General features: G+C 42.1%; 1 long non-coding RNA gene across 1 annotated transcript; it reads left to right on the forward strand.

The window, feature by feature from the left end:
* Positions 1 to 520: 520 nt before the first annotated feature.
* On the forward strand, positions 521 to 11,639 carry LOC134524868 (uncharacterized). The gene is made up of 3 exons (XR_010073619.1): positions 521 to 730; positions 1,091 to 1,245; positions 8,886 to 11,639. It is a non-coding gene; the product is annotated as an uncharacterized LOC134524868 (long non-coding RNA).
* The last annotated feature ends 60,450 nt before the right edge of the window (positions 11,640 to 72,089 follow it).

Here is a 72,089-nt window from a genome sequence, read left to right on the forward strand (position 1 = left end):
CGTGTGTTGCCTTCTAAGCACGGGGACATTGGTTTCCCTCCCGCCCCATTTTTTTTTTTTTGCTGCCGACTATCAATTCTTCAGCATCAACAGGCTTCCCTGGAAGGTACTGACAGTTTTCGGGAATAGTCTGTTACTTTCCAGTCATTTCCAGCTAAACTACGATGTGGTCTCATAATTAGTTCCTGTATTTATATGTTTATGATTTTAAACTAATTGCGGCAAAGCAGCTCTTGATAGTTGAACGTTTACAATCTATAATGTTGATTAGCTTCCCAACAGGGAGCTGTCGTCTGTATTCACACACACCCTCCGCCCCCCGCCCCCCCCAGCTCTCCCCTCCCCATTTTAATACTGCTTCCAAATAATCCCGCACCCTTCCAGCAGAAAAGCCGGAGGAGCTTCTTCTAAAATGTTACCGAACGCGAAATAACGACGCGTTGGAGCATCCACGAAGTAACTGATTTCCAGTGTCTGTCCTTAATCTATTACCCCAAATAACATCCCACGTTGTCTTCAGGGCAAGCGTTTGCTCTCCCGGCTCTTCCTGTGTCCTATTAATAGGACAAATCCTCCTGCACGTGACCCTTCCTACAAATATTCGGCCACAGTTTGCTCGTACTTATCGCTGGCTGCAAAATTTTAATTAAAACCAAAACATTTTAAAGCACTTCGGTGCGGAACTTGGGGTGGAAGAACCGCATGCATGTACATCTGCAAACCATGTTAGGTGCGGAGCCTTACCCGCACCTTGAGAACAGGAATCTGCTGGCTTTTATTAAATAAATTTTGTTTATTTTTGTATTTTTTTTTTTTTTCCGCCCAAGGAAATGTGTTTTGATTCGTATGCAAAAAGCAGAGCGGCCGTCAGGGTCTTGCCGCTTATTTCCCCAAACTTCCTCAAGCGTTGTCAGAACGGGAGGTGAAAGCAGTTATTTAAAAAGCCTCCTTTAAAACAAAACAAACGAGCAAACAAAAAAAACAACCAACCAACCAACCGAAAAAAAAAAACGAACCCACATTTTTTTTTTAAAAGCCTCTTTAAGAAAAAAAAAAAATTAAAGATCCCATCTTTTTTTTTTTTTTTAAGGTAAATTTATCCTTAGCTGAGGGAGAAACCCTGAGCCTGCTGCCCCCGCGGAAAGGATGCTGAGAGGAAGAGATGCGGGCAAAGGCGAGCTAAAAACCCCCGTTGACATCATCGCTGTAACCAGGTACCAACGCGAACCATCGCCCACCCTCAAGGTGGGGGGGAAGGGGGGAGGAGACGGCTGCAAGTCCACCCCTCCCCGCTAAAAAGCGGTACCTGCTTTTTGTCAGGTCTCTTGAAGGGGTTGGAGGGTGTTTTTGCTGGAAGACAGGCCACTTTGGGAGGTTTTAGGAATGAAGAAGAAACAGCTGGTTAAGATGAGCTGGGAAGCTGCCTTCACCCCCGCAATCATCTTCCCTTCACTCCCCCCCCACCTTTTTTTTGGGGGGGGGGGTTTAAAACCAGAGTGTATTTCCCCAGCAGGTACCTAAAGGAATAACCCTGCGGTTTGCTCTCCCGTTTTGAGCTGTCGGCCCCTTTTCGTTCGTAGGTAGGCTTTTTTGTGTGCGTTTTGTTTCTCAAAAGTAGCTACAAATTACTTGTTGTTATTGATTGTAAACATGTAAAAACTCTGAATTCGCAGCCTAATAGCAGAGAAGGCTCCTTACTCCTGGCAATTAAAATAAGGGTGTGAGGCAGCATCCTTCAATTTTAAGGGAGAGGTGCTTGAAGTCAAGAATGCCTTTTTTTTTTTTTTTTTTTTTTTTTTAGGCTTTTCCCGCTTAGTATTAAAGTCATGTAGGAAGAAGACGTTTCTCCTCCGTGCTCATTTAGGCTAGCCCTCCCTTGGAAACTCCAGACCGGAGGGAAACAGGCGTGCATGGGGTTTTTTTGTTGATTTTTTTTTTCGGGGGGGGGGGAAAGATGTTTGTCACGCTGCAACCATTATTCGGAGAAGCCTGCGATGTTTTCATTCACCGCCCGATTTTCAAGGCTCCTTTCTTCATATCGCAGCTGGCTCAACTTGAGACTCCGGAGCAGAAATAAGAGGCGGGGGGTGGGGGGGGGGGGGGGAGAGAGAAGGAAAAATAATAATAATAATAAAAAATAAATCAACCTTCCCTCCCTAAAACACCCGAACTAAGCTGCCCCCCAAGCAAGGCTCCCCTTGTCCTGCGTTGTCGCTCGGGGAAATTACCCCTCGTCCCGTCGGCACGTTGGAGAGTCATTTTAATCTGTCTGAACTTTGAAACAAAGCTGGTTTCCAAAGGAAATTTCCACTACTGCTGCTGCCTCGCACCAGAGGGCGCCGGGAGCCTTCCCAGGCTGCTGCCCGCTTTCAAGTGCTGCTGGAAATTAACTCTTTGGGCTCTCTCCCTGCAGCCTTTTTTAACTTTTTCCGCTAAAAATATACAGCCTTATTCTAAAAAAAATATTTTTTTTTTCCCCTGTAAAATGGGGGTTATTTTTTGGTACTGTTTTGTTTTGCTTTGGGTTTGGGGGAGTTTTTTGCCGCCCTTGTATTGCCTTTTCCCAGCGCTGCAAGGGCTTCACCCTCCCGCAACAGCCCCCCTAGGAGTCTCAGGAGATTTACGGCTTCTCTCCATCTCTGCTAACTTGGTTCTAATTAAGTCACTGGATCACGTTTGCGTGACATTACCGTGTTTTCCCTCATAATTGTCTGGGATAAAAGTTTGTCTGGCTGTGTTTAAGCTGAAAGGGTCACTTAGGACTCTTCAAACAGAACAACACTGAAGCACGACACCAGAGGAAAAGCAGCGAGTAAAATGCTTGAAACGGTTTCACTTTTACACCTGTAGTGTATAATTTTGTGCCTAAAGGGTGCAAGGCCAGCCCTCCGTATTAATGCTACACGGTCAAACTTTTTTTTTACACCGAGACCTAAGGAAATTCAAAGTTAGGTTTCCCATGGCAGCTGTCACAGGAGCACGTTGCGAGGACATCGTATTTGTGCCTGATGTGTTTCTGTGCCTTAATGACTGTGTCGGATGCTGTGTTGTTACATCCTTACTTTTTGGGCCTGTAGGCTGGCACAGGCACAACTGCAGACATACAAGATTTGTGCTGAGTACCTGCCTGCTTTTAAACCAGCGGGAGGGAAGGATCACCCAGGAGGAGTTTGCCAGTTTGCCACAGTTCAAAGAGTAGCATAAGAATAAAAGTAACCTCAGCCCAAACAGCAAATACTTCAGGAAATTATGGAAGACTTTACCAGTAACAGGGGATTATAAACCCTAAACTTCGGTGAGAGCATTTCTTGTGTTTATCTGCATATGTAAATATTGTTGCTCACCCACGAAGACACAGTTTTCATGGCAATGTAGGTTGATTATTCACTGAAAAAAACCTGAGGAAGGCAATCTGGAAGGTTTTCTTCAACGCGTAACTTGTTTTATTCATACATGGTATGTGTGTGTATATATACTTATATGTAAAAGTACTGAACAGAAACAATAACAAAGAGCAGGCAGGCAAATCTTTATTATTACTTTATTTATTTATTATAACAGTCTGTTTTCAAACATCTTACTCCAGATTCGGATGTGCAGTTGTCTCCTCCAGTGTTCATTCTCACTCGAAAATTTAGGAAGCAATTCAGCTGCTTATCCTATACGCCTCCCCCTCACTTGCTGAAATATGCTTAGCTGAAAACTACAATGCAAGTATTTCAGAAACTACTCGCTGTTTATATATTAAAGAGAAAAGAAGATGCAGGCCTGAACGTTGATAGTGGCTCCTGTTCTAATACAATACATACTGCCACATTAAAAAATGCTCAGACTTTTTTTTTAATATAACTTTTAGGAAGCACATAAACATGCGTTCTTCATGACTAATATATTTGTGCTACATTTAGTAATACCAAAATAGATCAAGAACCCATCAATGTGGGCTCTGGACATCTGCACAGTAGGTAGTTTCCAACGGAGCTTATAATTCCAAATAAATTTTCAGAACAAAAAGGAAGAGAAAGATACTATTATTATTACTATTCCCACCTGAGATTTGTGGGAAAATTAAATTCATACTAGTCAATGCTTAAGTTTTTACAAAAATCTTTGATCAAATCAGCAGCTAAAGAACCCTCACCTTTGTCCCAACTCAGTAGTTTCATTGCAAGGTTAGTTTTCCCTTAGTTTGCTTCAAATAAATGAAACTGTACAGCTAACTGAGAAAATTCATTGTTTTTCATTCCTGTGGGTGTTTTTTTTTTTCTTCATTTCAGCTTTTAGATATGCCAGTTGAAAACCAGCTGTTTGAGATAACTGTCTGTGGTCAGATAAATCCACTGGATGCAGTTTAAAATATGGGAAGATACACAGTTTGCCTGCATTCTAATTGTTAGCTTTGTGAGGACTGGTGTCCTGATGCAGTTGGTATTTTAAGGGATGTCAAACAAGCTTTTTGGAAAATACACTGCTAAGAAATGCAGCGGAGGATACTTTAGAGAAAACCTTCTTCTGTTACATAAATATTTAGGGCACTGTAGCAGAGGAATATCTAAAATACAGGAGAGGAAAAAAAAAACCCAAGCAAAAAAGCAGAAGGAGGAAGGAAAACCTAAATATTAGGATGTGTCATTTCCATGTTTCCTGTAAACTTTTATCAAGAAGGAAAATATGCTTTTGCTATTCACATACCGCTTTAAGGCTCAATAGAAATGCAAAATGCATGATCTAAAAAATCGTTTAAAACAGCCAGCATAAAACGAAAAACAACAAAGACAAACTTTTTAATACTGGAGGCTGGTGGGAAAACTCAGTTGAATAGAAATGGTGATTGTCTTCGCGTTATTTAAATTAAAGCATGGATTTAAAAAAGTTATGGGACTGTTTCTTTGTTTATCTCATTTAATTTGGCATCTGTCAACCATAAAAAAAGAAAGTGGACCAAAGGCTGCTGAGTTTACTCGAACTCAAATGCCTTTAAAGGACCAGTTTTCATCACTTGCTAGTTCAAATGTGTGCATAAGGTGAGAATTTTTGTCTCAGAGCAAATAAAAGTGTGTTGGATATTGTGAGAAAGGATCCTAAAAGGCAACAGAAGCTTTCCAATAATAAACTTAGATATACACTGTGTTTCTCTGTGCCCAATTTGCTGTGCACGGTGGAACTCTTGACATTCAGAGCCCGCTTACTGTTACTTGCGGAGCAGTCTCAATGGACGTTTAATGTCTGGCCATGACAGTGATTGACGCTTGGTAACTTGCTTGAATTTTTTTTTTTTGGAGGGAATGGCAGGAAGGCGGGGGGGTGCTGTGGAGAAACTTCTTGACTCTTAGAACAAAACAGGGAAAAAAAATAATGTCAAAATGCCTCCTGGCCCTTATGCTATTTCCATGGAAGCTGACGGTAAAAATCCTCTTTGACTTTACTGGGAACAGGACTGAGCCATTTTAAATGCAATGTTGTAATATAAATCTTTTAAGTCTTAAATATTTCCATACAGCGGAGCAAAGAAGTCTCAAACATCATCAGAAAGACTGCTTCTTGTTAGGCTGTTACAATGTGCTATTTCTGTTCAAATAATGTTTACTAATATGAGAGACAAATAGATTTATACAATTTGGAAGCCTGACACTGCAGTTGGGAGTTCACAGCTTTTATACATTATGGTATTTATGAAAATAATTTTAACTCTTCGGCTGCAGAAAACAAAGCACAGATGTTTCCCAGCAGCATTTCCTCATCAGGCCTTTTAGTTTAGCCTTACTGGAGTGTAGTGTAGGATTTGGTTACAGTTAAGCTCAAATCAAAATATTCCAAGAGTACAGAGACACTGCATGACAAGGCAGGGGTAAGAAGAGGGAGAAGGGACATGCCAGGAGGAAACAATCTTCTTCTCCGATTCTTTCACCTGTGGGACCTCAGAGAACTGTAAGTTCTCATCTTTGGATCTGCTTCCCTCCTTGGCAGTGGCTTTAAAAAGGTTTAAGTGAGAGAACAGTAGCAGAAAAAGCCCTCAAAATATCATTCTCTGGGAAAGTCAGGGAGGTTTCCTTCTCCAAATATACAGGGGCTCCAGGGTTCAAAACTGAACTTCTCTCTGCTCCTGAGTTGCTGTGATGTCCTGCCCAGCACCCTGTCTTCTCACCCAGAGACACGCTGAGGGAAACACAATTTCCATTAATTAACTGTTTGCTTGTTTGTTTTCCCCTGGAGTTAGTTTGGCTGGGTAGGCACAACTGAAGAGCATTCATGTAGTCCTTCAGGTCTTATCAGTGATATTCTAACAGGGGAGCATTGTCCAGGTGACAATTTACCTGATCTCTTGCCATACACCACTATAGGTCTCTCTTTTCGTGTGTGCATGCATTGTGTCCAACTGTGGTCTCTTGTCAAACACTGAACTGTAAACTCTTCAGGAGAGGAACTGTCTCTGTAGTTTGTGTCTTTACAGTGTCTTGTGTAGTGGCCCAGGATTACAGATATTGGTGATAAACTGCCCTCATCTGAAGAAAGACAGATCGATCATCCAAATCCATATTTCCAAGTAGATGATGATTAGAAAAGAGATAGAAAAAAATAATAAAAATAATCCCCTGCCAAAAAAGAAAAAAACCCAAAAGACGAGAAGTGAGAGGGGGAAGAATACATCTTGTTGAGGAAGGAGACTTTCGTTGCCTCAGGAAATATCTGCTGCTACTTGTAAGAAGTGTATGTCCTAAAAATGTTTAAAGGTGTACTACAAGGGAAACGAAAGCCCAAAACGTTAAACTATAAAACTCTATGAAGGAAAGGTATGTGAGAGGGTTTGAACTTTTCAGAGAAAAAAGAAATACTACCAACAAAGCCATGATGAAAGCAGAGGAAACAGAAAATACTTCCGTAACGGCACTTGTAAACTTAATAGCAGTTGAGTGAACTCTCCTTGTACTTTGGGCCTGTTCTTGGAGAACATCTTAACCAGATATCTCTTAGGACCATCGTGGTACTGTATAGATCACTGTTACACGTGTTGTGGGTCAGAAGTGGTCCCAACTGTTAAAGGGTAACTATCAGCAGAAGCTCAAACCCCTTTTAAGTCAACGGCAGCTTGCTTCCTCCAGTAAAAGGAGTGAAAATGCTCTATAATTGCGTCCTGAAAGTGTTTACTGTTATCTACATTTAATCACTGAAAGCGGTTCAGTTTCTCTTTGGGAGAGGAGCGAGCTTTAACATTACAGCCAGTTGTGCCTTCCATACCTTCAGAAGCTGGACTGCTGCAGATTCAGAGACTTGCATGAAGATATAAAAGCTGAGCTTCACATCAGAACACTGGGAAAACACAGAGGTGGATTGATGAATACCAAAATACCTCATAGGATTATCGATCTGCACTTAAATGCAAGCATAAAAATGACCAGATTTTTACCAGCAGAGCTCTTTGGACATACTCTAACTGCATTAGGAAGAAATATTGTATTTATTGTTCAAATTAGTGCACCACAGTCCATTTTGACGCTAACTTTTTCCTTGAAAGAAAATGGGGATTCTCTCTGTGTGTATTAGATTGAGTGGGATGGAAGTAGAAATCTCAGTGGGATTTTCAGGTAGGGAAGCAATGCAAGACTGGGCCTGTACACATGCACTGGCACCAGTGGAGTCTCCAGGACCCTCTTGTTGTTGCTTTTGTTTAGTATCTCACCTCACCTAGCCATGTTCGTATCTCCAACTGAAACCCTGAAGCACTGTTAAGTAACACAAGTGCAATGGGAGAACCAGTCCAAAAAGTTTTACGTATTACTTGTTTTTCACTTAATACACACCTGAAGCTAAAGCTGCTAAAATATTTCATTATTTCACTGTGGCAAATTCCACTCCTTTGTCTTAATGTCAGCCTTATATTCCATTCTATTGTTGGTTTATAGCAACTTTATTTTAAATTGAATTTATGAGCACCAATACCACCATTTAACAATTCTCCTCTGTCCACATTTGTGATACTTTCCAGTGCACTCCAGTGGAGCAAAAGGAAAAAACTATGGTAAAACAGCCTCCTGTTTTGATGAAGAATTGCTAGCAGTTATAAAGTAATTACCTTAACCAACAAGGCAATAAAAATTAAGTGCCCTGTTCATAAGTGATGCATATCCCACATTAAGACTAAATTTCCTAGAAGTTATACACTAAAACATTTTCCAACAGGCCTTTACTGTATAACATTCATAACATTTTTTATTTAACAGCATTGTTTCCTTGGGTCTTTTGGAACGCAACAAGAGGACTGCGACTGAGAGAGAAGTAGTGATATACATGACCAGAAAGTTGTGTTTCATCAGTGGGAAAGCTTAGGGAAAATGTTAAAAGAGTTATGCATCTTATTTTTCTCTGACCAGACTTTACTTGAATGATCAAGCCATAAGGTCATTATTTTTCGTATTACTGAGGAAGTAATATTTTTGCTATTTGTAAGTGACTACTTGTAAGTTTTGCTATAGTAATAACTACCTATCCAATCAATATCAATTTTAAAATCTCTTTTAATCTCTTGAACAAATATGTTTAGAAGAAAAATTCCGGTTTGTTTAAAATCATGGAATGATTTAGGTTGGAAGGAACTTTGGAGGTCATCTGGTCCAACCTCCTACTCAAAGCAGATCTAACCTACTAAGCTGGGTTTGGTGTTTTTTTGTTGAGTTGTTGAGTTTTGGCGGGGGGGGGGGAGGGGTTGGGAGGGTTTGTTCGTTTTTTTTTTTTGTATTTCAAAGGCAGTATTTTACGGCAATAGTTCTTGCTGAAAAGCTTGTTCCAAACCAACTTTCATTTACTAGATTTCCCTTTTAATTTTCTCTGCTATGAATCTACCCTGTAGCTACCTTTGCAATCAAAAATCCCTGTTCTTCTTTTAACAGTTCAAGTTCACAATTTATTCTGCTCTCACGTCTTGCATTGAAAATGGAAAAGAAAGGAGACTAACCTGAAGATACAGTGTAAAATACAGTTTGGAAAATGTTGCTTTCTCCTGTGTCAGAAGGTTTATAATAACATATTCTAAAGTACAACCATATCTTCAAATCGAGATTGTTGCTTTGAAGATAAAGGTAATTAAACCATTCTTCCATCTTTAAGCCCAGAAGAAAATGACTTAGTTTTCCATATACTTCCAGAGATGATAAGCTGCTGATTTATGATTCAACTCAAGTTATAGGAGAGCTGAACATAATGTAAAACTAAAGGCCTAGCTTTGCTCTCAGCTGGTATAATTCCAGCTCAGCTCCTCCGGTGTTGATGAATTTATTCCAGTTTTACCCTGCTGTGACCAAACGAGGATGTATTTTATAGTCTGCATCAAAGAATCGGACCATTGCCTTATATTTTCAGAAGATGAGCTTTCTCTTAGTTGGTCTGTAGTCTCCCTATCCCATGCTTTTCCTATTTTATATTTTTTTAAAAAAGCGTGTGTTTAGAAGAACAATGAAGACCTCTCTACCTGAAAAACTGTTACACACAAAGCCTTGCAAACTTTTGTTTTTTAAACAGAAGTCCCCTGCAGACCATGAAAATTTGCTGTTTAAGTATGAGGAATGCTGCTCTTAAGCATTCCTGGACTCCTTTTATTTAGTTTTTTAGTTAGTTATTTCTAAACTTGCCTTGTCATGGATTTAGAGACTGCTTTTCTTTACATCAGCTGTACAGATACATATAGGCAAAAGAGTGAGACTTACTTCAAGGCACTCGGAACCAGCTTTTGCAGAAGAGCCCTTTAAACTTGGGAAGGATACTGTGAAGGATTTGGTCATGTTTAGAAACCATTCAAAGTAGCTATGACAACTTAATGTTCCAGGGCCAAGATCTTGTGCACATACCAAATCTCTGACACTATCCAAGATCCTTATCCAATGTGAAGAGGAAACTGTAAAATTAGAATTGCCTAAAACAACCCCTAGAGAGTATTGCTGATTCTTGAGAAGATTTTTTTTTTCTTTACATCTTAAAGACATTTATTTCTTAAAAGCTCTACAACAGTTAAAGAAAAGAAAATAGTGAAACGAGTAAGGCATCCATAAACCCCAGAAAAACAGGTTCTCAGCTGGGTCCCTTTGTTATTTGTTGAGATTTCTTTATCCTTCTTCAGTCACTTTAATGGACTTGGACTGTTTTAGACGCCTCTAAAATATACTAATATAATTTTCTTGATTGTGTATTTTAAATGGGAGCGGTATCGAATCTGGGTTTCAGGTCCCCCTAATCCGGATCATCTGGGATTAATTCTAAATGTGGCCGAGGAAGAAACGCTCAGGGAGGCTGATCTCAGCCAAGGCGGGTGGTCAGAGTTGGACCGATCACCGTCTACCTGGTCCAGGCGGGTCAGATGCTGACCGTATTTTTTTTTGTATTGCATGTGGAAATGAAGCATTCTAACTGGTAAAAATCTGCTTTTCTATGTGTTTAATATGTTGCCTACAGCATCTGTAACCTCTGCTTCGTGGTAAACGCTAGGGTCTGTATTAATTCTCTTACTTACTGATTGTTAATATTGTTTCTGCTTCCCGTCCCCGCATGTGCATGACAATGAGATTTTTGCATCTGGCTGCATTTGACCACTTTCTGTTTCTCTGCATGTGGCAGGGTTCCGTAAGACAGGTTTTTGTAAAGGAAGAGAGACCTGGAAAATACATTACTAAAGGTACTGATCTAAAAAACCCAGGTGAATAAACAAAGTTTTCGTTTCAGCAGCCAGGCTGTGGTTTTAAACATTGTTTCAGGTAGAACCAAATCCAAACATTTTAATAACGGCATATTAACATAAATGTCTTATACAAAATATTCCTGGCCACTTTTAATGAAAATAAAAAGAGTGAGTGATATATCTGGATAAATAGGAGTAGATGGTAATTTTCATTATTCCTCCTTTCCCCTCTCCTTTTACTAGCAGACTGGTGAGTAGTTACCTGGAGAACTAAAAGACGAAATGGTTAAATATCCTCTTTAGTGAATTTGGAACAGAAACTGCAAAATAGATATCCCAACTCAGAGGCAAATGCCTTAACCTTGGCCCTGTGGGGTCATGCTCTTGAACGCTCTTCATCTACTCAATTAATAGAGCCAAAGGATTTTCGTCACTGAAAAAAAATGTTCAGATGTGTTTGCCAGATTTGACATTAGTTAAGGATTGCTTTGATTTGTGAAAACTGCATTTTCAGTGAATAAGTTATTATCCAGGAAAAACTCTCCACCATGAGAATGGTTATCTGCAAGTCAGTGTTAACTTGGCAACCTTAATATTTGGCAGCAGATTTTAACTTTACATAACACCGAGTTATTATTAATGTACCACATTGCAGATTTTATGAAGGTATCAAGTTTTCAAGTGTTTTTTAAAGCCAGGAAATGCAAAAGATAGGCTTTTTACAGAGGTGCGACTTTAACTATGCTCTGTATATCCTGTAGATTTAACGATTTTTCACTTAAAATAACAATCATTAGGTTAATGCACATATTTAGTAATCAAAGACATGTACTATACTGCCTGAATACAAAGAGTCTCATGTTATGTTTCAAGATCTTTTTCGTTTTCCTGATTTATAAAATGACTGGTATTAGTATTACATTGGCACTGTTTTTCTTTATTTATTTGACACAGTACTTAAAATGTCTGCCTGGTCCTCCCTCAAGATATCTGTCGCACGAGCTACAGAATTTCTCTCAGTGACTATTGCTTTGTTTTTAAATCAAGTGAATCAGAAAAAATACCTGAAAAAGGCTACAAGGCGCTTAAGGAGAGCGGAGGATGCACTTGGCGACAGCAGTTCAAAACAGAGATGGGTAAAGTGGTACGAGCCTGACATGTATATAGGGATGACACACTACTTCCTTATTCTTTTCGTCTTTTTTTGTTGACTAATCTTTTTATCTGACTCTCTGGAGTGAGACATGCTGGATATGCTGTGGCTTTTCAAAATCAAATACTGAAGTAACCCACGTGTAACTATAAGGAAGAACAAAATGTCATCTCTAACACGAGGCACATGAAGAAAAGCTCTTTCACCTCACTCTGTTTCCTACTCAAAGCTGTTTATCAAGCAGCATAAGATCTCCAGCTCATGATATTTTTCCGAGTAGCTTCATACAAAGAGGTTTTTTTTTTCCTGGCAAGGGTGAATGTGGTCCTATAGCAAAAAGATCCTAAATATCAACAAGTTAACAGATAATCTGGCATTAATGTTCAATGTGTTGATTCATTTCTAAATGCATATTAATTTTGTGTAACTTTCCCAGCCCTGTACTAGAATTGAAAGTAGGACATCTGTAAGCCGAGCAATTAAACAAATTAACTAAATGCCTTTTTTAAAAAGTCTTTCAATGGCAGTGGTCCTACAGGTTCTAAAAAAAGTGAGTGTATTTTCTCTGCTTTCCAAAGCTGGAGCTGATTCTGCTCTAATGCGCATCATGATGCTGTGTCTCTCACGTACCATCAGTAAGAAGAAGCTTCACCAATTGCCTTATTAGTGCAGCAATCACACGCTGCTACCACAGAAAAACCGGTGAAGCAGTTCTGACTTTTCCTGTGATCCATCAGCATCACCAGTATTCCCACCTCCTTTGTTTTGGAGGACACAAAATCATATCTCTTAATAGTTGGAGTTGAGGGGCAAGCAAGCTTATTGATACTTGCAGAGGTAACGAGCTTTTTAGATAGGTATTGGAGATGTTCCTTCTAGGACCAGGCCTACATTAGAAAGTTTTGCTCACGCAGTGATGGTAGCCTGGGTCTGAAAAAAACAGAAATCCCACCTGCACAGCGGAGCTCGGCCAGCAAAGTTCCTGGTGTGGACACAGCTGTGCTGCCAGGAGAAAGCTGCTGCCAGGTTAACCTGTTGGGTTCAGCGCCTAGTGTAACCACCATGGGACAAAATCTCCTTCAGCTGACAAATGTTGCACCCACGCTGCAGACCTCTGCTGCTTTGGCAGCGCTGGTGTAACACTCGCGGTGACTGTAACTGTAGGCAGATCCTAGTCTGAAGCTTACTTAGGCCAGGAGATGAGATTTAGTTTGCGTGAGAACAAATTGGAGATAAAGATACTGAGAACAGGATGCTGAGAAGACAGCAAGAGTCGTTGGCAGGGCTGGTAGTAGGTGTCCCTTCGGACTGCAAGAGCCCCTTTGAAAACTTCCCACTCCATAAATCAATTTCTTTTTCCCCCTGGAAGTTACATTTCTTGTGTGTGCCAGTTTCACCTGGCTGCAGGAACATCTGCTGGTGTGGCTAGGTTGCCTTTGCCTCAGAAATACTGAGCATTTACGCCCTTGCACTGGCAACTTTCTTATGCTAAAGAGTCTATTTTAGGATGATTTTTCTGTGTAGTAGAAAGGAGCTGGGTCTTCAGCCAGATCCCAGTGGGACTGTAAAAGGCCCTGGTGTTTAGCAGATACTACACTTAGTAAGAACTCTGCCTGCTTCACAGTCACAGCAAAAGGACTGCACAAAACCATAACCCGGCAGTATATCAGGTTCAAAGTATTTCTTCTGTCATCACATGCATCTGCCTCAGGTTATCAGAAAACCACAGAGAATTACACAAGTAAGGAAATATTTGAAGGTCAGCCCAGGATCAGTCTGGATTACAGGTGATGATTGTGTTTTTACTAAGCTTTCTGTCTTTGATACCTGTTGATGTAGGAATGGTTGAGTTCCTGGGAGCCGGCAGCTGCAGGACCCTTTAGTGTACGTGGACTTGTTTGGTTACCAAAATCAATTGTCCGAAGCTCTTCAGCATGGAGAGGAGGCCACTGAACAATGATACAATAGGCATGAGTGGAGTGAAGAAGCTGAAGAGGCATTGATTGTTTACTGTTTTTTCCAGTATGAGAAGTAGAGGGCATCAAATAGGGTTTAAATTACTCACTACATAGAAGATATCTATGGCTCCTGAGTGGAGTCAGTTGGAGGCTGGATGAGTATTCAGGGCAAATATTTGTATAATTGCACTCTAGGCCTTTGTAGGGCAGCTGTTTCTACTGTTTTCTTCCTCATTCGGAAATAAAAAGCCTAAATGCCCTCCTCCCCTGCCCCTGGAGGAGTCTTGCAGAGAGCTCCTGTGAAGACAAGGAGGTGAGGCTGCAGATGGGGAGGGTACCAAGAATGAGAAAAGGGAAGGAATGCTGCCAGAAATTCAATAAGATGTTTTGGAGGAACCAGAAGAGTGGCTGCAGCCTAGCACACGCAGTGTTCACGTGCACCCATTTTCCCTTGCATTGGGAAGTGATGTGTCTGGGAACCCTGTGAGCGTGCCCACATCTACTGCTCCACAAAGAAGCCTCCAACTTATGTCCCTAGTGAACCAAGTTGCTTGTAGCTTGGAGTACAAGCTGGCCAACTGAGGCTTCTCACCAGTTGTGTGATGATAAGAGGGACAGCTTCTCGTGACAGTAAGAGGGGCAGCTAATTTGTGGTCTGGTTGCTGGGAAAGGCAGTGAGAGGAGTATGAGTTTGTACAACTGTCTTGGGGGCGCAGTGTGGAGGTACACTGGACAGGCATCATGGTGGCTTACCATAGTGCTGGGTGGGAAGTGGCCAGGGAGGCTCATGAGGCAGAGAAGCTCTTCAGGGTCTGCACTGGGCTGCTTTTGCACAGGAGTAACCCAAGCCAGAAGACTGCGGGATTCAAAGCATCCCTCATCTTACTCTAAAAAGAGTAAGCTGTGGGAAGTGCAGTTGCTGCTCACACAGTGTGCTGGGCAAGCAGCATGGGATCCACTCAGTCCCATCAAACATAGTCCCACCAGTGCACAGACCGTCACTGTTAGGGACTCATTTAGGGGACTGAAAGTTTTGTCAGAGCTCTCTCAGCAGCCTGCACCAGTGGGGCAGCTGTAGCCTTTGGCCTGTCCTCAGCAGGGTCTTGGCCACGAGCCCAGCGGCATCCTTCTCAGATGTTATAGAGAGGGCCTCTCTTTCTGCAAGAGAAGCATGCTCTGGGCTGTGATTTGTATTTGTCACATTTGCCCCTAAGAGGAAGGCCTGCACTTCCTGGTGGATGTGCCCATGGAGGTGGGTAACAAGTCTGGACCCAAAGGTCAGCCAACACGGGAAGGGGGGCAGAGGAGAAATTGGTCTCCCATGGTGAGCAGCCCTCTGGTGCTACATGGTGTCTTCTTTGGTTGTCCCCTGCAAGGACCAGGAAAAGTGCTGAACGGTTTTTCAATGAAAGCATTAACGTATTAAAAGTATTTTTGCTTGAATATTAGGAACTATTCATGCTAGTCATTGATATTGCTATTGTACAGGTTTTATAATTTAGATATTTAACACCAATATGTTATAGTGTAATGTTTTGACATGTTGAAATGAAATTATTAGTGAGTCAAAGATAGTACTTTTGACAAACCGTATGCTACGGAAAGTTTTCGGTTTCCTATTAAAAAAAAAATAAATCCAAGCGTCAGAACTTCTAAATGAATTTTCTGAAAAACTGTTTGCTTCAAAACAATATTCGAGTCATAAGATACAACAATCAAACAGAGTATATTAGTGGATCTCTTAGTGGGAACAACCTGTTTGTTGGCCGGAGGCTGACAGGACAGCAAATACGACCGCAGTCAGACTAGCTTTTGTAAATGGGCAGAGAACATGGTATAAGGTCTCCTTAAAGTCTTTCTCTGTGCTTCAGGCACAGGGGAAATGATCTAGCACCAGCCCAGGGGCAGTGGTAGCACTCCTAGCAGCTCAGAGATGGAAGAATGAACCACAAGAGAACATGAAACAGTTTTTTTTTTCTGAACTAGAAAAGCCTTTGCCCCCAAGTATTTTTAACCCACATATTTCAGAACATGTCAGACAATTGATTAGCAATCTGTTGCTGAAGTGATATATTTATCTGATGCGTGGTTTCACTTAGCAGCTACAACACGTACAGCAAAGACTTGAAAAAAATGAACTGGAACTCTGTGCAACATCTTTTATTCAAAACAGATGTATTATTTGGTATATGTTTAACATCCTCCACATAATCCCAACTTGATCCCTAACCATCATGCATTAGAGTGTTGCTTTTAAAGAAGATGAAAATGGGCTGCTAAAATGCTGCGCATATAATCTGAATTATTTTCAGCCCTGTTGTTAAAGCTTAGAGATAAAATTCTCTTTTGAACTAAGGTTGAAGGCGTTGTGTTTGATATATTGGTATAATTCCTGCAATATAAATACTCATAAATTAAGTTAGTGGTACGGTATGATTTCCTGTAATCTGTTTCCAGAATCAATATTTTATTGAATGAACTTCTTATTTTAACTTCTCACTTACTGACCCAGTGGCACAGCTGTAATATGTGCTTGATCACTCATTCGCCTTTATTTTTTTTTTTTTAAATCAGACTTGACTATGCAGCAGTGTAGACAGGGCATGTTTTTGGAAGCACTGCACTTAGTATTGTGTGGAGAGAGACTGAAAGTAGCACTATCGTGCCCTAATGTAGAGACTCCCATCTAAACATCCTGTAGTAATTTAGAAAATGGCTATGTAACATTACCCCCATTTTATGGGCAGGAAAACTGAAGCCGTGATTATTTCCTTCTTAAAGGATGCTTAACTTTAAGCACCTAGCACTACATTTACTTTTCTAAATGTGGATTTTATTTTTAAAAATCCTTTATACACAGCAATTATCATTTAGTTCATTACCTAAGATTTCTCGCAAGCTTCTGCCGAGGAGTGTGTAACCTCATGCACACCGAAAGATTCTTTATTCTGAGCAGGTAAAATTTTCTCACCTACTGCACCCTGATGGGAACGTATTAACGGCTAAAAGCAGCAGTAGATGAAGATACTCTGCAGTAGATTTGGTGGCTGGGGTGGTCCACTGACATGTGATAGCTCAGCCTTCTCCTCTGGTTTTTAGCCCTCGTGGCTGCATGAACAAGCCAAACTTCAAGTAGCGTGATTGTCACATGCTGCTCTGGTTTTAGCCTCTTTTGATTTGTGTTACAGTAGCAGAAATTATTTAGTAGTAGTAGTAGTAGGATTAAACCCTTTGCTGTATATTGTCCCCAGCAAGCAGTACTTGATCTACTTCTGATGCAGAGGCAGTGACGGAGACAGGTGGCAATTCGGAATCGTTCCCTTGATTGACTTTTGACAAAACTATGGCTGCAGAGAAGCAGATTTATGTGCTTTCTTCCCCTGAGGTTACTTGTACGTAATTATACAATTCTACAAGTCAACTGTCGCCCATATTTAGAAGTTACCTAGTGCAAATAATCTTCTAGACTAGAGTGACTGGTAGTCAGACGCACTTCCCCCTACTAGGTAAAACCCAACGAGAGCAAGAGCAGATGCCTGGGTAAGAATATAGAAAGGCAGAAACAATGACATGCATTTGGGGAACATTTTAGAGGATAGACATCATGGTTGGCTACAAAAAACCACAATAAAAAATGAAAAACCTGTAACGAACACTCGAGGAAAAAGCAACCAAAAATAAACAGCGTTGTTGGTCCTGATGGTCTTACGCATAATGGTTTTCTGCACCTTCTGTGAAAGAAACCTTGTTCTGAAAGCAGAATTGCAGCTTTCATCGCTTAACCATTCTTGCTTAGAAAGGAAAGCTGCGTATATTAAATCTGACATCTGAAAAAAGGCAGCAAAGAAGATCCCAAAACTCACTCTTTTTCTTTTTTTTTTTAATAATCTCGAAGTTGTTAATATCATTTTTCCTTGTAAAAAAATCTGGGATTTTTGTAAGTGCTTAGGACTGGAAATACTGAAATACTTATTTAATAATAATAATAGTAATAGTAATAATAATAATAATAATAATAATAATAATAATAATAATAATAATAATAATAAAAATTAATATAAAACCCCCAAATACTTATTTAATAAGTACTTATTTAGCATATTTATACCAGATCATGATACCTTCTTCAACAACATCAGCTTTGTAGTAATGCGTAGCTCCTGTGCTGTATTCTCTTCAGGAGCACAAAATTTACTAGTAATCACCACCAGTCCACAAATACCTTGAGGTACTCCAAGTCTCCCTGGAGCTGTGGGTTGCTACAGCAAAAACTGTTGCTACACCTTTAAGCTGCAGAGCCAATGATTTTATGATCTCCCTCTCTTCAAACAGTTCCTTGCTCCCTTTCTTCCTTTGCCCTTGCTTGTTCTGTGTCTGTGCTTTATAGGCTACACCACATTTAAACACACAGTGATCCCACTGCGGGTTTTGGGGGTGGAGGTGGGAATGCAGGGGAAGCACTAACAGAAAAATTGCTCTTTCTGTGGTGGCCAGAACAACTCCATTAGTTGAAACCACTTTTTTTTTTTTTTTTTTTTATTTTTATCAGCATTTTAAAATGATTTTCTGATGTGGTAAAAACCATTATATAGATGGAGTTCAAGAAGGTGGAGGATACATGAAAGCATATTTTTACAAAGGGAAAACTGGATTGTTTTATGGTTAGGGGTTCTGTACTTAAAATGTCTCTACAGATGAATTTTCCAATTTCTTTGTTCCTAGGCATTTTATTCCAGATGGACAAACACAGAATTAGCAAGAAGGCTTAAGCTGCTGCCTTCATAGATGCAGGCTGAATATTTTTACTTGCACATCTTGATCTGTAGGTTTATACGTGGATGATGGCACCATGAAGCCCTGAGACATCAGATACACTGCCTATTCATTTGTAGTCCTGTTATGGAGAAATCACCTAAAGTCAGCAAATAGTGACTTTACGTGAGCATGATATGAACCTGGCATCTAGCCTCATGTTCCTCTACTGAATTGCCCAGCACATTGCTCTTGATGTCTCCAAAGGATTTAGACTCCATGAAGGCTGGTGTCATTTACCAATGGAGTTTAAAATGGAATTTTAAAGATCTGATGTTCCTAAGGACAGCTGTGTAGTGCTGTCGCGTGAAGGAAACAGGCCTCCAAAAGATGCCACCATAAGAAAGGAGCAAGGAAAAGGCCAGTCCTGGAAAATGGGTTGGCACAACAAAAAGTGTGGTAGTCTGGAGAAGCAATGAATTGGAGCAGAATAATATTATATCAGCCCTGTATGCTTTTAATAAAGTTGGAGTGTCTTCTACAAGGAGTTTCTATTCAGTTTTATCTCATTCGGGGATAGAAGTTTTTAATTTGGTCCCACAAAGAGCTGAACTTCTGAGCAGGCACATGTTAGAAGTTGTGTTACATTGGCACAGGAAGTTATTTCTTTTGCAAAAATTTTCAGATGTATGTTTTCACTTCAAACAGAATTAAAGGCATAGGGCCTGATTGAGAGCCCTCTGAAGTCACTGATGTCTGCACACTGACTTCTGTGAGCTTTAGAGCACGCTCTTTTTTTGTGCTCCTGTCTTTTTTTCCATTGATTGCTGTTTATACAACAGTTTTAAAAATTCAGAGAACTCAAAGCACAGGAAGGATTTGCACAGCCTGTACGAGGGTGACAGTGCAGTACAGCAGTTCAGGATAGAAAGGGAAGAATACCGCATCCAGCAAAACCAACCCCTAACTTCCCCGCTACTTGCTGACAAAGCATAAAGACAGTTTTCCAGCTCTTCATTGACGGGATGCGACTGACAGCTTACTGCCTGGGTTCATGCTTCTCCCGGTAAACCGCTATTCATCTAGTCTCCAATCTACAGAATAAAGGAACCGGATAATCAATGACACTCTCATCTGTCCGTATTTAAACATTTATGGGATAGATGTTGACAGATGATCTCACCATCTAAACTCCCTTTGTAGTTGATGGAAGGGCAAAGACACTTCTGTCTCATATTTTTCTACACACACTTGCAAATAAGCAAAGGTATATACATATATACAAATTTAAAAACTCACAAAGGTTACTTTAAATGGTATCATGACGAAACTCAGGGAATAGAATTAGATGCGCTTACCTAGGTATGTGTTTTTTGCTTACGCTTTGCCAATGCAAAGTCAAGTCAGCGTGCTTTGAGCAGCCAGAAGTATGAATCTATCGGCACTCCAGCAAAACTATGTGCAGCAGATATAAATACAAATAAAATTCAGGGTAGGTGACAGCGTTCTTGGGTATTTATGACTGATATTCTGTTTACAAGTAGCCATTACACTAAGGGTATGGGAACAGTCGAATCTTCATTTTGGCCACGTTAATAAGGTGTTCAGCAGGATGCTCCTGTTCTGGGCTTTTGCACTACAGGACCGAAAGCTGTACCATCATTATGGCAGAAAGAGATTCTTTTTTGTCTTGCGTCCAGTTGATCAACATTCCCCTTGCACATCATCTTGTGGTCTCTCTCTGAAGGAGAGCTGCGATCTAGGAGTCACAGACCTCAGAGAGTGCTTAGTTTCTGGAGAATAGATGCAACCACTGCTATCTTTGTACAAAACCATTTATCTTAGTATAAGTATTTCTGACAAGGCTAAATCCAAGAGAAGTCTCAGTCCTTCCTCAACGTGTGTGATTTTGTCCATCATGCAGGTTGCAAAAACATCTGTCCTGACACGTGTGGAATCACAAGGACACTGATTAAAAACCTAGAAGACAGGCACTTCCCAGTCTGAGCTTTCTGTCATGGAAGCAGGCACCATAATGCAAACCTGACTGATCTGTTGCAAAAAAAACCAGGAAGATGGAAAATGTCTTTGTAGTCAGTTGCTGTTTCCTAGTTTTTCGTGAACTGATGGAGCCCTCTCATGCTTCATTAACGTAATCAGTGAGTCGTCATTGCAAGCCAGAGACAGGCAGATAGGTTTGCAGGAGTTCTTGCATGCAGACAGAAGTGAGCGTTATGTACTTAGGAGATCTGTGTTTGACTGATAACAGCCTAGGGCAATTTGTAGGCCTATGGTATATCTATGCTGGAGTGAAGTGCCATGACATTTTTTTTATTGTGATCCTGATTGCTTTGCTAGGGTAAGCCAGCAGAGAAAGTGAATAGTGAGAAGAAAACCAAGCACAGCAAAGTGACCCGTTCCCATGGGGCGAGAGCGGACGTGGTGCCTCTGAGGGCACGGCTGGGTTCTGCGGCTTCCCAGGACGGTTTTCTCCCGGGCAGGGGTGGCGTGAGGATCTCTGCACCCCACGATTTCACTGCACAGCTCCTGTTGGCGCACCAAGTTATGACTCAAAGCTAGTAATTCTCTCTTCTTCATATCTTGATAGAGAAAAGATTTCACGAGTCCTGTCAAAAGAGGTGTTTCAGTGGTGCAATTAAAAACTACTCATTCGATACAAAAGTCTCGTATTACAGTGAACCGGCTGTTTTGTCCACAGAAAGCTGACCATGTTTTCATTTAAGCCATATCCCATTACTGATGTTTTCGTATGTGTGCTACATTTACATAAAGTTTACTGGCAAAATATGTCTTTCCTCTTGCATGTTTACGTGTTTCATGGTTCAGCACATCTGCGGAGCTGTTAAGCTATCAACAAAACTAATGCAATACAAAAACTCCGATCTCATTGTGGCTTTCTCTCACCAGCTGGGATATTGTGCTTCAATTATTCCTAAAGGTAGGTTTCAGCTCCAAGCTGTTCCCTGCTCTCCTACCTCCTTGGAGGAGCACTCCTCTTGCTGAAGATACTTGGCAGGTTGGTGTATGACTGTGTCCTGCTCAGCTGCAGGAACTGGTGAATACATAAACACAAATGCACCCTGGAGGTGGGCAACCTGCTAAACCCTGCATTAGACACATCCACTTGGAGTTTTATCTTAGCAGGGACTCAGAGTCCCCCTTTCTAGAGCTTGCAGGGCGCTGTGTGGGGAGGGATGGCTAATCCTCATTGATCCTTAATGGGAGTCGTGTGTCTCTTGCACCTCTGAAAAATCACCCCAATCTGACTGGACAAAGTCCCTTTTCTCTATCTTAGCAGCCAGTTCTCTCATCATATTATTTCATGCTTTCTAGCACGGTGGGAACGTCAGCAAGGGTAGCATGTTCATATATGAGGGAGGGATTTAGCTCTCTGAATGGACCTGGGTGTCATCAGTGTAGCGATACTGTTGAGATAAGGGAAGAAATGCTACGTGATTATTCATGCTTGTGATAAAACAGTATCATGGCAGCGGCTGTACAAGCTTACTTCAAAAATTATCTGCAGAGTAGCTTTCACCTTCATAAATGCACACAGGAGAAGTGGTTTGGTCTTCAAAAAAAAAAAAAGTTATGTATTATGCAACTGATTCTTAGTTTTTAAGTCTTCATGGGTGAAAGATTCACATATTGATCAGGACAGAGTCACATGTTAACCAGTTGAACTGGGCAAAAAACTGGTTCATTGTGTAACAGCTGATTGTTCGTGCCCGGGAGTGTCCTGGGCTCTGGGGCCAGTGGCTGTGAACAGCCCACATTTATGTTAGTAAACTCATGGTCCCTAAAACAGGGTGTTTGCATGCAAATTGCCTAACGGGAGCAGTCCCTGGGATGTTTCAGCTGCCAGATTGTGGCCAGGTATTATTTGGAAGAGTTATTGTTGGCCCAGGCCAAGCTGTGCCAATGAAGGTGCTAATGGCGCAGTCAGTCCTGTCCCAGGGCACACAATCAGCTCAGGCACTCAATTTATTAGTCTGTATGTAGCTACTGATTTCCACAGCTCCTCAGTTCTGAAGCATGCCAAGGCCATGGTCTTATTTATAGGCTTTAGTCATTGCTTCACTGCTGGTGGCCCTCTCTAGAGCCCCAAGGTGTATTTTACTTATAAATCATTGCCCATTTTAAATTCTGTGATGGTAAAACTATAGTTCTGTGAGAAGGCATGAAGTTCTTGATAGTAAGCATGCTGAATTGCCTTGCTTTTTGAAAAGAGGAGAGAAGAGACTGTGCCAAACAGGTAAATCGTACCCGACTGATCTCCTTGGCTTCCATGATAAAATCACTGGATTTGTGGGGGAGGGGAGAGCACTGGATGTCACTTTAGCCTTTCAACACTGTCCCCCACAATGTTGTAGTACCCAAGTTAGGACTTTACGGTCTGCATGGGTGGACAAATTGATGCATAAAAAACTGGTTGGATGGTCAGGCTCAGAGGGTAGTGATTAATGGGTCGTACTCCAGCAGGAGGTTAGTGACAAGTGTAGCACCGCAGGGGTCTCTCCTGGGACCAGTCCTGTTCTACAATGACCCGGAGTTCGTGTTTATGAAGTTTGCAGATGGCAGCAGATTGGAGGGAGCAACTGATACACCTGAGGGCAGGGATGCAATTCAGAGGGACCTGGATAGGCTGGAGGAATGGGTCAACAGGAACCCTGCAAAATTCTACAGCATTAAACGCAAACTCCTGTCCGTGGGAGGGAAGCATCCCCCCCGCAATGATACAGGCTGGGGAGCAGCTCTGCAGGAATGGTCCAGGGGACCTGGACGGACAGCAAGATGAGCATGAGCCAGTCCTGTGCCCTGGCGGTGATGACGGCTAATGGCATCCTTACCAGGAGCACAGTCAGTAGGTTGAGGGAAGTTATCGTCCTCCTTTACGCGGCATTTGTCAGACCGCTCTTATAATACGGTTTTACCCACCCTTCCTGATACAAAAAAAGGCATCAGTAAAAGGAAGTGAGTTCAGTGGAGGACCGTCAGGATGGTCTGGGGCTAGAGCACTTTTCTGGTGAGGAGAGGCTGAGGGAACCGTGTTTGTTCAGCCTGGAGAAGAGATGGCTTCAGGGGGAACTGAGGGCTTCCCACTACCCACAAGGAAGTTATTAAGAAGATGGAGCCTGGCTGTTCACAGTGGTGCGTGGTAGGAAGATGAGAGACAAAGGATGTAAGTTGGAACAAGATAAGGTCATGCTGGATATGAAAAAAACACTTTTTCACCAAGAGGCCAGTCAAGCAATGGGAGAGACTGGACGGAGAGGCTGCGGAGCCTCCATGCTCAGGCTTTCAAGATCCAGCTGGGTGAAGCCCTGAGCAAGCTGGTCTGACCTGCATTGGGCAGGAGGCTGGACTGAGGTCCCTTCCAACCTGAATTATTCTGTGAAACGGGGTCAGATCCTCTGTGATTCCCTGAGGCTCCCCCTGAAGGGCGATTGCATGCTCAAGTCATGACAGTATTGTTGAGGTGAGTTTTTTACCAGCATCATCCCTACACAATGGCTGTAAATGGATAGGAAATATGTGTAGATTTAAAATGTTAAAACCACAAATGTAATAAATATCTCAGTTCAATGTCAGTGGGTTAATACTGAGAAGGTAAAACAGAATGTCAGATGTTCTTTTTTTCCCCAAAGCCCAACTAACTTTACAGACAGAGGATGTCACAGAAATGGTTTATGAATAACCTATTTCAACGACAGGATTTGTGGTAACACTACTGCAGCTGCTCTTTCAACAGTCTGGCTTACGTGTATGCACTTCACCCAGCAATTAAAATACATACTTTGAGTAGTGTGGCAATTCAACAATCAAAATTTTCTCGGTGGGCTGCAAATCCCTAATTATATGTTTTCACAAGTCATTAAAGTTTCCTAACCTTTTTGCATAATCGTTGTTCTTACTCTCCTTTCCACCTTACAATGTCTCAACACAGATTATTTTTTAGAAACCTAAGAACCAGGCGGTGTTTCTGGGGAAAAGGAACAACTAAAAATATTTCTATATCGTATTCATTCAGTGCCAGTGTCTCGTACTGTGTTACATGAGATTATTTATTGATCTAATGTAACATGACATTTTACAAGAACACGAAGCACCAGCCCAAAACTGTCACAAGATATGAAGGTGCTTACACCAGCCCTAGAAAGCAGCGTAGAGAAATAACATGCCAATTAGATGTGTCCATTTGTGTTACTTGTAGTCCATGGAAGACAGCATTCTCATCCTTCCTTCTAGATAAACCAGCCATACTATTTATGAATGAAAGACTGAAATGGTGAATTGTTCAGGCTGTTTATCAAGAACAGCAAGGGCCAAATTCTTCCACTTGCCTGGCGTGAAGCACTGCTTTTGAACTTAGCGGGAACTTCTGGGCTACTCAGTGTAATTAGAGTATGACAATCAGGCTGGTATCTTCTGAAAATATTTGCCACTGTTCTCATTTCGAGACTGTAGTAGTGTTGAAAGGCAGCAATGATCCTCTGGGGTAGCCGCATAAATGTAAAAGATAAACCCTGGTAACAAGTTTCATCCACTAACAGCACAGGCTGCATTTGAAAGGTGAGCCTCAAGTTAAAATATCATCCATCTCATAAGCCATCTGGCTGTCTTTTCTTTCCTACTTATTTAAACACAGTTTTGTACGGAGCATTCTTCCCCGCCCCCCCCCATTCAATGTGGACAGATTTGCCTCCTTTTCCCAGTGCCTGACCCCCCAGTTTCCTGGAGGGATGCAGTCTCACTCTGCTGTGCCGGATCCCTGGAGGCGGCGGGGCCGAGGGGGATGAATTCCGCAGCCTTTGATCACAGATCTCCTCTCCTACAGGACTCATCTGTGACAGGTTGCTGATGGCTCTTGCTACCGTGATTCTCTGGTTTTGGTGCAGTCATGTGTTCAAATATAAATGGATAGGCCACTTGGGCCTAATCTATCATTCGATTTTCCTGCTTTTTGAGCATACTGGGAAATTAAAATCTACTTACTTAAATCATACTATGGAAGGATGCGATATAGGGGTAAGCTGACTAATGTAATAGCTGACTGGCTGCATCTTGTTAGTAAAAAAAAAAAGTGTCAATATTTGATGTATCTCTTGTGTCCCTTCCACCTTATTTCTATTAAAGATCATATTTCTTGTATCTATTAGCTTACCTCCAGAAAAAAAAGAAAAAAGAAAGATTTGTCTTCATTCACATCAATCTAACTTAATCATAGGAAAGTTAAAGTGCTAAATAAGGCATGCACTTGGGATTTCTACATCAAAAAACATGAAATACTCATAATCCTTCTCTACTTCACATAGGGTTCCCCTTTCCAAAACAGATGTAATTCATGTAGCCATATGATCCTTGTTTCCTTTTGAAACGCCTATCTTTATAATTATACCAAGTCACACAGCTTTAATTCTCCCCTAACTGAGGTCAGTAGCAAAATTTCCATTGCTTTTAACAGAGAAGGAACAGCTAGTTAAAGTACACAGAAATCTTTTAGCTGGTTTTAGTGGAAATTGAAGTAAGCCCCGGTTCTCCATCTAAAATTCTGACCCACTTTGTTTGATCTTTTACCAAAGATGCTTTTCCCTCAGCTGGTATCCAGTTTTTATTGGTTAAGATGTGCCAAATCTCGATTGCTGATTACGCCGAGTAACCTTGCCTGTCATGAGAAGGGAAAGAAAATGTCGGTGTCTGGCTTTTCAGTCTTTCCTCTCGCTATTAAATTAAGTATCTTTCTAATAAAAGAAGGCCTGACTCAAAGGCTGCTGAAATCAGTGGAAAGGTATCCACCTAAAAGGGTTTTAAACAAGGTCTACTATTTTGAAGGCAATTAACTCACATGCAGCCATTCCTTTGTGATGGATATTTGCAGCTGGGGCTAATAATAGTCCTTAATGTTCTTTCTGATAAATCTCTTGTAATATGTTTAATATGTCCACTGTTAACTTACATTTCAAGCATTAAACATGTTTATCTCTACTGGGAGATCAACTGTAAACACATAAATATGCTGTGACTATTTAACCCCTGCAAACTAAGATCATTCTTCTGTAGGATCAAAATCTGGAGAGAATTATTTCCTTTTTTAGCCTCCTTTGATTGAAAAAAGTTTATATTGGACCTTGAGAATGGTCTTTATCAGGCTCTCTGATAGATACTGTCATTCTGGTTCTTTGCTTTTGCTTTTTTTGGCCATCTCTACATATTGTATTATCTGCAAAAATTGCATATCAATGGAGAGTAGTTTTGTACATATGCTAGCCATCAACATATTATACAACGCTAATTTTACTCACGAGTAAATTTCTGACTAAAGTTTTACATTTTGCGGGGTCACTTCCTGTCTTCCTCATGTATATCCATTTCTGACACAAGTAAAATCCCACTGACAACTGAGGGACAGGCCTGTACACTCACAGCTCCGCCTCGGTTAGTACTCCTGATATGTAAAGGCGAGGTGGATATGTGGGTATATCACTAGAATCTCTTCCTCCTCCTCCTCCTCTTCCTCTCTGTAACCCTTCCCGTCTTGCAAAACCGGCATCAGCTGCAAAATCAGAATCACTTCTCTGTCCAAAACTCACTGAAAGTTTGAACTGATGGAGGGGTTTAATTTGGGCCCTCTCCCAAGCAGAAACGCATTTTGAAAGTTGAACTTAAAGTCTCTTTCTGAAAGCTGCGTTAGTATTAGCAAACACTCTTTACTGTCGCTGTGGGATACAGCACTTTAAATCAGCTATTTCACGATGGAATTTTCCTCCCCTTCCTCAGAGGCTGTGAACTGTTCAATCTAAGTCAAGCAGAGCATTGGCAATACTTGCAGCCCCCTTTGGCAGGCGAACAGCAAATGACTCTCGGCTGGGATTCTGTCCCAAAACAACTATCCCTATTGGAAACCTTAGCTAAAACAAGGAGCACCACATCTGTAATCTATACGTTTCTCCTGCAGGCCTCCTAAAATAAAGATAGATAAATATAGAAACCTGCCGGGGCCAGCATGTGGGGACGAAACTTTTATTTGAAGGGAGGAGAACAGACTGATGGACATGTCACTGGGTTTGAGGCAAATCCCAGCCCTGCTCCCAACCTGCTGTGCAAACCCAGGTGGCATTTGCACCTAGATGGCTTTTCCAAGTTACCCTGGGAGGGTTACCAAAGTGGAGAAGGCACGCCATTAGTGCTGGGGTGAGGAAAGACACGTCTGTGTTCAGAAGGTCCTGTCTATTTCAGTGCATTACCACATCCCGCTCTTGAGCTCACAACTCTAAAGCTAGGAGTTTAGGCACTGGAGGTTAGTTTTCCGGAGGCCGGAGTCCTGCTTCTGCCACATTCTTTGTTTGTGATTGTAGGAAAAGTTGCTCCTCTATTTGGTACCTGTTTCTCTCCCCTCCTTTCACCGGCCGGTTATGTGGTGCAGGCATGCACATGCAACATGCTGCACGAAGTCTCCACCTCAGTAGTCCTATAAAACCTCTAATATCAGTTTGCAGAAAATGATCTGCTTGGGCAAGTCTGGGCAGTATGTGCTACTCCCGATGATACACGTGCTCAAGCAGTGCTGTTGGATGCAACTTGATTAGCGATAGAGAATGAAATACAGGAAAGCAGATGAAACAAAAACTCTCTTAAAAAGCAAAGCAGCCCAGCCCCTATTGAGGCATACATCCATTGACGTTATAGAATTAACAGAAGGCAAGACCCCTATCTGTCTTTTCATTACTGTCCTCAACTGCAGCTTCAACCCTCCAGCAACACGACTGCAGTGCCAGCGTCAGTATCAGAAAGCAGCAGAAAACCCAGTCAGCCCCTTTGCGCTGAAGTGTGTGAAGTTTGGGGTATTCTCATGGCCTGGACTGCAGCTTTTGCAATAGGAAAATCACTCAAAGGGGCTCCCAAAGAACCCAGTGATTCTGAATCATGCACAATTGTCCGCTTCATCCAGATAAGCCATAGAAAAAATTGGCAATAATCTCTGCTTTGGAGTGAATACTTGTAAAATGAGGATAAGTAATGCCTTCTGTGGGGTGACTGCAGGTGTAATTCATTTTGAGCCCTTTCAAACTCTAGAGGGAAGGCATTGCAAAAGTCCAATGCATTACTATCTAAAAATCTGTGAGCTGAACAGATAAAAATATTTGAGACAATGGAACTTCTGTGCATGAAGTATTGCACTAGAATCTGCTAGACCAAGACTTGCCACTTGTAGAGATAATCACTGGAGCTGAAGCAGGGTTAAACGTTGAATTAATACACATGATAGGTCACCGTCCTTCAGTCTTTCCTTCTGCGAGGAAGTAAAGAAATGTGTCAGTTTAATGTAGCACGTTAACCTTCCTCTTAATCCTACAATTTACTTACTAGGGGATTGGTATAATCTACCCTATAAATAAGGACAGTTATTATTCCTGCTACAGAGGGCTGTGAGAAATACTTACAATGAAGCTTGAAGCTGTATTTAAAAACTGTTTTGGTTTTACTAGAAACACAACACTCTGGCCAGGTTTCCTGGAAAATTCCATGGGGCCCAGTGCAGGTGGAAGCTCGTTTTCTGTATGTGTATATGTTTGCTTAGACAAAGTGTAGATCCAGGGTTTCACGTGGTTCTGAATACCGGAGATGAAGAAGCTCTAGGAGCATACAGGAAGAACAGACTCACGCTTCAGGGAGGTCCAACCACTACGTGATTTCACCAAGAAGTCTCACAGTGGAGAAAAGCAACATAGCCCCATCCATCCCCTATCTGCTATCTCCACACATCCCTAGATGGCCGTCTGTTGTATTAAAGATATTTCTTCAACTTCCCTTTCAGGAGAGGAAACCAGATGTGACTTGAATGATGAGAAGTCCAGTAAAGACAATTATCAGGACTACAAGGGAAAATCCGACAGGACTTCAGCGATTCCCTTGAACTGAAAGCCCTTTTCGTCTCACAGCAGTGAGTGAAGCCATTCCGTCCCTGAAGATAAAAATGCTTTTCAGAGCTCCCCAGGGCACATGGAAATTAGCATGGTGCCACTTGACGGCTCCGTACGTCAAGAGCAACCTTTGGATTCCCTTGAACTCCTCTTTTCCTAGATTATATAGGAAGGGCAAACTCTTCACTCTTTCCTCAGCACTGAATAGCACAGGCATTGACTAGCACCTGCCCATTGCAAACACAGTCAAGATCAGCCACTGAAAAGAAAAAAGTCCTACCTCCTGGAGAAGCTTTTTGTTATTTCTCGTTGCTAAAGGTGTGTTTGTAGGCATGACAGAGAGGTCAGGTTTTATACATGTGATCATTGTAGCCACTTTTTGTTGATCTGATTTTATTGATGTAGATTTCCTAAATACACATTCCCACACAAATCTTGATTTAGGAAGCTCAGGGTGAAGGGACATTTGGACACTTCCCATTGTTTCATGTTGCTCCAAGTATATACATGGAATACACATACGTGGAGGACTCCTGTCTGCCCACAATCACATCCATCTGTTCCGATGGCAGGATGCCCGCACACAGGGTAGCCGGACTTTTGTCCCAGGGTATAGGTATTCTGCAACAGGGGGGTCACTTAGGCCACACTTTAAACAATATTAACACCATCTCTTCAGCGGGACAGCCTTCCTAGCAGGTAATTACTTGAGCTTCCAGCAGCGTCTGTCAGATGTTCGCAACAAGGTTGTTTGCTTGACTAAGCAGCCATGATTGATGTTAAGCACTCCAATTCCTTTCCGGTCTGAAGGGTGGGGGACTCGGCTGTATTTAGCATGATAACGTATGAAGCAGGCTATAGAGTGCTCAGTTCCTATACCTATGTGTGCAGCAGACAGCAAGGGAAGTCAGCTTTGAGCTGGGCTTTACGGAGACTGGAAACTGAGCCCAGGGCAACTGGTCAGAATTCAACGCGAGAAGTCTCAGTACAGAAGGGAATCAAAAAGGTTTAAAGTCATAAATTCATTCAGAATAAGGAAATTGTTGTAGCTGTTTTCAAAACTCTGTGCCGAAGAGTTTTTGCAAGGTATTAATTGGGTGTAACGTCTTTTCAGGGGCTGTGGGGATATATAGGGGGTTATTTTAGTGGGTTGTCCTATAGTGCCCTGCACTGTGGCAACACAGTGTCTTGTAGGTGGGCTTTCCTAACCGTCCTCGGCTCACAATGCTTTCAAATACTTCTGTAGGTAGTGTGGTAGACTCACAAAGACAGTCTTCTACATTGAGAAATAGAGGCATCAACTCTTTTAATAATTACCCCTCAAAGTATCAGCTATTTTCACTATTACTTAAAGACTTAAGTAGCTTCCTCAACATTTACATCATCTTCCAGACACTTTCTAATTATTCTTTCGTACCATCAAAAAAAACCCCAAAACCAAACCTTGGTGTGCTTTATGAAGCATAGAAGAAAGATAGCTGCCTCTGGATGCATGGGAAGGCAGCTGTGATGCTGCTCTAACGCACCCCCTGCTTATCTCTCTTTTGAAGCAAAACCAGATCTGTAAGTTACACCAGCCAGTTCATTTAGAAGCCCTTTTATGACTGTTATCAACAGTTATTTTCACTTTTAAGCGGGCCAGGCAAAGGGCTAGGTCCTAGATCTCCCAAACAACCCTGAAGAAGAGTACCGGGAGGTTATTGCTCCTACTGCCACCTCTACTAGCCATGTCAGAGCACCTGCCTTAGCTGTGCCCAGATCCTAAGGGTGCTAATAGGCCTTAACTGCCCTAAACAGCCACACCTGGGGCCTCCAGCTGTGCAAACTCCATCTATCACCCCAGGAGCTCCATTTAAGCTCTGCTTGGGGGCTTTTGTTCTCTCCTTAGCTACTTCATAGGTGTGCTTCTGCTCTGCTCTGGTTCCTGCTGCCCCAGTTTCCTTACTGGTCTTCCTAGATGGACCCTAAGGCTGTGTTGCAGGTAGCTTTGTGTCCAGTCTTGTCTGTGGTCTTTCTTCCTGGTTGGAAAATTTGTTCTAGGTGTTCCTGTTTCTAAGCTCTTTTTATGCTGTTCCTGACTGTGCTCCTTGGATGGAGCCCATGCCAGCTCATCAACTCACCTGGTCTGGGACCATTGGTGGACCTGGGTGCTGCCACTGTCCCAGGCCTGCTCACACCCTGAGGGCTGAGGGTATTGCATGGTCTCTAGTGGGGTCACCCTTAGCAGTTGGCTTGTTCCCCTGGGAGTCCCGTTGTGGCTGGGCATTTAGACTAACACCTAGGTTTTAATGAGTTGTGCTCTGAAGGAGAGCAAGCCCTGGTTTGGAGGTGTTTGAGGGGGAAGGAACTTTTTGCTTCCTGCAGGGAAGAGAGGAGAGCATTGCTTGTTAATTGTGTCAGTAGACAATCACAGTTTGTGGAAAGGCATAACAAAAAAGGTCATCATTCAGCACCTTCTCTGATTTATGGATTGTCTCTGAATGAACTTTTTAACAATAGTGTTTGTTCCCATAATAGCCATTAAATGCAGATGGTTGATTTATTTCCCTGATGTTCCCATCAGGCTGCAGTTCCAAACTGTGTGTGGCAGGGGGATTACTGTGCTTGCTGAGTGGCTAAAGTCACTTGCACTTTAGCCTCTTGCTGCCACCTGAGGCACGTGATAATCGCCCAGCAATGTACTGCCTGTCATCTTCTATAGCTTAGCTGTGAGTCCTACTTAAGTGCAGCCTTGTCAAAAGTCGCTTTGAATTATCAGCAGAAAGGCCACCCAGGAGACAAAGATCCTGCAAGCAAGGAGTACAGAGCAAGGTATTAATTGGGTGTAACTGTGCTATCAACATGCTGAACAGTTCATGTGCAATATATGCGATAGTGTAGGAGGCTATGCTTGTAAGGACTAAGCATAATGTTAGCTCTAGCCAAGTAAAGGGGTTGGGTTGGTGAGGGGAGCAATTTTGCCTTTCCCTGACCAAACTCTGTAAAACTGGAGCTGCAAATCCATCAGTCCTGTGGCTTGCTGTCACAGACATTCAAAGAAAAGGCGAAAATGACTGGGTTTAATCATCTTCAACTTAGTTACAGCTCAGGTGGGAGGAGCATCAGCAATTGCTCCCCTGATCTCCTCAGTGGATAGAGAGAGAATGACCAGACATGACTTAAATAGGGGTGTAGACTTACGGTGGGGGAGAGAGGTGAATGAGTCTCTTGTCAGAAGGGCTCCATCAGGGCTGTGTCTGCCAGGACAGCCAAGAAAGGTTGCTGTAGCTGTGTGAAGGCATCTATAAAGGATCATGGAGATATACGTTTTGGTAAGAATGTTCTTGTAGGTTGTCTCTATTGATGTGTAAGTCTGACCCACAGGAGCTTAGGAGGTGCAAGGGAATGTGATGAAGGAGAGGCTGTTTTACAGGTGAAGGAATGGCAAAAGAATGGAAGTATGAAACCAGATACAAAGGCTACCAAAACCCAACCTAAAGGAAAGGAAAACAGTCAGCTATTATTGCAATTCCTTGAGGCTCTTGACGTAATGGAAGTGCCAGTGACAAGTTCCATAATGTTCTGGGCTGGGGAGACTGCTAACAAATTGTAATTAATACTTAGTAATGGTCAGTTTTTGTGGTCAGCCTCTGGAGTTAAAGTAACTGGGGATTTCTGCACCTGTACATACATGTTACAAAGGTAGCGAGAACTGAAGTTTCACTATGCTCATCAATTTGGTGACAAATCAGCAAGATAAAATCAGTTGTGAAATGTTAGTTTGGTGATAACAAAGCAGAGGTTTCTGTTTCCTGTGCAGCAGAACAACTGCTTTCATAGTTTGTCACTACTGATGAAGAGAAAAATTAGCTCATTTTACTCATCTTCGTTGTGGTGATTATGGACCTTTTTTAACGTGTTGCTTTTGATGGACCCATTAAATGGGTAGCCACAATGCAGAAACAGTAATAACGGGTATAATCTTTCATTAAAGCTTAGGTGAGGCCAGTCCGCTGTGAATGATCCCGAGCAAGTTAGCTTGGTTCCCTTTGTGCAGAGCACCAAGGGCTGTTGAGGGATGGTGTGTTACGAGGCTGTGGCTTGTCTTCGAGTGAATGTGGAGGAGGGAGACTGGTGCTGGTGTTGAGATTTGGGATGGTGGTGGGGGGCGGGGGGAGTATGTGTGTGTCACTCTCCTTGTGCTTTCCTCAGTCCACATCACTGCCTCATTCTGCTGCAGAAATATACCTTGCACCACCTCTAAAAAAGGATCAGGCAAACTGGGTAGGTGTCATTAGAATGAAATGGTTGGGGATATCTGATAATAATCAAAAGGGTGTACTTGCTTCTGTAACTGAAGATTTGCTTACTCATAGTTCCTTTTCTTTAATTTTGGTGTGGAATTTCTTCAGGGGACCTCATTATTTCTGAGGGACTTCTGAGAAGTGTAACTGCAGGCTTGGGGTAAAGTGGGGAGGGGAAATTAAGTTTGTTCTTCCATACATGCCTTTATCTGGAGCAACCAAGACCCTGAATCAGCAGGTGTTTTGGTCAATATCATGTAACAATTAATTGTCTGCAATTATGTGAAAATACAGACTCTGAGGTGCAGGGAGAATACAGGAGTAGCTCCTTTATTCAAGTACCCTTGTTGTTTTTGTCAATATGATACCTATTTTGAGTGCAAATGGAAACTAATAGGCTGAGTTGAGTATGTTCTTCTATTATTTTTTGTACTTAGGCTGTCTACTGTGTACTGCCAAACTTGTAGGTTGTGATCTAGGGCTGGGGAGGCAGAAGTATGTGTTTCATGCATTAAAAAAAAAAAAGTGGATCCCAGCCACTAAAGTGTTTCAATTAGTGGTATCATGCTAGTATCTAAGGTGGTATCTTTATTTGAGGACTTAATGTACTATTGCATTGGGAGGTAGGAGACATGTTTGGTGTGATGCTAAAAAGCCAGTATAGAAAGATTTCTTTTAATGTTTTAGATATGTTGAATTGCAAGATACAAGAAAGATTATGCACTAATTTTAAGAGGCATATGATCAAAACCCCTAAAAAGTATACTTGAATGATGTGACAGTGTATTTAAGAAAATTTTAAGCCATGCAATTGTATGTATTTTTTTTGGTGAAGTGTTCATTTTGAAAGCAAGCTAGTGCATTTAGGGGAACAAACAGCATCTATTATTTTTTCTTTTTTATGTTCTTTGCATTGTTCCCAGAAGGGAAAGGATTTTTCTTTCAGATTTTCATTCTCTCAACTTGCTTAATGTGACCTATGAAAAATTAACCAACTTGGAATCTGGTAACAGTGCAACGTAGCCGGTTTCCTTAACTCTCTGTCAATTTGATAACATCATAGTTAATTCAGAAGAGATTGTTGCTCTGACCTTACTAATACTGTTTTTAATAATAAGCATTGACCCATAGTGTACAGTGCTGTCGTTGTGGTTTGTCTATCAATTGGGAGGCCAAACTTTCCTAAGGCAACTACCTTTTTTATTTGCATTAAACAAAGAAGCTTTTGAGGCACGTTTCTAAGTCTGAGACCTCACTTGCCTGACCACGTAAACAATGTCATATGTGCACTTTGCCCCCCTGACAAAGGAGGAGAATATCCCATTGCTGTGTTACACAACCTATTTAGCTCCTTCCTCTGGGATGTAAGACTACACAACTTTTCCTCTTATGAAGGCCTCTTGTACAGTCAGAGGCAGACCCTTTCCCTTTTGCCCAATGCAGAAACCTCAAATATGTCTTCCTGATGGATCTCCAGCATCTACCTGTTTGACCTCATGCCTTCATATTTTCTGTGGTTGAATTTATTTTATTGAAACTAAAACTTTTGGACTGTCTTCTCAAGTTGCATATTTTGAAAAAGCTTTAAAAAAGCCTTGCCTTTTGTTCTGTTTTTGGACTGGACACTGCGGAATAGGATCCTAGTTCAGGATTTAGGTTATTGTTGCTATTTTCTTTCAATATAAATACCTAAGCCCCTCGGGAGAGAAAGGGGGCAAAGGCAAGATAATTGTGGTTAGAGTACTTTGAGACATGTGACTCATTTAGTTCAAATCCCATAGTCTGAAACCAGAGATTTCTATGCAGAGGCATGGCTAAATTGTGGTAGAAAAAAATGCCTAACAGTAGATCTTTATGTGAAAAGGCAGTATTTCAATTTAAACTGAGGAAAATACTTTCTATTGGGGTCAAATTTCTGCATGCGTATATTCTACCTCTCCCCTGCACCTTTACTGTAGTGTTGAAACAGTTCTAGATAAAACCTTTTTTTCACACTGTAGTGTGTTGTTTAGATAAGAATGCATGCTTACCTGTGCAGTTCCTCTCCATGGAGTCAGGAAGAGACTGCAGAAGATCAACAAACAATAAGTACTTGCCATCTCTAAAAGGAAAAATCAGTCCCAGGTTAGAGCCTGAATTGGTTAAAAAGGTGATTAGAAGTCATCTGAATAACTCTGGTTCACGGTAAGTGAAAATCTGGCTCACTATCTTAACGTCTTCAGAAAACATTTTTGATTCAGAGATAGCATTGCTGAATTTCTTATATAATAGACCCCATGTCCCCCTCTTTATGAAAGTTATTTCAAGTAGCCCAGAGAGTTGTGATGAATGGGGTGAAATCTTCTTGACAGCCGGTCACCGGTGGTGTCACTCAGGGCTCAGTTCTGGGGCCACTTTTGTTTAATATCTTTATCAATGATCTGGATGAGGGGATTGAGTGCACCCTCAGTAAGTTTGCAGATGACACCAAAGTAGGTGGGAGTGTTGATCTCCTTGAGGGTAGGAAGGTTCTAGAGAGGGACCTGCACAGGCTGGATCCATGGGACAAGGCCAACTGTATGAGGCTTAATAAGGCCAAGTGCCGGGTCCTGTATTTTGGTCACAACAATCCCAAGCAACGCTACAGGCTTTGGGAAGAGAGGCAGGAAAGCTGCCCAGCAGAAAAGGACCTGGGGGTGCTGGTGGACGGCCACCTTAACATGAGCCAGCAGTGTGCCCAGGTGGCCAAGGCGGCCAACAGCCTTCTGGCTTGTATCAGGAATAGCATGGCCAGCAGGAGTAGGGAAGCGATCGTGCCTCTGTACTCAGCACTGCTGAGGCCTCACCTCGAGTGCTGTGTTCAGTTCTGGGCCCCTCTGTACAAGAGGGACATTGAAGTGCTGGAGCGGGTCCAGAGGAGAGCTACCAGGCTGGTGAGGCGTCTGGAGACCAGGTCATATGAGGAGAGGCTGAGGGAGCTGGGCATGTTTAGTTTGGAGAAGAGGAGGCTGAGAGGAGACCTCATTGCCCTCTACAACTACCTGAAAGGAGGTTGTAGAGAGGTGGGGGTTGGCCTCTTCTCCCAGGTGAAGAATGAAGGGACCAGAGGAAATGGTGTGAAGTTGCGGCAGGGGAGGTTTATGTTAGATATTATGAAGAATTACTTGACAGAAAGAGTGGTCAGGCACTGGAACAGCCTGCCCAGGGAGGTGGTTGAGTCACCATCCCTAGAGGTATTTAAGAAACGTCTAGATTTGGCATTTCAGGGCATGTTCTAGTGGCGGAGATTGTAGGGGGGTGTTTTTTGTGTGTGTATGGTTGGACTCGATGATCTCAAAGGTCCTTTCCAACCATGAAGTTTCTATGATTTAGGGCTATATGCTTAGTGTCTGATTTTTCTCTCATTATTCTCTTTACTTCACCGCTAGTAGGTAGCTATTGACAATTCTGTATCCACATACATCCTGGAGCTCTGTTAAAGCTTTAATTTAATATATGAAAAGTGACATACTGAAGTATAATGTATGGCAGCTGTCTTTGTAAAGAAGTTGTGAAGTACCTTATTACAGCAGAATGTATTTCACCTGAAAAGCCTCCTGCAACGTGGCTACCCACAGAACAACTGCTTCAGTTCTCCTTTGTAATAGCTCTTGCAGTTTGCAATCTCTGACATGTAAAGGGAGATGTGGTTGCTGTAGGAAGGCAGCTGCTACTTCAAGTCCTTTTAAGTTACGTTTTAATACTCAGGTGGTGGATTTTGTTTATTGACTGCATCCATAGAGAAATCAAATTCTTTCAGGACTTGGGAGGCCTGGGTAAACTCAAAGGCCAATGCAACATAATACAGAACTGGTGCCATAGAAGGAAATATGGATCTCCATTCACCAACAAGCTTTAAGGAATAATTAGGCAAGAAATTGCCTTCAAAAAACCTTCCAGAATGGAAGTGCCATGGTAAAAGATGACTGTAAATAATGACGGGGTGGTTGGTGGGTTACCCGCCCCCCTCCCCAGATACAGACTAGCAGTTCAGTGTGCAGGTTTTCTTCTTACCTCAGGAATGATAGGGCAGCTAGAACATGGTACTACAGGATATCATCTCTGAAGTAAAGGAATAATGCTGGGAAGGGCCATCTCTTCAGTTTCCATGGGCAGCACCTGCAGTTAAACTGGTTTAGCATTTGTATAAATCTATAGGATTTGATGTTTAAGCAGTGTTAGATGGCCAACGTATCCAAACTGCTTATTTGTAGACACACTTAGTCTGGATCAAAAGCAAACTACTTCCTTAGGATATGGAGGTAGAATGTCTTAAGTATGGTAAATTTGCTGATCTAGGCATATCAGGTGGCAGCCTTACTGTGTATGGGAAGGAAAGCTAAGGTTGGTTCTTTATTGTTGTATCCAAAAGTTCATTTGATAGCACGGCATCTAACTGCAAAGCATCACAGAATAACGGTTTACTGGATGTGCTCTAGTTCAGCTGGAAGGCTTTTTGCTTAGGCCACAAACAGTTGGGTGATCTGATTACTGGGTGATCTGATTGTAATGGTCCCTTATGAGATGTATCTCTGTTCGCCTTGGTCATCATCAGCTTTGCCTGACAGTGAGCCACATTACAAAGTGAATCTGAGCCAGATGTGAGCGCCTTACCACATTTATATCAAATTAGTCAGGGAGGGAGCGGAGTGTGGAGGTTATGCTGCCTTTTGCTTTTGAGCCAGCTTTGTGCTAGCTGCAGGAGAAGAGAAGATACCTGACACGGCATAACGTTAGAGTATTGTGAACAGGTAGCTGATCTGGTAACTAATACTGAGTTGATATTGGAAACATTTTGGGAGCAAATTTGAACTGGCAAAGCACGCGTAGCAGACAAATGCATCGTGTCATGCAGGCTGTGGCATTTTTTTTTTTATCTGACAAAAGGAGCCCTAAAGCTAGAATTACTTCATTGTCAGATCCTGGTCTGAGGGCTGTGGGTAGACAGACCATGCCTTGATTGCATGGTTACCACCTGGAAAACTCCTGTGAATTGTTTGTCCAGGTCACCAGTGTTCATGTACTAGCACAAATTCCTTGGGCAGAAAGCCAAAATTGTACCTTATTCTTGAGCTATTTACTTGTGTTTCAGGAAGCACAAGTTCCACCATACTTGAGTCCTGGTGGTTCACAACTGAGCTTTACCCTGGAGTAGGTACGGATATCTGAGTATCCCCCAGAGTCTGCACAAATCCGTATACCTGTCTCTTCTGGCAGATTCTGCTGGCAAGAGCCAAACTGGAAAACCACCCTTCCTCTTCAAAGAAGGTGGCTTCACAGGGGGTTTTGACTTGACTCTTTTGAGCTTTGCTAGTGAAGATTCTCATTGACTATGTCAGTTAATAATTCACTTCTCAACATTTGGCCAGAAGCTATTGTAATTTGTATGATATCCTTATGTAAGACCTATCACAGTGCTATTTTTTTCTATTGTTTGTTTTCAGGAGGTAGGTTTCCAATTGATAAAGTATGATGCAGTAAGCTTAGAAATCAAAATTCATCCTGTGTTGTGCTATTGTATAAGGTTTTTCCCCATAATTCCAAACATAAATATGTTGGATTGCCATACCAACTATGTAAACTGTGGACCAAAGACCCAAACAGCAAAATGAAGCAAAACTCCCCACCTTCCTTTCCCATATGATATGGTGGAAAAGACAGAAAGATCTTAATCATCCTGGCACTAGAAAGTGTTTTAATAGAAAACAAATAGTTTGTGTTCTATTACAAACAAACAAACCCAAACAAACAACAAACATTCTCCCTTGCCACCTACTAGGTTTCCAGTATTGCATGTGCAGCATACGTAAGCAGTCCTTAAGGATTTTTATGGACAAGAATTCAGATTTTTCAAGGACTTGGACCCCTTCAGTTATGCTCAGCAATTCTTGCAACACTCCAAATTCTATATTTTAGAGGACACTTGAAACTTAATTTGGTGTCAGTGGTTACAGAGATATTAGAATTTTGTTTGGAAGATTAGTGTCCATTTTTCTAGTAAGAAACTTTCTGAATCAGAGTCCTTTCAACTCCAGAGTATACAGATTTTTATAATAACTCTTCTTCATCAGAATATTCTAAAATAAAAAGGAAAAAAAGAACATTTCTTCTGATTAGAAGAGTAATGACTGAGTTTTAAAAATCAAAGATAGAAGTTGGCACCAACAATTCATAATATTTTGGGATTATTCCCTGAATACATTTATATTCTAATAAATGTATTTAGTTTTTCTTTTCTTTCAAGCTTTGTCCTCTTTTTTGCTTATTGTTGGAGAAAAGCCACTAAAAGTTAAAGGAGCATGCCAAGTAGTAAAAACAACTCTGAGCAGAACCTCTATGACTTCTTTTGTGCCAAAAAGTCCATTACAGCTCTGGAGCTGGTGGTGAAATAACTCTTTATGTTGCACTATTCTCGTGCAGCTACTAAAATTCTTGTTCATTTTAAGAGCTTAACACCTGCTCCACCTTCTCTGGGCTTCCAAGATGGTTTGCCAGACACACGTGTTCAAGCATAGGCAAGGATATACTGAACTGCCTGGAGAGCCATACATTGGCTCCATAACAATAGCAGTCAGATCAATGTGAAGTTAGACGTCCTCATGAAATGCCTCCTTTTCTGTCTTTCTCCCCTGTATAAGTTGCTCGTCAAACAACTTAATGTTTATGGCAAAGCTTGCTTTGTTTGTACAGCTGGAAGGATCATGTGAAAGACGAGTTTTCTTTTGGAGGAGGGAAGTACTGAAGGAGGTTCAAAGATAATTAAGATAAATATTTTTGAACTTAGATATCTAAATTTTGGCTACTATGTTTTACATCAGATTTGGTGAATACCTGCTGAATTTATCAAAAGATGTCATTATTTAGTATACTTGAAAAACGTTACTATGCTTTGGTTTTGATATTTTGCTGTAAAAGCCTTGCTCTATATACTAGCCCTTTTCTATGAGGTGTCAGCATTGAAAATATAGAGTCAAGCTGCTTGATTGTTCAAGGATGAAAATAGCTCTAAGGTTCCTCAGAAACAGTGCTATATTAATGCTTTTTTGAACATGGACTATACACGCACGTGGTGGGTAAGACAGCTCTAGGAATTCACCGAAGGAACTATGTTGCTTGAGAGTAGCCCTGAGAAGGACTTAGAGGTGTTGGTGGATGAGATGCTCAACATGAGCTGGCAATGTGCGCTCACAGCCCAGAAGGCCAACTGCATCCTGGGGTCCATCAAAAGAAGCGTGGCCAGCAGGTCGAGGGAGGTGATTCTGCACCTCTAATCCACTCTTGTGAGACCCCACCTGGAGTACTGCATCCAGCGCTGGAGCCCCCAACATAAGGACATGAACCTGTTGGAGCAAGTCCAGAGGAAGGCCGCAAAGATGATCAGAGGGCTGATGTCTCCTATGAAGACAGGCTGAGAGAGTTGGGTTTTTTTCAGCCTGGAGAAGAGAAGACTCTGGGGAGACCTTATAGCAGTCTTCCAGTACCTGAAGGGGGCCTACAGGAAAGATGGGGGGATGACTTTATCACGGAGTGTAGCGATAAGACGAGGGGTAACAGTTTTAAACTGAAAGAGGGGAGATTTAGATTAGATATCAGGAAGAAATTCTTTACTGTGAGGCTGGTGAGACACTGGAACAGGCTGACCAGGGAAGTTGTGGATGCCCCATCCCTGGAAGTGTTCAAGGCCAGGCTGGGTGGGGCTTTGAGCAGCCTGGTGTATTGGGAGGTGTCCCTGCCCATGGCAGGGGGTTGGAACTAGATGATCTTCAGGATCCCTTCTAACTCTAACCATTCTATCATTCTGCAAGTGTCTGAACGTCCCTGCCCTGGTCTGTGTCTGGGATGTCACTTGTTTAGACAACTTGCCATGTGTCAGTTGCACTGCTGACAGCTGCAGTAAGCACCCTCTTCCTACCTCCTTTACTGTATTGGTGAACGCAGAATGGAGACCTATTATAGCCTTGCCTTCTGCAGGACACTGCAATAGCCCCTCTGCAAACTGCTTGTGAGGCAGAGCAGAGGTGGGCAACACGAGCAGGAGCCATGCAGCCAGTCTTTACTTGTTACCCTGCCACCACCACCAGGAACTGGTCTAATGTTGGTTCCAGGACTTGAACAATGTGATCTTGGGGGATAATATCTGCTGTAGTGCTAAGGAAGAGACATTCCTTATCTCTCTTAGAGGAAGCCGCTGATGCTGAGGAGGACCTGTCCACCCCAGGAGCCAGGCAAGCCCTACCCCCGGAGCAACAGGAAGAAGCTCCTTACCTGAGTCCAAAGGTCTCACTTCAGCTGAGGATGCAGAGAATGGGCATAGACTGATACACCCGTGAAGGTGTTAAGGAGACTCAAAGGCTTAATAGACAGAAGGAGCAAATATGAAGTATGGATTACAATGGGAAACCAGGTTATGGACACATTGCAGAGATGAGGTAGGTGGGGAACTTGACAGTAGAAATTAATGATGATAGCCTCCTGTTTGATCTCGTATGTATTGGATGTGAACAATTGTGAGGGGGCTGTCTTGATAAACATCAATAGCAGAATATTGCTGTCGCTGGTTGCATTCAGTCTCCTGTCCAGAGCTATGTGAAACAAAATGGCAGTGGAACTATTTGCAGCTGAGGACACAATGTACGCAGGGAGGTGACATGCTGCAGAAGCAGTTCTGTGACAGCGGATGTGGATAGCTTGGGGTGTATGGCACTGACATTTGATGCCAGTGTGAATTCAACTGTCAAACAGTTTCATAAGCTGTCTTGACATTGATTTCTTGAAGAAAAAAAATTAAATGGAAATATAGAGGAGTGTAAGGTAGAGGAACTTAACTGGCTAAAATACAGAATAAGCTAATGAGTCATACCAGTGATTTAAAAGATGTGCCAGCACTCCTGGAAAAAGTACAGAAGGCCTTAAATAGTCATTGGAAAAGCTGAGGTTGAAAAATACTCAGTAGTATAAACAGGCTGCCCCTATGAATCTGAAGACATGCAACCTTTCAAACTTGGTTAGCTCAAGGTGGGTGATGAACTCTGCCTTGGATTACTTAAGAATAAGAATCACTGATAAGTGCAAGGGGGGGAAAAAAGTTGCTACTAAAAAAAAACCAAACACCAAACCTCAGAATCATTATTAGTTTTTAAGCAGACATTGGTAGAAGTGGGTGCACAAAAAGGTTCTGTTAACTGTTTCTTCTGATGGATGTTTCTTGAAATAAAGTGTAGGTGGCAATCAGGTAATGCAACTTAAGGGCTAGTGGCATAATGTCTTGTTTGGGATATTGTGAAGTCTCAATGAATTGAGCTTGAAGATTGGGATCTCCAACTTGTTAATAGAATAAATGAATCCATGTCTATATAATGCCACCGTGTTCAGAGTCCTCTGCAGAAATCTCAAACAAGGAGAGGTAGGTGCCCACATTTGTTCAGACATGTTCTCACTCTGCTCAGAGAAGAAAACTCCTCTGCTGCTGCTGAGGGTGAAAGCGGACACCTCAAATGATGCACATGAACTGCTTCATGGTGAAGTATTTCTTACAAGGGGGTAAAATAGAAGCGACCCTCCAGTCCTAGCTAAATGAGAGAAGACTCTTGGGCTTATGTTGGCATGAAGTGGGGCATGAACAGTTTGAGAACTGTACAGAGTTCACAGGGTATTTGAATAACTATGGAAATGGTCTAGTAGAATTATGGAGTCTTTTTTCTACTGCAAATGCAGTATTTCTATGTTGACACTCATTTCAGAACAGTCCCATCTTAGAGATTCTTGGTAAAATGGACAGTTAAAAGCTCTTATTCATGCTAAGGAATTAATAATTGCTGGACTCCATCATGTGTGCTGTAATTCTTTAAATAGCTTCATTCCATTATCAACTATTTATTAAAAAGATTTCACCACAGATACAGGCTTTATGGAGATTACTGTGCACTATGCTTAATTACCAGATGTTCAGTATGTTTACAGTATAACTGGTATTCAAGTAAACTTCTCTGTGTGAAAACCATCTAAAATGAACAGTTAAAATACCCCTGTAAAGCTCTGTATTATAATAACTTGAAATGGAAATTCCAGCTGGGCAGTGTTATGAAACTAAAACTATAAAGAATTTCAGCCTTACTGCAAAACATTATTAAACTCCAGTGAAAATGTATTTTGCTCTCTGAATTTACCTTGTGCATTCAGTCCATCAGATAGTCACCTATGTGATTTTTTGTATTATTTTAGTTAGTTTATTACTGTCTTTCATCAAAACTATATAAACTCAACTGTATGCCTGACTTTGTAACCAACTTTCAGGGTTTTATGGTTAGGGGGTTTAAAATTGAGAGGTGCCAAAGCCCAGGGCAAGTGTATTACATTGTCTCAGTTCCACTGTGGAGATTCCTTAAAATTCTGTTTTCCATGCATTTTTTTTATTACTCATTAGCTTGGATTTTTACCCCTTTTAGGAACATGTGACTAGCAAGGAACTCCAAGCCTAAGGCCAGTCTGTTGTAAACTCACCTGACCACCTTAAAAGTAGAGAGAGATTTTGCTCTTTATGTCTCAAGAAGCTGCCTGATCTAGAATCTTTCTTTCTTTTTCTAATTTTGAGCCTAGTTTTATTCCTATTTTATATCACTTTGTACTGGGCTGATGTTGTTTTTCATTTAAATGATGCTTCTCCTTCCCTATTATTGATCTTGAGCAATTGTAGCCCTGTAGGCTCCCTGTTGAGTCTTACTTAATCCTAGGCTAAGCAAGTCAAGCTGTTTTCCAGTCTACTTTCTATTCCTCTGCTAACATGTTTTTCTGTTTTTCATCTTCATGTGACCAGAACAGCACACAGATATTCTGCATGAAGTCTCATGAGTGCTCTTGCAATAAATTTTGTTTTTCTTTTTCAGGGAAACATTAATGAATCCCAATATATCTTTCTATAGCTGCATCATATCAGCAATTCATAGTCAGCTTGTGGTCAATTAAAATAACCAGATGACTCTGTTCTCTGCATTTCTACCTTAAGAGCGCCTAGTCTGTATCCAAAATGCTTGTCTCTACATTTTTTTTTATACACAATTTAGCACTCTGTATTTCACCGCCTTTCTCCAATGCCACCAAACACAGCTCAGAGTGTACTCTGATTTCTCTTCTCCCAAATGCGCAGCTGTGTGTCAAACTGTCACTAACATTAAATTTGTCTTTCTGTAATTATCTTTCTATCACATTTGCACTATTTACCAAAGTCAGCTCTGAAGTTTCAATGGTTCCTTGCCAAACACATCTGTTATTCATGTGCTGGAATAACTGAATCCTACCTGCAGTACTGGATTTTCCTCCTAGTTTTATCTGCTGCAAAAAGGGCCTGAATGGCCCAAATGTTAGTAGAACCTAATTCTATAATAACAGTAGTATGTGTTTCTGCCTATATTCAGCTCCGTGTTTCTGTCTCTGCTTGCTTCTGGCAGCAAGCAGATCCATCCCATTGCTTCAGCAAAAATTCTCTTACAGGTCTCTTCCAGTCTGAACCTCAGCTGGTTCACTCTTACCGTTGCTCCTTCTTACTTCTTTCAAGCCCAACACATGAGTAGCAAACAGTGCTATCTAACCTCTTTTTGTTTTCATTTGTTTTCTGTGAACTTAAGGGGCCTGGATCTGCTCTCAATGACAGCCAGGGAAATTTTACTGCTTACTTTAAAGGGGATTGACCCAGGACCTAGGTTAGCAGTGGCCCATGGCTCACACCCACTCCGCAATCCCTCCAGCCTCAGGTGTGATTACTCCTTCATGAGCTGCGAAATAAAGACACAAGGGCGAAAGTCAGGGCAGTGCATTTCATCGCTTTCCTGTAGGCTTCTCATTCACGTAATAGGTTTCTTCCCTTGTCACAACTTTATTAAAAAGGCTATCACCATAGATACAGCCTCTAAAGGGATTATCACATAGTAAATGTAATTACATATTTCTCAGCATGTTGCCAGTATTTGGCAGTGAAACATAATAGACTTGATCCTTGTTGTGAGTATCTTCCAATGCGACTGCTACAAGTTTCCAAAGTATCAAATTACCTGAAATAAAAAAAAGTTGTAAAGAAAACAATGCATAGAGGAAGAGCTAAATTCTCACTAGCTTGTGTTTCAAACACTTAAGCTTAAGGTCTTATATTTGCTTTGCAGTGGATATGGAAGCAGTGTAAACACACTTTGGAGGAATTATTTGTCTATATCCCAGTAGGATAACTTTTGTCTGCATATGATTTGTGCCAGAATAGTTATTTTAGTATATAGCAAATAAAGATGAGCAAAAATGCTCTGCAAACCCACCTAAACTATTCTCTCTAGTTCTTGCCACTCATTTGTTCTTGAGACTAACTTGCTACTTTGGTGTTCTGATGTAGCATAATCCAAAATGTTCACTACTGTTTGTTATCATGAAAATAGCTGAAGTCATAGTCACAGGATTTGAGACACAACTTTGAGACACAATTTAAAGCATGCTGCAAGAAATCAAAGCCAAGTGACAGTGTTGTGGCTGTTAGCATTTGTACTACCACTGTTGGCAGGACTCGGGTGTTATCCCAACAGAACAAAAAGGCAATTTCTATTCCTGAAAGGTTAGGGAGTTGTAACATTTTTTGGTTTTTTTCATATTAGTATTGGCAATGCCAATTATGACACTGAAAAAAAATAAATTACTTTTAATTAAAAGTAAAAGCATTCTAATGCCGATGTGTTTTGGAGAGAGCTTTAGAAATCCAAGACAAAGGCTTAAAAAAACCCAGAAAAAATATAAAATGATTCTACAGTGGCTTTTTTGTTTGTTTTCTGGAAAAAATCTCTGTAGCTCAAGCTACTATGAGAATCGCTTAATGTCTAGGATTGGCAAGACTATGTTGTTTCTAACAGGATGCAGGTGAGCTGCTGTTGAGAAATGAGGTAGCATGCTACTTGTGATGGGGGGCCAGCCAGGGTGGTGTGGACATGGAGTTATTAGGATACTGGCAGGACCAGTAAGGGGAGGTAGTGTTTTGAGAAGTTAGCCAGGATGTTATAAGAAACTTGGAAATGCAGCTGGAGCTGCATTTGGGTTGTATAGTCACATACATGCTGGAGGATGTGAAGAGGAAGAAGCAGGCTGAAGAACGTGACAAGGCTCAAAAGGAAACTGTGAAGAGTAGGAAACTGAAGGGAGGAGAATGTGAAGGGGGTCTGTCAGGAGACAAATGATTGAGAGGAGAGTGTGAGAGAGCAATAAACTGGGCAGCTGCCTACCTAGACTAGGCAGGGCAGGGGACAGCAAACACGGCAATACCCAACTCTCTGCCCTGCAAGGGTGGAGGGCAGAAGAGTTATATATGCCCAAGTTACGGCAGCCAGCTGTGTGAGGTGATCTGTGTCACGGGAATTACCATCTTGGAGTCTGTCTCTCTCTGCAGCGCGCTCTCAGTTGCACACTTAGTTAAGCGTGGTATGTGTTTTGCACAGGGTGGGTAAAATGTAAGCTTTTCAAAGCAAGAATGGCTGTAATTAGTTCATTTAGAAAAAAAAAAGACCCCTCTGGGAAGCAACTTCCTCCCTGCCTCACTAAGAAATAGCATGAGATTTGCTCATTTCTGTATAAACTGGGAGTGACGCGGTGACTCATGCTGTACGTGACACCCAAAGCCAAGCTGCATGTGGCATAAATGACAGCAGAACAGGCACCGTAGTGTTTCAGGCTTCACGAGCTGGAGAGCCTGACAGCTTTCTCTAAGGCTAATTTAGTGGTTTCCTTCCAAACTGTCAAGTCTACATTTGTATCTACAACTCTCCATTTCCAAGGCTATGATGGGGTATTTTAGGTGTCTGTAGGAGGCTGCATGGAATAGAAATTCTTTCATATCAGTGGTTCCTTGTGGCTAGGTTTTTTCCTACCTTTCTCTCTTCTTTCGTGTTTAGCGTGCTCTAGTCACCACTCTTAAGATCTGAGACTTCAGCTGTAGTAATGTGGCCTCTAACGAATCACGAAGCTCTTGATTTAGATTTGTCAGCATGTGTTTAAATTGTTTGCACTAGATGTGTTCATCTTACCATTTCATAGTTCATTGTCCTTAAGCCCTCACTCAAAACTAGATTGTTACCCGCTTCTATACTGCTCCATTTCACTGTCTCTCTTTGGCATGGCATCAGGACAAACAAGCCTGAGAGATTTATCTCTTTTTAGTTTGCCTTTTTCCACCACTCCCAAGAGCAAGGAAGGAATGAGAGTAGAAGGCAGTCGGCGCTGCTGTAGATGAAAAAGCAGGACACCAGCCTTCTCCTACCCTTTTCCCATTTGCTTTCAATGAGAGAACCATTATTTTCCTATTGTTTTTTTCACTCCTTCAGAAACAAGCAAACAAGAATAGGGGCTACTGAATTTTACTGACTAAAAGGGAAGCAGGAGACCTGCATGGTTGCGCAGGGAGCTTCAGAAAAAGCTCAAGTGCAAGAAGGAAGTTTACAGCATGTGGAAGAAGGGACTGACCACATGGGAAGATTACAAGAGTGCCATCAGAGTATGCAGGGATGAAATGAGGAAAGTCAAGGCCTGCTTGGAAATAAACCTGGCAAGGGACATCAGGATCAACAGAAAGGGTTTCTTCAAGTATATCGGAGGCGAAAGGAAAACCGAAGAAAATGTGAGTGCCATGGTCACTGCCATGGTGACAGAGGATGCGGAGAAGGCTGAGTTACTGCGTGCCTTCTTTGCTTTGGTCTTTACTGCTCAGGCCAGCCCTCAGGAGTCCCAGACTTAGGAGGTAACAGGGAAAGTCTGGATGAAGGAAGACTTCCTCTTGGTTGAGGAGGATCAAGTTAGAGATCAATTAAGTAAACTGGATATTCACAAGTCCATGGATCCCGATGGGATGCACCTGAGAGTGCTGAGGGATCTGGGGGAAGTCATTGCTGGGCTGCTCTCAATCATCTTTGAAAGGTCCTGGAGAACAGGCAAGGTGCCTGAGGACTGGAGGAAAGCCAATGTCACTCCAGTCTTCAAAAAGGGCAAGAAGGAAGACCCAGGAAACTACAGACCGGTCAGCCTCACCTCCATCCCTGGAAAGATGATGGAACAGCTCATTCTGGGTGTCATCTCAAGGCATGTGGAGGAAAAGAAAGCTATCAGAAGTTGTCAACACGGACCCACCAAGGGGAAATCATGTCTGACTAATCTTGGTAGCCTTCTATGATGGCACGACTAGATGGATAGATGAGGGGAGGGCAGTAGATGTTGTCTACCTTGACTTCAGCGAGGCTTTTGACACGGTCTCCCACAGCATCCTCATGGGGAAGCTTAGGAAGTGTGGGTTAGATGAATGGACAGTGGGGTGGATAGAAAACTGGTTGAAAGATAGAGCTCAGAGGGTTGTGATTAGGGGCACAGAGTCTAGTTGGAGGTCAGTGATGAGTGGTGCTCCCCAGTGATCAGTACTGGGTCCAGTCCTCTTCAATGTATCCATCAATGACCTGGATGAAGGGATAGAGTGCACCCTCAGCAAGTCTGCCGATGACACAAACCAGGAGGGATGGCTGACACACCAGAAGGCTGTGCTGCCATACAGAGAGACCTGGACAGGCTGGAGAGTTTTGGCAGAGAAGAACCTTATGAAATTCAACAAGGGCAAGTGTAGGGTGCTGCAGCTGGGGAGGAATAACCCCATGCACCAGTGCAGGTTGAGGGCTGACCTGCCGGAGAGCAGCTCTGTGGAAAGAGACCTGGGAGTCCTGGTGGACAACAGGATGACCATGGGCCAGCAATGTGCCCTTGTGGCCAAGAAGGCCAATGGCAAGAGTGTGGCCAGCAGGTCGAGGGAGGTCATCCTCCCCCTCTACTCTGCCTTGGTGGGGCCACGTCTGGAGTACTGTCTCCAGTGCTGGGAGATGATCTCCAGATCTCTCTACTTCCGACCCCTATCATTCAGTGATGGTTTGGTCGGGTTTTTTTGGGGACCTTTTGTCATCTTCCTGTGTTTCAAAAGCACTAACTCCAGGACAGTGTATTCAGGAATCTTGTATTCAAACCTTACCTCTTCAGTGGAACATCTACTTGCTTGTTAGTCAAAGTGACAGAGGTATTTCTGTTCTGTGTTCAGTGTAATGGGTCTCAGCTGAGTAGAGCTGCCTTTGCAAGGTTAGAGAACAGGACATTTTGTCCAAAGCTTCCCTGGAAATGTCTACAGTTGAAGCCCTCCCTGCCTTGTATTTGCACACTACAAAGAAACACTGAAAAAGTCATGTCTTGCTCTTATTTGCTATCATTTGTTTATATTTCCTGTCAAACACCTTGCATAGTAACTTTAAAAAACCCCCACACAACTGTCAAGCATTTGAGAGTACAAATGATAGGCATGTGAAACCCTGATCTCGTTGAAATTAACACAAAACATCCCTTTGACTTGCAGTTAGGATCTTGCATCAAAAATGTGGTAACAATTAGAAACGACTGTGTTCCCTTTACCACCTTACAGTTCTTACATTACATCTCAACTCTATGTCTAATGCAATTGAATTTGATGCTGACCTGAATTAAACTACTGTATCGAATTATATTATATCAGACTTTAAAAAGCCTTCTAGATCCAGTACTTGTCTTGGATTTAGAACAAGCTATTTATGGTTTTTTTCCTGTAGTCTGAAAAGAAGACATCTCCAGGTTATCCTGATATGCTTCTATATTGAATAGCTCATCTGTACAAAGAAGTGTCTCCAAAAGGAAACTGTGTGAGCTCTGGAGCTACTCTTCCACCCTGTGTTGCAATAAATCTTGCAACTATTCACTAACTTCAAGATGTCGCTCCTATAGGAATATAAAATGCACATGTTAGAACAAAAATAAATCTGATTAATCCAGTGATGCTGTATTTCTTGAAATATTTTCCATCTTGCTTTATGTGGCAAGATGAAAGAAAACTATACCACTAGGTGCTCCCTCAACAGAATTGTTCACGAACATAGTTTAAATGCCTCAAATCCACACACATACATTCAACACAACATCAGTCAAATGTCAAAACAGATTAATTGCTTTTTTTCACAGCTTTGATCATGCTTGCGCTTTGCTGGACTGTTCACATTTTCTGTTATAATCGCTTGTTATCTTTCCATACAGTTCTAACAAGTACCATCTTCATAAAGATTTTTGTCACTCAACTTCCCTATTTCATTTTTAATCTGCTAAATGAGCATTTCCTTCCTTTAGAAAAACAAATAAATCAAAAGGGTCAGCTTTCTTTTGTGTCCCGAAACAAAGCTCTTTTTGTTTTATTACTGCCCTGTCACTTATTATCCACAGAATGTTCAATATTTGTGATAATGATTTTTACAGGGAATAAATTACATGTGCATCCTGATGAATAAAGCCCCTGTTATTGTGCAGTTAATAATGTTGGTTGCAAACTCTGTTAATGTCTTCCAAATATTTTCAGTAAAAACACATCATGCTTTATTTACGTTTCCTAGGGGGGCTAGAGAGAAAGCTGTCCTTTAAGAATTCAGCAGTTTAAATAGGGGCATGATTGGTGTTATCCAAAGAGATTTTAAGCATAAATCCTCCTGCTCTCAATTAAGAGGTATGACATAATTCTTTGTCCAGCTTGCCTCCTATTTATGGTATTTACATGAAACATAGCACATTGTTTAAAGCAAACACTATAATTATGTATGCTCCACCAAGTCAGAGCACAATGCACGTGCAGTGTTCAAGACACAGTTTGCTCTTTAGATGCATTATAACCCATTTGGCATGGTTTTTTGCCCAGTGTATGTATTAATGGCAGTGATCTAGGAAGGCTTTTAAGCATGCACCTAACTTTAAGCAGGTGATCAGATCCCTGAAGCTTGCTGTTCTTTGCTGGTTTGTGCTTTAAACAAACAAACACTTGACTGTTCACTGCCCTGAACCTTCTCTTTCCTGGCCTGATCTTCCTTGTTAGCAAGAATCAGGTCCAGCAGAGCACTTCTCCGGGTTGGGTCCTCATTCCCCTGTATCAAGGAGCTGTTGTTGATGCACTCCAGAAACCTCCTGGATTGCTTGTGCCCTGCTGTTTTGCCGTTCAGCAGGTACTTGAGGGTGGTTCAAGCTTCACGTAAGGATTACAACATGTGAATGCAAGGTTCCTTCTTTCAGCAGTCAGAAAATGGCTGCTTCTTGGCCAGACACACCGTAGCAGATACCCACCACCACATCTTCTGTATTCATCTGCCCTATAATCTTGACCCACTAAGCTCTCAGCTGGTTCATTGTCTCTCCCAAGCAGAGCTCTGTGCACTCCTGCTGCTTTCTCACACACTGAGCAACTCCCCCTCCTCATCCTCCTGGTCTGTCCTTCCTAAAAAGCCCGTGTCCAGCCATTGCTGCGCTCCTGTTGTGTGAGCTACCTCACCGCATCTTTCATGATCCCAATGAGATTGTAGTCCGGCAACGGCACACAGACCTCCAGTTCCTCCTGTTTGTTGCCCATGCCATGTGTGTTAGCGCATAGGCAGTAGCCATAGACTATCAACAGAGCTTGCTTGCAGCATGGTTGCAGATATATATATATATACACACATATGTAAATACATATAGGGGTTTTTTTTATATATATATATACACACATGGGTTGATTTATCAGGTGAAGGGATTTTTCTGCTAGGTTCCCATATCGGCTCTCTTACTGCCAGTTGAAAATGGCACTCGATAAGGTCTAGAGCCTAAATTAGAAATTTAAACTAGATTAGAGTGTCATTCAAGAATCACCAGTTAGTGGCAGGGTTCCAAGGTAGGAGGTAGGTCGCCTAGTAAAATTAATCCAAGATGAAATACCTCAGTTAAGGCAATACCACAATTGCTTACATTTGCACTGCTTTCTTCTTATATTCTAGTTAAGCAAAGAAAACTGTCAATTAAAAAATGGATCTCCAGCAATTACTGGTGTCATTTTCTTTTCATATAAATATATTCTGATTTCTGTCTTTTACAAGTACTGTGTATCCAATTCTGAAAACTTTCTTCAGGCCTGAGTTTATGGTCTCAGGTTGTTGAACTTGGTGATCCTTACAGGTCCCTTTCAACTTGAGATATTCCACGGTTCTATGATATATCCCTCAGTGTTTTTTTGCGTACTGTATAGAGTCTGTTTATCTGTTCAGTGCTTTACAACTTTTTAAAGCCTTATGGGCCTGATAACTTTTGCCTTCCTTATTTACTTTTTCTCCCCAACTGAGCGAATGGAGGTATAATACCCGTGATCCATTTCATTATGCAATAGAAGGAATACTTTTATCGTGTGATGCTCAGGACCTGCTGTCTGCCCCTGTGTCCTGGTTCCGGCAGGGATAGGGTTGATTTTCCGTGGGGACACAGGTATTCCATGCCACGTGAGCCATGCCCGCCCTGAGCTGCCGGGGGAGGGGGTGGGAAGTCGTGGCTGGGAGCGGGCTGGGGTGTCCTGGGTCCAGTTGGTGAGCGGCGGTTCCATAACCGTGTTTGTATATTCCTCTATCCATGTTATTATTGTTGTTTTCTTGTTCCCTCTGCTGTTCTGTTAAACTGCCTTTGACTCAACCCACGAGTTTTGCCTTTTTCTTCCGATTCTTCCTGTATCGGGAAGGCCCGAGCGAGCGGCACGTGGTTCTTTGTTGTCGTCTGAGGTCAAACCACGACAGTCCTTTTTGGCGCCCAACGTGGGGCTTGAAGGGTTGAGATAACGACAGAATCCAACTAGAGCTTGAAAAAATGAATTTGTTGTATGCATTTATTGTATTAGGTAAACAGTTGCTGATCATCATGTTGCTTGGTTTGTTCTCATGGCTGTGTTATGTGAATTCCTATATGGCTTATGTACTCCCTGCAATGTTGTTTATCATGTCTGGAAGAGGGATCAGGATTATCATTCTGCTGTCCTGCGCGATATTGGTTTATGATATGATAACATCACTGTTCAGACAGCTATTTTGGGGTGTTTATGTGGTATTGCTGTCCTGTCTGTACATTGGGCACTGTCTCTCAGAATTTATTAATTACACCCAGTCTGTGGAGGAAATGGGGGGACACTTTCCCCAGCTCTTTTGCTTCCCTTTTCTCCTTCGGGTCAGGTATGACAGCTTTTGAGAATTTTGAATATCCTTGGGATGCTCAAACCAGTGTGTTCCTAGTGTTATGTCTCCTGAATACGTTCCAGGTCTTGTTTAGGGTTAAACGACTATATAAGACTACCACCAAGTCTTAAGATCTGCTCCAAGATCTGCTCTAAGGCTGGATAGTCAGGGGTGGCATGGCATGTGGGAGAACATGGGCAGGTACCTAGAGAACTACTCACCTCCAGTGGTCTGGGACTTCACCCCTGAACAATTACAGGACCCTGATAGAGTAGTAGAATATCTGAAGGGAAAATGCTGTGGCTATTCCAGAGAGGCACAACTCACCGCGCTGTGCTGGGCCCTGGCTGGTACCTACCAGGCACTGCTCCATGTTACGCAGCACCCTCAGTGGAAAGAGATGGAGACCAGACCGACAGACACTGCGGCTACTGCAACCCCTGCGGCAGCCCCTGCGGCTACTCCAGCCCCTGCGACAGACACTGCGACTACTGCAACCCCTGCGGCAGCCACCGCCGCTACTCCAACTGTGATGGCAGCCACTGCCGCTGAACCAGGGAACCAACCCGTGTCAGTATCAGTTGCCCCCATACAGAAGAAGAAGTACACAAAGGAATCAGTTCGCTTAGTAAGAGATGTTGATGAACCAGGACCATCACAAGGACAGGAGGAAGAGGCAGAACCAGAGATAATTACCCAATCCCTATCCTTGAGTGAGCTGCAGGATATGCGAAAAGATTTTATCCAACTTTCAGGCGAGCACATTTTCACCTGGCTGCTTTGGTTTGGGATAACGGGGCCAGTAGCCTGGAATTAGAGGGTAGGGAAGCCAGGAAGCTGGGGTCCCTGTCTAGGGAAGATGGCATTGACAAGGCGATTGGGAAGAAGACCCAAGCCCTCAGCCTCTGGAAATTACTCCTGTCAGGCGTGAGGGAGAGGTACCCCTTCAGTGAGGATGTTGTATGTCAGCCAAGCAAGTGGACTACCATGGAAAGAGGTATCCAGTACCTGAGAGAATTAGCCGTGTGGGAGATGATTTATTATGACTTGCACAATGCCGACTTACCCACAGACCCTGATGAGGTGCGATGCACAAGGCCCATGTGGCAGAAGTTTGCACCATCGTCATATGCCAACTCACTGGCATTAATGGAATGGAAAGGCGAAGAGGGACCAACGGTGGATGAGGTGGCTGGCTGGCTCCGGCGATATGAAGAAAGTCTCTTTTCTCCCCTTGTCTCAGCTGTGGAGAAACTGTCATGGAAGGTCCAGCAACTTTAAGAGAATATGTCCTACTCCCCACCTGTATGGGCCAGCATCTCAGCTATTAGGAGCAGGCATTTCCCCACTCAAGAGAGAGTACAGAGGGTACACACCACGAGGCACCCTGTGGTTCTACCTGCGTGACCATGGGGAGGACATGAGTAAGTGGGATGGACAACCTACTTTGATCCTGCAGACACAGGTGCAGGAGTTGCAAGGAAGAACAACCACAAAAGGGGATCCCTCCAGGAAAAGTGCGGCCTCCGTTTCCAGCGGGCAGTTCCCCAGACAGAGCAGAAGGCCTGATCTTGCTTCTGATCCTCTTGAAGGAACTTCCAAGTCATTTCTGCAAGAAGTGAGTAATGGATACTATGACCAGTATTAGAGGGGCCCTGCCTCCGGCCAGGTGGAGGAAAGGGACAACCGGGTTTATTGGACGGTGTGGATTCGATGGCCTGGCACGTCAGACCCACAGGAGTATAAGGCTCTAGTGGACACGGGTGCACAGTGCACTCTAATGCCATCAAGCTATAGAGGGGCAGAACCCATTTGTATTTCTGGGGTGACAGGGGGATCCCAAGAGTTGACTGTACTGGAGGCAGAAGTGAGCCTAACTGGGAATGAGTGGCAAAAGCATCCCATTGTGACTGGCCCAGAGGCTCCATGCATCCTTGGTATAGATTACCTCAGGAGAAGATATTTTAGGGACCCAAAAGGGTACCGGTGGGCCTTTGGCATAGCTGCCTTGGAGACGGAGGAAGTTAAACAGTTGTCTACCTTGCCTGGTCTCTTGGAGGGCTTTTCTGTTGTGGGATTGTTGAGGGTCGAAGAACAACAGGTGCCGATTGCTACCACAACGGTGCATCAGCAGCAATATCGTACCAACTGAGACTCTCTGATTCCCATCCATAAGCTGATTTGTCAACTAGAGGTTCAAGGAGTGATCAGCAAGACTCGCTCACCCTTTAACAGTCCCATATGGCCAGTGCGAAAATCTAATGGAGAGTGGAAGCTAACTGTAGACTATTGTGGCCTGAATGAAGTCACGCCACCGCTGAGTGCTGCCGTGCCGGACATGCTAGAACTGCAGTATGAACTGGAGTCCAAGGCAGCCAAGTGGTATGCCACGATTGATATAGCGAATGCATTCTTATCAATCCCTTTGGCAGCAGAGTGCAGGCCACAGTTTGCTTTCACTTGGAGGGGCGTTCAATACACCTGGAATCGACTGCCCCAGGGGTGGAAGCATAGCCCCACCATTTGCCATGGACTGGTCCAGACTGCACCGGAACAGGGTGAAACTCCAGAACATCTGCAATACATTGATGACATCATCGTATGGGGAAACACAGCAGAAGAAGTTTTTGAGAAAGGGAATAAAATAGTCCGAATCCTTCTGAAAGCTGGTTTTGCCATAAAACGAAGTAAGGTCAAGGGACCTGCTCAGGAGATCCAGTTTTTAGGAATAAAATGGCAAGATGGATGCCGTATTTCTGGGGTCAGCAGAAACACCATTGGGATGCCAGATCCCAATGGATGTGGTCAACAAAATAGCAGCTATGTCTCCACCAACTAGTAAAAAGGAAACACTTTCTTAGGCATTTCTTAGGCATTGTGGCTTCTTGGAGAATGCATATCCCAGATTACAGTCTAATTGTAAGCCCTCTGTATCAAGTAACCTGGAAGAAGAACGATTTTAAATGGGGTCCTGAGCAATGACAAGCTTTTGAACAAATCAAACAGGAAATAGTCCATGCAGTAGCCGTGGGGCCAGTCCGGGCAGGACAAGATGATAAAAATGTGCTCTACACCGCAGCCGGGGAGAACGGCCCTACCTGGAGCCTCTGGCAGAAAGTGCCAGGGGACCCCGAGGTCGACCCCTAGGGTTTTGGAGTCGGGGATACAGAGGATCTGAAGCCCGCTACACTCCAACAGAAAAAGAGATATTGGCAGCATATGAAGGGGTTCGAGCTGCTTCGGAAGGGGCTGGTCCAGAAGCACAGCTCCTCTTAGCACCTCCACTGACGGTGCTGGGTTGGATGTTCAAAGAAAGGGTCCCCACCACACATCATGCAACTGATGCTACATGGAGTAAGTGGATTGCACTGATCACACAGCCAACTCGAATGGGAAACCCCAGTCACCCAGGAATTCTGGAAGTGATCATGGACTGGCCAGAAGGCAAGGATTTCGGAATGTCACCAGAGGAGGAGGTGATGTGTGCGGAAGAGGCCCCACCATATAATAAACTGCCAGAAAATGAGAAGAAATGTGCCCTGTTTACTGATGGGTCCTGCCGGATTGTGGGAAAGCATCGAAAGTGGAAGGCTGCTGTGTGGAGTCCTACACGACAAGTTGCAGAGGCCAGTGAAGGACAAGGTGAATCGAGCCAGTTTGCAGAGGTGAAAGTCATTCAGCTGGCTTTGGACATTGCCGAGCGACAAAAATGGCCAGTACTTTACCTCTACACTGACTCATGGATGGTGGCAAATGCTCTCTGGGGGTGGTTACAGCAGTGGAAGCAGGGCAACTGGCAGCGCAGAGGCAAACCCATCTGGGTTGCTGAACTGTGGTAAGATATTGCTGCCCGGATAGAGAATCTGGTTGTGAAAGTACGCCATGTAGATGCCCATGTGCCCAAGAATCAGGCCACTAAGGAACATCAGAACAACCAGCAGGTGGATCGGGCTGCTGGGATTGAAGTGGCTCAGGTGGATCTGGACTGGCAACATAAGGGTGAACTATTCATAGCTCAGTGGGCCCATGACTCCTCAACCATCAAGGAAGAGATGCGACATATAGATGGGCTCGTGACCGAGGGGTGGACTTGACCATGGACACTATTGCACAGGTCATCCATGAATGTGAGACGTGCGCTGCAATCAAGCAAGCCAAGCGTTCGAAGCCTCTTTGGTATGGAGGGCGATGGCTGAAATATAAATATGGGGAGGCCTGGCAGATTGATTATATCACACTGCCACAAACCCGTCAAGGCAAGCGCTATGTGCTCACAATGGTGGAAGCAACCACTGGATGGCTGGAAACATACCCTGTGCCCCATGCCACTACCCGGAACACTGTCCTGGGCCTCGAAAAACAGGTCCTCTGGAGACATGGCACCCCAGAGAGAATTGAGTCGGACAATGGGACTCATTTCTGAAACAGCCTCATAGACACCTGGGCCAAAGAGCACGGTATCGAGTGGGTGTATCACATCCCCATCACGCACCAGCCTCTGTGAAGACAGAACGATACAATGGACTGTTAAAAACTACACTGAGAGCAATGGGTGGTGGGACTTTCAAACACTGGGATACACATTTAACAAAAGCTACCTGGCTAGTTAACACCAGGGGATCTACCAATCGGGCTGGCCCTGCCCGATCAAAACTTCCACGTACCGTAGAAGGGGATAAAGTCCCCGTAGTGCACGTGAAGAATATGCTAGGGAAGACGGTCCAGGTTAGTCCTGCCTCAGGCAAAGGCAAACCCATCCGTGGGATTGCTTTTGCCCAAGGACCTGGGTGCACTTGGTGGGTGATGCAGAAGGATGGGGAGGTCCGATGTGTACCTCATGGGGATCTGATTTTTGGCGAGAATAGCGAATGAATCAAATGGTATGATGTTAATTGCTAAGTAACCCTGTCACTGTATGTCCTCGTTACTATAATTGCTATCAGTTGTACTACAGCAAGAATCACTCAAATTAAGGACAGATGGACATTGATGAAAAACCGAGTAAAGCGCAGCGGTGATGGGATCAGAACTGGCCTCAGCAGCTGGTGCCCAGCAACTTCCTCAAGATCTACATCGTCAGCCGATGGACTGTGGGCATGAGCCACACTGGGTACAGCAGCTACAAGCTCTGAAAATACAGCATGCAACAGCCCACCACACACCATCTCACCTGCCCTGAGAGACTGTTCTAACAGATGAAGCCCAAAGCTGTGGATTAAATGAACTCAGCGGACGTTTTGGAGGGCAAAGGGCATTATATCTGTATGAATATGTATGTACATATATATATATATGACAGGAGAAAGTGGTGGCAATTCATTGGAACCTGTAAGATCTGGGCATGGCATAGATGGTATGGAATAAGGGGTGGATAATGTCCTGGTTCCGGTGGGGATAGGGTTAATTTTCCACAGGGACACAGGTATTCCATGCCATGTGAGCCATGCCCACCCTGAGCTGCTGGGGGAGGGGGCAGGGTCACAGCTTGGAGCGGGCTGGGGCATCCTGGGTCCAGTCGGTGAGTGGCGGGGAGCGGCGGTTCCATAACCATGTTTGTACATTCCTCTGTCCGTGTTATTGTTGTTGTTTGCCTGTTCCCTTTGCCGTTCTGTTGAACTGCCTTTGTCTCAACCCAAGAGTTTTGCCTTTTTCTTCTGATTCTTCCTGTATTGGGAAGGCCCGAGTGAGTGGCACGTGGTTCTTTGTTGCCATCTGAGGCCAAACCACGACACCCTGGCTATAGCTGACAAGGATCAGTGATTAGATGCTCACTTGACTTTTCCTACTAATTTTGTTTAGTTTGTTTTCTATTTGCTCAAAGTTCAGAGATCACAGCATTCTGGGCGAAAACTTTTCTCTTATTTGTAATTGTCTCCATGATTTTCTGTCTGAAATGCCCCATAGACAAAGGAGGGCACGAGCCCATCTTGTGCTGTGTGTTATTTGGCTAAGTAGTGAGACAGGTAAGTTCAACAAGAGAGAAATTATGGAAGGAGAAGTCAAAAGAGGCCAACCAAAGTCAAGAAAGTGCTCTTCTCCCATATGCACCTTTGCTTCATCAGACAATTTTACCTTTAAACTTAAACCGCTCAGGTAGTCCGTGCAGGAATTCAGCTGGTTAGACAGGAGGTTTGTAACCTTGGCGTGATCTCAGGCTCAGTTCACTGTCAGTCACCTGAGTTATAAAATAAAGAAACCTTCCATGCTTTTAAATTGGGGCCCATGATAAATTCAGTTTTAAACATGACATTTTAATATGATCAAATCCTACGGTTGGGCGTTCATAGCAATATTAAGGACAGTCTTCTGATTTTAATAAAACTAAGTGCCCATTTCAACATCCAGATGTGGGATGGAAACACGCATGAAAACTGTCCACATGATGAGTGAGGGTAGTCCATTGTTCACTGTGTTTTGGTTTTTTTTTCTCTGAGTTCCCAGCAGAAAGAGAAGTTAACTGGAATAATATGGAATATTTTTCTGTTACATTTGCTTGTTTTCATAACGGCAGGATGCCTCGATCCCCGCCAAATATTAGAAATCTGCAACTTGGATTCCTTCAGCTCCTGGGTGTATAGGAAATCGGAAGGGTATTCTCTTTCAGATCCTCTTTATCAGTGTTCTGCCTCTGTCTGGAAGTTGCACGTGTGTTTACACAGTACTAACCCAGGGTACTTGAAGTCTAAAAGTCTGAATACAACTTCTATCCTGAGAAACACCATTATAAACTAAGTTTTCCTTAGGGCAGTGGCCGTTTTTTGTAGGTTTTTTTTTTTTTTCTATTCGGTATGAAAACACCTACAGCACCGTATAATTTGAAGACTTAGAGCAGCGGAAGAGTGAAGAAACAGACCGTTTACCTGAAAGTTGCATGAGGTATTTGGCATTTCACAAACTGGGCCCTACCTGCTTTACTTCTGAATTTCTTGCCATGCTGTCTGAAATAAACTGCCCAGCTAAAACAAGTGTGGGGGTTTTGAATGTCTGGTTTGGGGTATTTTAGGGTTGAAGTGTATATAGTGTTGTCCTCCTCAGGATGATATAAATGATGGTATAAGTACGTGACCGAGGCAAGCTTTACAAATTAAATAATCTCTTTTATTAAATCCCAATTAATGTAGTTGGAAAAAAAGCCCCACTTTCAGACATACAAGCGCTTTTCCAGGTCTGAGGATGTATAAGAGCCCATATGCCTTACGTACATAAAAGCATAAAATCTATTGTGTTGGAAAATAAATTAATGTGCTGTGGTTCAAAAAAAAAAAAAAAAGTCAAGCGTTCATGAGCTCAGTTCTATTCTGTGTTAATGGTCCTGCAGCTCTCCTAGAAGTTCAGGTACTTGGATGGATGCCGTCAGCTCCTGCCGTGCCCTGCTGCGGTCTGGGGCACTTGGATGTGTTGAGCAGGGTCCCTACACAAGGACATCCCGCTTCTCTGCTCAGACGGATGAGGTATGGAGTAAGATGCTGCTCCTTAGGATCCTGGAAGTGGAGGCCCCGAGATAAGGAATCATTTTGAAAACACACGCTTGATGTTTGTTACTACAGTAGGGCAGATTTTTTGAAATACTGTCTTTTTATTGCTAAATTTCTTTGACCTGTAGACTTGGAAATGGAGGCTTCTGCATCCAGTCTATACGGGAAAGCAGTACCAATGCAGTTACCATTGCGGTATTGGTTTTTTCACAATATGGCTAACTATCTGCGGTAATTCATCCTGCAAGCTTACAAAACCTCTTTACAGGTGGAGACAAGCCCCCATTTTGGAAAAAATCCCCTTCTCTTTCTGTTTATGCAGCCACATGGAGGCAGCAGCGGAAAATTGCATCTGACAGATGTCAATACTAGGCAGTAAAAGCAGGTGTTAGGAGCAGCATGCCTTTAGGTACAGCTTTCCTTACTGTCCTGGCAGCTCCTCTCAAGCGAAGGCAGTGGCAACAGACTTATTCAGTGTACGGGATGATGATGTCAGTGGAACTAATCTATTTGAGCCTACTAAATTATTTTTTTTTAGCTGTCGTACAGCAAAATCTTCCAGTATCAAAAACACTGATAGAGGCAGACCAACAACTAACTAAACTGTACCTGCTTTAAAGTATTTTCTTTAAATAGGTAACAGCGTTTCTTTTTAGAGCTGGCAATTAAAGAAAGCTGGTACGTAGACCATATAAAATATCGGGATGCAGAAGCAAGAAGTCAGAGCCCAGAGTGAACCTGGGTTCTCAACAGCCTTTGTTCCAAGTACTGAACAGACACGCTGCTAGAAAAAATAAATCAGCTATTTCTTGAGGATATCTGCAATACCTAAGCACAAAGGGAAAGAGGTAAAAATAGACTTGTAGTTTTAATTTTGCCCTCCTTAGCTTCTGCTTGTTGCAGCCATATAACTTTAATGAGTATAAAATAGTTTTTTAAGAAATTTGCACGTCGTTAAAATGACTAGAAGTGATTTACAGCATCGGTCCAGAAGATTTGTTGGTTGTTTTTTGTTTATCCACCTGTTTTCTGACTCCTTGAATAATTTCTCTTTCTTTTATTTAAAAAAAAAAAAAAAAAAAAGAAGCAAGCCTGCTGTTACTGAAACAAATAGGTACTGTAGAGCACTTGAGTCCCAGTCTTTGTTTTGCTGCCTGCATTAGGTGGGTTTAGGGGCCAGATGCACTGAACTTTGCAACAGACAGTCCTGGGACCATCTGTGCAGAGTTGGGGGGTGTCAAAGAAAGGCTGTTTGTGTAAGTCGTGGGAAACGTAGTGGCCTGCCTGCCAGTGTGCTACATGAATTGAACTAATTGAAGATTATACTCTAGAGCTTGCCGTAGCTGAGTGAGAGGATAATCCTTCATCAGCTGCAGTCGCAGCCAGTAATTGGAGCTTATTACAGGGAGGAGTTCCCCTGCAGTGCTGCAGAAACTGAGAGGCTTTAGTGTTTAATTACTATCTTTCAAAAGAGATGGGAGGAAGGCGGGGGGGGGGGTGGTTGGGGGAAAGGCCAGGGTAAGAAAGTCCGGGAATAAGGGGAGGGGCAGCAAGTGTAATGCAATTTCTGATAGTCTAGGCTAGACATTTAACAAGTGAGAGCGTCTTTTGTGTGAGAGAACAACATTCTGGAATGTATAATGAACCTCTGTTGTTTGTAATTAACCCCCGCGTCACCACAAAGTCTTTGTTTGGGATATTGTCTTAAACGGATTGTTTTCCACACCTCCGCTGCAGTTGAAAAGACTAAAAGGGTCTGATGGCTTGTCACATTCATGACAACCTCACTTTCGAAAAGGTGGTTTGTTCTGATTTTGGTTTTTGTTTTGGTTTTTGTTTGTTTGTTTGTTTTTCTGTTTGTTTGTGTTTTTTTTTTTTTAATTTATTGCAGCCCTGACTGGAGGTGATGCTCCCATTTGTCTCCAGCTCCAGATTCATATTGGAAACTGATGAAGAAGAATGTAAGGCCACACTCATATACATCTATGTAAAGTCAGTTCAATGCTCCTGAGCTTCTAGGATTTAAAATGTTGTTTATTTAGATAAACAGAGATGCTACTGGGGTTTTATTATTGGGTTTTGGATTTTCCTGATATAAAATTCTTATTTAGGGTAAAATCAGTGTGATGCGACACACCAGAAGTCCTCATATGTGCAATTTCTTCCTTTCCAGACACAGTTTTCCCATACCCCAACTCCTTCAACGTTGGTGTTAAATGAGTCTCATTCAGGGAACTAAGATTAGCCACTCTGTTCCATAATCATCTGCATTATGGTTTGTGTAATAGTTTTCAAATGTTAATGATATTGAAAAACAAGTTAAAGATGTAAGTTAAGCAAGGCGATCTAAACCCGCTTGACCAATTTAAGGGCTGAGAACCTAATGGGCAGACCTATCCATCTCACGGGCTTGTGTGTGTTGATGTGTCTCATTGCCTGTTGCTCTACTTTGAGAAAGTGGTTTTGCTGGGTAATATAAATAGAACTGGCTGACATCATTCCTGAAATACTCTAGCTGCAGGAATGATATTGTCTCTGCCTGGCTGTATTTACAAAGCACCGTTATATGAATTATCTGGCTGGTCATGTTATTCACGGCACTTATGGAGCAGAATGAATAAATAATGTACAACAGGTACCTGTCAGGGATTTACAGCACAGCTGATCTTTAATTAACACAGATTCTTAATGGCCACTTTGATGGTTTATAGGATATGTCTGAGATCCTACCCTTCTTTTCCTCCTCCAGCAACACATACACTTGAGTCCATGGCCACAATACTGGTCTCCCAGGTGCTGTTGGAGAGCCCACACCGCATCACAGATGGGGCACAAACTCATTGTGACCGTGGCCCAGAAATGTACATCTTCACCAAAGAAGGGCGACTCTGTTTGCTCCTGCTAGGTCAGCCTCCACCAAGCCTGAGGGCTATCTGTCCAGACAGAGAGTATAAAAAGACACAGACAGTAGCTTCAGGTAACTTGCCCTCTAAGGAGGGCAAGTGGGAGCCAGGCAGGCATGTAGGACCACTGACCTTTGGTGGACATGTGAAACATGGCAGCAGCACAGCGGGAAGTGGGAGCTGTGAGGAGGCCATTGCTGAGGAGAAACAAGGGCCATGTTATCCACGGTCTGAACTGGTTCTGATATAGTTACAGATCTGATTACCTGGTTCCTGATGCAGCAGCAAACCAGCTTTCTGAGGGTCATATAGGGCTACATTCTATCTTGCCCATCAGCTGCAAGCCACAGAAGAAAGGCAAGGTGGGGCAGACCAACAGGTTGAGGCAGAGAGTGGCTTAGAGTCCACGCAGCACTACATATAAATAAAGATCATTCACTTGCAGGTTTTTCAACCATATTTGTCTGCATGTTGACCACCTAAAGGCAGCTCCCTTGGCTTGCTAGTGACAGGAAGCAAAGGGGGGCACATTCCAATGGACACAGCAGTGTACTGCACTGTACTGCTGTGATTCATTTGCTATAGCATTCTTGGAATAGGAGCAATACTACTTATTTATTTTAACACCAGCACAAGATTTTAGAATCAGCTCCATTTACCATTCGCTTGTGCAAATTGCATAGATGTGTTTGTTTCTTTAACACAAGTTGACTAGAAAACAATGCAATAGGCTAGCATTGTTGTGATGTTACAGAAGCTATAAAGCATGCCTGCTGCTAGAAAAGCATTGCAAACCTCATTATATATGTTTGTCTGTCAACAGATTACACCCTTTCTGCACATATATAGAATGGGCACATATATAGAACGGGGTAGAAGAGGCGGCATGTTGGTGGTTCCCTAATATGTCACAAGCAGATACGTTCAGAATTAAATACAACTGATAAGTAAAGACAACATCCCTGGAAAAATATGTCTTCCCACAGATTACTTCTGAAAACATGTATTGTGAATATATTTAAGTTTTAAGCTTGAATTCTTTTTTTTATTTTTATTGTGGATTTACTTAGACACACAGTCAAGTACCCAACTGTGTGCCTAAGACCTATGGACTTCATTAAGATGTAAGTATCCATTCAAATTCATTAGATCTCTAGACTATTCGTTAATTATTTTCCTTGTGGCATCAGATAACTAGCAAATAGCTGGGAAAAGTCACCATGCCATGAACCGCCCCCCCAACTTTATTTTATAAATAGCTGTTGGGAGGTATGAAAGCTGTCAAAATAATGAAACAGATCAAGAATTCACAGTACAAATTTTTTTACAAATCAGAAGTAGAAACACAACCAGCAACTTTTTTTGAAAAGAAATAAGCTCTTTATTTGTCTCTTGTTACTGAACACAGGCAACAATAATTACCTAAATGAGACCTACTGAGTGCAAATAGAAAACAAATGCATAGTGGGTTTCTACCAACAGCCGTTCTCTGATGTTTAATTGGAAATTGTTAAATGCAGAGAGTTACTAATTTATTTTAACAAAATAGCATTCACATACTCTACTATTTTCAAACTTGGCAATTGTTGAGTAGCTTTTAACCGTGAAACAACTAATTTGGCCTCAACAGTGATTGCGTAAATATCAGGCCAGAATCTCTTTTATTAACTACAAATATCCAAACACGTCAGTGTTTGGTACACAAATATGGTATCTGTTGTATCTGGGAGATACTATTCCTTTGGTGCAATGAAGGAGGAGGAGGATGAGGAGGAGGAATGAAGGAGGAAAGGAAAAGATTCCAGTCTACCAGGATATGTTCATCTCCAATATCTTTTCCCCAAAGCTGTAGGGCAAACACTGTAATAACTGCAATTGCTAACTGTCCAACAGACTGATAGACCTAGAAAGAAAGGTATTCAGAAATGTGACTTAAAATTGATGCCATGAGGAGCACAAAAAAAAAAAAAAAAAAAAAAGAAAAAATTCATAAAAATTCCCAGAGTGGCCTGGATTTTAATCCAGCCTTGGAAAAGCAAGCATGCAGCTAAACCATAACATGGTAAAATTGGCTAGCAAGAATTAGCTAAAAAGAATTTTGAGCCATGCTCAAACCAAACAGGCTGGAATAAGGCTAAGCAGAAACCTTCCTGGGTTTGCTAGGAAGGCTGGCGAAGAGCTGATGGCTCACATAACTTCTCAATACAGACAATCATTTTGCCCAGTCCATCCTTTTCCTCATGCCAGTCAAAAGAATCTTGAAATATATATGGATCTTTGTCTGTGTGTGTATGTGACATTTACATATATAATACATACAATTTCAGTAACTTCAGTTTTGGAAACAATTTAATCAGACCATAGCAATAATAAAGGATGTAAAAATTAGTCTATTCTTATACCTAAAAAGCATAAATGGTCCTTCAGAAGTATCTACAGATAGATAAAATAAGCACCTTTACAATTAGAGCATCTAATTGCAGAAAGAATTAGCTTTTCTGCAAATAAGGTTTTTTCAAATGTATTTATCCTGTTTAACATAGCAATTGCTTTGCAATTTTCAAATATCTAAATGTTTTTGTTCCAAATCCAGGAAACTTTTAATAGGTATTTTAGACTTATTTGTACTTGTAATAAGGTGTTTTATAACATGCAATGCTTTCTTAGATTTCAATAGCTTTCAGGAATTATAAGTTGCTAGATGAAAAGAAGCAATATTCTAGTTATGAATTATAAGTATAATAAAGAGTAGTAATGATTCTTCTCTTGCCTCAGGTAGACCTGAGACTGGTCTTGTTCGAGCAGTAGTGATTTGTTAGATATATGGCAATTGCACTATTCAGCTGAGTTACACTCAGGCAACAGCAAACATTAAATGAAGGGCATAATTACAGTTTGTTCCGGTAAAATTGACTGATACAGGAAGAAGCCAGGCAGATTGGCTCATAGGCATGGAAACTGCACATGTGTCCCAGCCCTTAAACTTATGTGATAGAAGACAGAAATTTCATCTCTTTAAACAATATATTTTTAACTATGATTTCTAGTTTTTTTGGTTGTTGAGAAAAGAGTTGAACCACATTTTGACTTGTTTCTGAACATACAGATAGTAATCCGAAAAGCATGTAGGATACTTACTTTTACAAATCTAATTATTTTTAAGTCATCATATTTTGAAGAAGTTGGCAACACCAGAGAACTCTGAGGCCATGTGGAGCCACTTCAGTAAGTCTGAAACGTGCATACTGCAATAATGTCTCATCCAGGATGTTAAATGTTTAGTTACTGGCCTCCTTGTCTTCCTCCTTCATTGCGAGCCTTTGATATGGCTCCAGAACCAGATTCCTTTCTCTGGACAGTCTTTTGTTCACTTGCCTGTGTACCTCACAACTCTCTAGCTGCAAATTGCTTTCAAGAGGGCTAATGTTACAAGGTTTTCTTTCATTGGGTTTGTTTTTTGGGTTTTTTTGTAAGGCCTTAAAATTGTCTACTCCACCTTCTTTCAGTGCCACAGAAACTGTGGTACCTACTGGTTTTTTTCATCCATGATCTGTTTGTTCCCCCGCATTATGTCACACCGAACATCTGGACCAGGTTTTACAACATCTATCTATTAGCTGCTGCTGCCGCTTAAGGTGATTCTATAGCAAAGAAAAAATAAACATAAAACCCCCTCAAACCTGGTTTAGTGGTTCATAGGAAGCATAATTGCTCTTCAGTAATGTCCTCTGGTTCATTTCAAAGCTGCAAAAACGCCGTTTATCCTTTCCACTGGCAATATAGTCATTGTTCTTCCAAGACATTATTCTATCCTACAAATTTAGGGCCTTGGTGTATAGAGCCCTTATATATTAATGAGCCAGCCATGGATTCCAACCTGTGAGTAGTGCCCAAAATTCACTTTTTATTCATAAGGATCTCTTATTGGTCATCAACTAGTTTTCTGCACAAAGTCAGAAAACATATAAGCATAGCATTGCCACTAATGAAATGCTGATGTATGGGGGGGGATCTTTTGCTGTCTGTAAGATGTAAAAGCAGCAGTGTATACAATCAGTATGCCCAAATTCATTAAGTGGTGTTAAAAGCTCCTTCCCTCCTGAAATAATTATTAAAATTGTAAGAAAGTCACTGTTCTCTAATAAATACGTGTATTTTCTCAGCTATATCACTGTGACATAATATTTTAAATTAATCTGGCTAATTTAGTTCTATACATTTTCCTGGAATGTTGCCTTAATTCTCGCATTCCCTTTGGCCTACTGACTGCAGAAGTTTCTGTTTATAGTGACTGCCCTGTTAAATGATGTTAAACTGAGTTTTTGGACCAATGGTATTTAACCAGGAAGGATCAGTAAATTACTTTTACTAGTATCAAATACCATCATGAAAAAAAAATAATTGGCCAACCATTTAAAAAAAAATAGTAATTAGGCTACACCTAAAAAACTTTAAGTAAGTGTGTTTTAACAATAGCATACGGGCAGGTGGGATGGAGATGGACACAGATAATTTGACTATAAATGCATGGTTTATATGGTAATTACAACCCTTCACTATGTAAGGCATAGGAACTTTATCTTAGCCTTTTGATATGCAGCTCACTAACGTCTCTGGAGTAGTCATTTCGAAAGCTATCACTAACCACTTGCTGCATTTTTCTTAGGAAGCACTACAATTTCTTGTGTTTTCCCAACGAGATAATTCAATTTTATTTATAAATAGATTTCAATCATTCTATTGATACATCTTTTTAGTCTTCCTGGTAGACTTCCTGGGTCACAGGACATGTCACTAGTTAGGCACTGGCTTGGGAACTAAGAGACTGGCAGGCAGCTCAGTGCTTGATTGCAGGTTTTTAGCTCTACCCGAGGTAAATAGACCTAGTGAGCATCACAGGCGGCTTGGGGCAGGATTCTGGTAACATTTCAGGCAACCAGTATTCAGGACCGAGCTCTCAGTTAAAATTAATCCAAATGGCAAAGAGATATTGATTCAGAGCAGGCTGAGCCCACTGACCACTGAAGATTTGGTTCAGCACGGTTGCAGACTTTGGTTGCAGACTTTGGCCTAGCGACACAAAGGGAAATTATACTGAACTTCAGAGGCTTACAGTTTTAACCTCGTTGATCGTTTTGACTGGATAAAAGAATCAAGCATTTGGGATTATAGCACTTAACTCTTTTAAGATTGGTTAAGAATTTATGGCTTATTAACCAATTAAAATTTCTTTAAGCTCTTACAGTCTCCTAGCATGGCTGGGCTACTCCTAAGGAGACTTAAGCGTTTATAGTGTCTTAGCATAGTTAAGATTTCTTCCCTCATTAAAAAGACTTAACTGTGCTAAGGCTCCTTAAATATTTAACAAAGCTTATATGCACTGTACTTGTTCCTGATTTCCTTCTTACTTTCTAAGCAAGCAAAATCAATGCAAAGAATTGTGCAACATGAATTTGAGAGATCAAGCTCTTACTTGAGAAATTCAAGAAGTGAAGTTAGCCTCAAAGTTAGCTCAGGCATGACAACTGCATATAACATTTTCTTTGTGGAACAGAAACCTTCATCAAGTGGTCCAGGGTATGCCATAAGACGTAACTCTTCTGTGTTGATAAATCACCATTGTGTTGAATGACTTAATTTTGGGGAAATTCCTCACCATAGAGCTCCTCATTTTTTAGCTTAGAATTCCACTTCTTTGTTTTTCTTGTGTTCATACAGGTACCTAAATTATAAAAATATTCCATTAGTTTATTAATCCTATAGCGTTAAGCATATGCTAACTTTTACACAGGTCAATAAAGCTTTTGGATGAGAGAAACCCAAGTTGGGACAGACTGCTCAATGGCACTGCATCCTTTCTCCTCTAGCTTAGGGCATTTTGTTAAGTTAATAATAAAAGTTTATTTCAAATTGTCCATATGCAAAACCAAAGACTATACAATGCTTAAACTGTGTAGATCTTTCATGCAAGAAAAGAATAAAATTAAGACATTACTCACCTCTAGGAGAGCAGGATTTGTAATTCCCATACAGTTCTCTGATTTAATTTCTCTTCAAATGTTCTCTGGTTTCAATGCAGGTTGCAGCTGGTAGCAGGTTCACAAATCAAGTGAAGGTCCTCATCCTACAATTGTTCTTTTGTGAATGAAGATTTTCTAGGTGTCCAGTACAGCTAAGAATGGAGAAAAATAAGATCCAGAAGAAAGTGGACTTGGAGGAGACAGCAGCAAAGTATGTGATGAAGTCTCTTGCCCTTTCCATCCCAAATGAAACACCTTGACTTTTAAATTAAAATCGTATTGAATTAATAACATAGAGATCATATTGATATATGGTATCATAATGTAGATATATGATGAGAATATTGGTTATATGTGTTACTAGGGGGATGGATTTGCGCTATAATTCCGAGCTCTCAGTTTGTCCATCTATAATTTAAAGAATGTATACAGGGACTAGATTTTTCTGAACTCTAAAAATTCTCTTCTCAGGCTGATGTTTCATAAAAAAGTTTGGTTGTTCATTTTGAGCTAGTTGAGCAAGGAAGACAACCACTTTAAAATATTGTTGCCTAGTTTATGATTGAGTTTTCTTTAAAGCATCAAAATTGACATGACTGAGAATTGTATTTGTTCAATTAAAAAATTCTGATTCTGCTCCTAATGGATAAAACAGCAGTGCAGTTACCAGTATGATTCACTGGCAGTTCTTCCAGATGAAAAGATCTATCCTTTCCATAATGCAAAGTAACATTAGGATGATTCTAATTCACAGATGCTGCATTATATGCAAACATTATTACAGTTGCCACAAACTAAAAAGCCTGCACTCTTTCCTCTTTTTGCAAGATAGTCTTTGTAGGAAGGGAGGACAAATTATTATTTCTGAAGCAGCATTTTGTGGAAGATGAAGTAAAATCTCCTTTCTCCTTTCTTTGATTTATTGTTTTGGGGGTTTTTGGCGATATATGATGTTACTTTGAGAAGATAATTTGTAACGTGTTTTTACCCACATGGTCCAAAAGTTCCACATAATACAAATACACACACCCATACACAACCCAGTAACAACATGGGATGACAGTCACAGGTAACAAAGGGTATCGTTCCTTTACAACAAAGTCACCCTTCCATGGTCCTTCTTAAACTGCTTGGTCTGCCAAATAGCTTTCTTGTCTTCCATAGGAATCATCAGAGGCTAAAAGCATTCACAAATGTCAGATGCTGAATTCAAGGTTTCTGAGCTTCAAGAGTTCATAGCTTTATTATGGCACTTTATATGTCTAAGCTGCAATTCTCAATTCTTTTAGCTCCTGCTGTGACAGCTCTGCATTTCCTCAGATCACGGTCTTGCATCTCCAGTCAGAAAAGAAAGCACCACGTGATTAGGTGTCTAGTTGTGAAAAAGATTGTTATTATTTTATCTCCACCATATAGGACCTCTACAACAGAAGCAGATGTAGTTCTTTATCCTCTAATTTCCATCACTTCTACTGCAATTCTCCACGGCAAGTAAACTCTATGGCTCTGCCCTGAACTCAAGGCCTACAAACTACTGCTCTCCATTCACGATTTTCTGTTACCACAACACACCAGACATCTTTGGTTTATGAATGCTTGTGGGTGATGCTAAAGCATGCAGGGATATATCCCAGCTGTCCTACTGCCATTCAAAGTCGAATATGAATAAGGACCGATATGTGGTACGCTGTCTGTCTTTAATGGCTCAGCAGGATGCTCGTTTTTATCTGTTTGTGGCAGAACAGAACAGCTGTGAATCTATCAGGAGCATTTTGTCCTTGCACCACAAGTGCTCATGATGGGCAGTTACTCAGAGCAGTACTGTGAAGCTTTGAATCTGAAGGAAACA

The sequence above is a fragment of the Chroicocephalus ridibundus genome, chromosome 1 (genome assembly GCF_963924245.1).
Source record: "Chroicocephalus ridibundus chromosome 1, bChrRid1.1, whole genome shotgun sequence".
NCBI lineage: Eukaryota > Metazoa > Chordata > Aves > Charadriiformes > Laridae > Chroicocephalus > Chroicocephalus ridibundus.